Source organism: Ambystoma mexicanum, chromosome 10 (assembly GCF_040938575.1).
Source record: "Ambystoma mexicanum isolate Mex_15411 chromosome 10, UKY_AmexF1_1, whole genome shotgun sequence".
Taxonomy (NCBI): Eukaryota; Metazoa; Chordata; class Amphibia; order Caudata; family Ambystomatidae; genus Ambystoma; species Ambystoma mexicanum.
The window spans coordinates 107162-179250 of NC_090932.1; positions in this window are offsets into that span (position 1 = coordinate 107162).

The following is a 72089-nucleotide window of genomic DNA, read 5'->3' on the forward strand; positions in this document are numbered from 1 at the left end:
CCCCCCTGATCGAGTTTTGGCTGCTGGCAGTGGATACTACTTGAAATATTCGACCGCGAATATTTCCCTATGGGATTTTCCCATTGTTCGAGGCAAGTACTTTTTCTATGTAGCCTCGGTCATACCGCCGGTTTATTAAATTAATATAAATTCACTGGTTGGTATTTTCTGCCAGAACTCGGTTTTAAAATGGCGTATGTGTTCGCCTCTGTAAGTCCAAACCCAAGGTTGAGCCCTTTGTTCACTTTTGGCGGGCTTCTACTCAGAAGCCCTCCGGAGTGGTGACATTCTGTCTGGGTTACCACAGGTGGTGTGGGAGGGGGTTTAGTCACCCTGGACTGAGTTGCCTTGCCAACTCAGGTCCCACTCTGGTGTGATTGGCCCAAGTGGTGAGCCACCCCGCTCACCACTTAGCATGTTTGAGTGACAGCTAGGCTGAATGAATGGGGGTTTTCTGCATAAAAGCAGGGTCTTTGGGACTGGTTCTTCAGAAGTCGCCACAGGACCTAAGAATCCGAAGAGAGAGAAGCTGAGCCGCCCTGCCACGACGACACCTACGGTGGAGCCGTGCTGAACCGACTCACCACTTCCCAACGACAGAGGAGATCTCCCTGCTGGAGAGTCTTCTTCCCTTGACTGGTGGGAACAACCAGTCCCTTGCTTTTTCTTCGCTTCCAGGACGACTGGGTGGTCGAACTGCCCGTGTACAGCACCCCGGCAACCGGATAACCACTTACCTGCCTTGCGACCAAAAGGTGGTGCCTTGTGCTTGAGCCTCCGCGGCTGGTCTCATCCCTGGTGGTGCAACGATCTTCAACTTTCCTCGACGACGGGAGAATCTCATCTTTAGGCAAAGCCTCGACCTTGCATCCACCACCAGGAACGTCTGCCCTCCGCCGGAGCTGCTCCAGGACACTAAGGTACTGTTTCCCGCCAGGCGTCCCTAGTAACGGTTAGCGTAAGGTGTTTTAAATCCTTGCCGGACCCGTAGGGTGCCTCCAGACCCTTCTTAACATTGTTCTCTTTACTGGTCCAACCTTTCTGAGACATTGCTGCTACAAAGACTTGAAGTGCATTTTCACTGTATTGTCTTGGGACAATTCGCCTTGCCCCTCTCCAAGTGGGCCTGGCCTCTGAACTTTAGGATATACAGCTTACCCTGCCTTACTTGCCTTGCATCTATCTCATAGAACTGTTGGTATTGAGTTGGTTTCGTACCCTGTCTTTTTCTCTCCCTCTCACAAAAATATTAGAGTGTCAGTTAGGTTAAGCACTCACCTCTGTCTGCAAATAATTGGTGCCTCTTGAAACCTAACGTTGTCGAAATATTGTTGAAGGGTTGATTATACTCATAGTATTGTGTTTGAAATTGTTTGCCATATTAGTGCCAGTGTGTTTTCATAGATGTGTTCTTTTTAAATAAATAATTATATATCTTTACACCCAAGCTTTGATCAGTGTATACTTGTTCTATTGTGTGAATTGACCTATTTTGTATACTCTACATACTGCCTAACTCTTCTTGAGAGAAGTCTGACTGCTCAGCCACAGCTACCAGGTAAATCTGGGTGGTGCAGACTGCTACCAATTGGGTTTACTGCCAACACCTGTAGTCTTAAATCTTTTGCAGTGGTCCCAGAGGGAACTGCACAGGTTTCTGCCTAACACTGGTGTACAGCGGTGGGATTTATAGTATTGAGTATACAGTTTAGAGTGCTTTTCTACACTTAGGATAACTATCCCCAAAGTTTGGCACTAAAAAGCAATTTCTAATCAAATCTGCTATGGAAGTTTAAAGTCAAGAGTCCTTGTCAGGTGAAACCTATGAGGGTTTAAGAGCTCTCTGTAGACAAGAGAATCTCTCTGTAAAAGGCAAGAAAGTAGAATTAATAACAAGATTGCTGGACAACCAAAGTCTGGGTAATAGTTCAGAGGAACTAAATGCTCCAGCAAATGTAGATAACAGTAATGGTATTGATCTAAATCAAAGTGTTGATGATAGTGATGAAGAGGTTGAAGAAGAAGAGCAGGCTAGTGAAACTGTCTCCCCTGTTCCTCTAACTGCCTTACCAGCTGTACCTACTGGACCTATAACCGGTCCTACACTAAGTCCTCAAGTCCTTGAACTAGAAAAAATGAAAATTGACTTGGAGTTCAGAAGACTCACTGCTCAAACTGAACAGAAACACCAAGAAATGCAACAAATTCTTAGGCTCAGAGAAATGGAACTCAAGCATGAGTTAGAGATGAAAAAGTTGTCTGTTGAAACTGCTTCTCTCCCCTCTGGCTCTTCTAGAAGCTCCAGTCCCAAAAGTCCCCGGATGCCTAAGGAATTAATTGGTATGTATGAACCAAAGTTGGATATGTTGGATTGGCTGAGTTTGTTTGAGTACAATCATGGGCTCCAGAACATCACAGGTAATGATTTACTTACCGGGTTGTTCTCTAGGCTCCCCCCTGTTGCAACTAATGTGGTAATGGAGTTGGGGGAGGAGGATAGGAAAGAGTATGAAAGTGTGAAGCTAGCTTTAATAGCTAGATTTGGGAAGACCCCTTCCCAGTATTTTAAGAGGTTTAGAACCCTCAAAATGCATGATGGTACCCCTTGGGCTACCTGGGTGAGTGAAGGGTTGAAATTAAGGGTTACAAGGTGAACACTTATGAGGGTATGAAGAATCATTTTATGTTGGAGTCTATTTATGATGCCTGTTCTCCTGAGCTTAGACAGCACTTGGCGGATTCAAAGGAATTAGATTCCAGGAAGCTGGCTAAGGCTGCTGACTTGTGGGTTGCCAACAGGGCTACTCACAAGGACTCTGGGTCAACTCAGAAAAAGGATGAGGGAAAACAGCCTAAAAAAGACTCAAAAGAGAATTCGAACAATCCAATTTCCAAAGAGGGCTCCAAACAAAACTTTAAGGGTAAGCCACAAGGAAAACCACAGCAGAATAGTGTACCTCCTGGTGCCAAACCAGAGGTAGGTCAGAACAAGCCACCATTCCAGAAAGCATTTGGTAAATGCTTTTTTTGTGGCTCAACTGACCATGTGAAAGGAGATCCCAGATGTAAGGGTAAACCTTCAGGGGTCCAACTTGTCTCCTTAGCCTTCGCTCCAGAGGAGGAAGTCCAAATGGCAAGTGGAAACTTTCTACTACTGGCTGATGAACCCATGGGAGTCTCAGCCAGTGTTTCTTTAGTGTCTCTGCGTTTGTGGGAACAACAGAATTTAGATGTCTATAATTCTATCCCAGATAATACTAAAGAGTATTATAAGGACAGTGTCCAGGTGAATGGTCAGGGGACTCCTGCCATTAGGGACACTGGGGCCAGCATAACTGTGGTGGATAAATCTTTTTTTCAGGCTGAGGATGTTGCTAAGGCACCCAAACGCCTCACCAAGTTAGCTGGAGGGCCTGTGCAAATGCTTCCCCAATTACCAGTTCTCATCCAGTGTAATGACATGACTGTGAAGATACCTGTCAGCATACAAAGTGAGGTACCAGGAAGAGTTCTGCTGGGTAACGACTTAAAAACTCTTGGAGTTGTGTCTCATACCCCCAGACCTCCTAGTAAACGGTTACAGGAGCTAACCCGACCTGCAAGAGAGAGAACCATGAGAGGTACTCTCAAGGAGATGGTGAAGAAAGATACCACTCCTGTTCCACTGAATTTGTCAGCTGCTGTCACTACGAGGTCTTCTAGAACAAAACCAGCAGCCAGCACTTCAGTGCAGCCCAGAGTTACATCCGTAACTCCCCCTCCAGCTGAGGCTGAGAGGGTAGTACAACCCTGTGTGGTTGAGTTAGACTCTGAAGAAGAGCTAATGGAAGGCCAGGAACTCATTGGAGATCTGGATCCTGTTGACCATCCTGAGCTGCAGTCTTTACTGGCAGAAGGTGGACCCAACAGGGCAGACTTCATGAAGGGACAGAGGGAATGTCCAACTCTGGAAGGTCTTCGCCACCAGGCAGAAGCCCAGGCTGAAGGGCAAGAGCCTGGCAAATACAGGTTGCACTGGGAAGATGGCCTCTTCTACAGTGAACCAACTGAGTCTGAACCTGGAGACTACAAACGACTTGTAGTTCCCCAAGAGAACAGACAACAGTTCTTGCAGTTAGCCCACGAGATTCCTTTGGCTGGTCACTTGAGTTTCAAGAAGACTAAGGAAAGGCTCTCTCTCTACTTTTATTGGCCAAAGATGGGGGCTGAGGTAGATAAATACTGCAGGAGCTGCCATACCTGCCAGACTTCTGGTAAGGTAGGTGCCAAGAATGTGGCACCTTTAGTGCCTCTCCCAGTGGTGGGAGTCCCATTTGAGAGGGTAGGAATCGACATTGTTGGTCCCCTTGATCCTCCAACCTCCTCAGGCAACAGGTTTATACTTGTTGTAGTAGACCATGCTACAAGGTATCCTGAGGCAATTCCTATGAGGACTGTTACAGCTCCGGCTGTGGCTAAGGCCCTCCTTGGTATTTTTACCAGGGTTGGGTTTCCTAAGGAAGTAATCTCTGACAAGGGGTCAAATTTTATGTCCCACTACATGAAGGCCATGTGGAAAACCTGTGGAGTTACTTACAAGTTCTCAACCGCTTACCACCCACAAACCAATGGATTGGTTGAAAGGTTCAACAGAACCATGAAGAGCATGATAGGTGCTTTAGAGGACCCCCTTAAACGAAAGTGGGACCTTTTACTGCCATGCCTTCTGTTTGCTTATAGAGAAGTCCCTCAGAAGGGAGTAGGTTATTCTCCCTTTGAGCTTCTCTATGGTCATCCCGTCAGAGGTCCATTGGCCCTGATTAAGGAGGGGTTGGAGAGTGCTCCTTCCCCCAAGCCAGTCAGAGTGACTGACTACGTGATAGGTCTCCGGAGGAGAATGTCACAAATGATGACAGAAGCAAGTGATAACTTGAAAGCTGGACAAGTATTGGTCAAGCACTGGCATGATCAAAAGGCTAACATGGTTGAGTTTACTCAAGACCAGCTAGTTCTCATTATGATTCCAACAAGGCAGAGGGCCTTGCAAGACAAATGGATGGGACCCTTCAGAGTTGTGGGTAAACTTGGAGAGGTCAACTATCTAGTGGACTTGGGCAATCCCAAGCAGGCTCCCGTAGTCTTCTACACAAACAGACTCAAAGCGTATGTCTTGAGACCTGATGTAGGAGCTTTGCTGCTAGCATCATCAGAGGAAGAAGAAGAGAGTGAAGCTCTTCCTGATCTCCTCAGAGGCTTACCTTTGGACGAAAAGATTGAAGGAGTAAATCTCTCTTCAAATCTGACACCTGAGCAACAGGAGGAGTGCAAATCTATGTTGAATCAGTTTGCCTCCCTGTTCTCACTTTCACCAGGCTTGACCCCTTGGGGCCAGCATGACATACTCACTGCTGACTGTCTGCCAGTCAAAAGCAGAGGATACAGAATGTCAGAGAATGTAAGAACCCACATCAAAGGTGAGGTCAGCAAGATGCTTGATCTCGGGGTAATAGAGCCCTCTACTAGTCCATGGTCTAGCCCAGTTGTGTTAGTACCAAAGGCAGGATCTAAAGAGCTTATATTCTGTGTGGAATATAGAGCTCTAAATGCAGTCACCAAGACTGATGCCCACCCTTTGCCAAGAACAGATGAGCTGGTGGATAGACTTGGTTCAGCCAAGTTCCTCAGCACATTTGACTTGACATCAGGCTATTGGCAAATAGCCTTGACAGACCATGCCAAGGAGAAAACTGCATTTTCGACCCCAGTGGGCTTATACCAGTTTAAGGTAATGCCTTTTGGATTAAAAAATGCACCTGCAACTTTTCAAAGGATGGTAAACCAGGTTCTGAATGGGATGGAGGACTTCTGCATGGCATACTTGGATGACACAGCAGTGTTCAGCAATTCCTGGGAAGAACATGTGGACCACCTGAGATATGTTTTGCAGGCTCTTGGACAAGCCAATCTGACCATAAAGGCGAGTAAATGCCAAATTGGACAGAGTAAGGTAGTCTATCTTGGACATGAGGTAGGAGGTGGAGAAATAAGGCCTTTGCTCAGTAAGATTGAAGCTGTGCAAAATTGGACAACACCTACTACTCAGACCCAAGTGAGAGCCTTCTTAGGTCTCACTGGGTATTACAGGAATTTCATTGAGAACTATGGGACCATAGCTTCTCCACTGAATGTCATCTCCTCCCCAAAATTCCCTAAAAAGGTTAGATGGAACGAGGAATGCAATCAGGCCTTTGAAAACCTGAAAAAGGCTCTTTGCCAAGCCCCAGTACTCAGAGCTCCTGATTACCACCAAACTTTCATTGTGCAGACAGATGCTTCAAATGTAGGAATAGGTGCAGTACTCAGTCAACTGGATGGGAAAGGTAGGGAGCACCCCGTCTGCTTCATCAGTCGCAAGCTGAAGGATCCTGAAACAAGGTGGGCAACTATCGAAAGAGAATGCTTTGCTATTGTGTGGGCACTGAAGAAGTTTAGGCCATACTTGTATGGTTCTACTTTTGTTATTCAGACTGACCCCCAACCCTTGAGATGGTTAATGCAGATGAAAGGGGAAAACCCAAAACTACTGAGATGGTCAATCTGCCTGCAAGGGTTTGATTTCACCATTGAGCACAGGTCAGGGTGTCACCACCAAAATGCTGATGGTCTCTCTAGGATGTATGTCATCGACTAGAGGTATGAGATTCATCCAGGAGTGGATTAAATCCTCCTGTCCCTTAGTCTGGGGGGGCGAGTGTTAGGGAGAATTCTCTGTTTAGGCTGAATTTCCTAACCTAGTGAGTCCCCCAGCAGCTTTGCTGAAGTTCTGGAGTTCGTTTTTTCCTCCTGCCAAGAGTGAGCCTCTTTTTTCCCTCACTCTTGGACATGATGTGTGATATTTCTTTGAATGTTACAGTGTTCTCTGGGCTATCGGGTCTTTTACCACATAGGTCTCATATGTTTTTACTATGTGTGTTACACAGCACCCTCCGTGCCGTAACACAGGGGTGTCTTAGACGACCCCCACCATAGACTCCATACCCTGGGACTGACTACTGTCTCCCAGGGCATGTAAAGTCACCATTAGCTTTACTAGACCTAAATTCCCTACAGAACCAGTACAAACCATCTTAATGTGGACGTACTGGTTGGGGCAATTCGATTGCCTCAGGGTCTGTTGTTCGAGGGGGCACGTCTCCGTCCCCCCTGATCGAGTTTTGGCTGGTGGCAGTGGATACTACTTGAAATATTCGACCGCAAATATTTCCCTATAGGATTTTCCCATTGTTCGAGGCTAATACTTTTTCTATGTAACCTCGGTCATACCGCCGGTTTATTAAATTAATATAAATTCACCGGTTGGTATTTTCTGCAAGAACTCGGTTTTAAAATGGCGTATGTGTTCGCCTCTGTAAATCCAAACCCAAGGTTGAGCCCTTTGTTCACTTTTGGCGGGCTTCTACTCAGAAGCCCTCCGGAGTGGTGCCATTCTGTCTGGGTTACCACAGGAGGTGTGGGAGGGGGTTTAGGCACCCTGGACTGAGTTGCCTTGCCAACTCAGGTCACACTCTGGTGTGATTGGCCCAAGTGGTGAGCCACCCCGCTCACCACTTAGCATGTTTGAGTGACAGCTAGGCTGAATGAATGGGGGGTTTCTGCATAAAAGCAGGGTCTTTGGGACTGGTTCTTCAGAAGTCGCCAAAGGACCTAAGAATCCGAAGAGGGAGAAGCTGAGCCGACCTGCCACGACGACACCTACGGTGGAGCCCTGCTGAACCGACTCACCACTTCCCGACGACAGAGGAGATCTCCCTGCTGGAGAGTCTTCTTCCCTTGACTGGTGGGAACAGCCAGTCCCTTGCTTTTTCTTCACTTCCAGGACGACTGGGTGGTCGAATTGCCCGTGTACAGCACCGCAGCAACCGGATAACCACTTACCTGCCTTGCGACCAAAAGGTGGTGCCTTGTCCCTGAGCCTCAGCGGCTGGTCTCATCCCTGGTGGTGCAACAATCTTCAACTTTCCTCGACGACGGGAGAATCTCATCTTCAGGCAAAGCCTCGACCTTGCATCCACCACCAGGAACGTCTGCCCTCCGCCGGAGCTGCTCCAGGACACTAACGTACTGTTTCCCGCCAGGCATCCCTAGTAACGGTTAGCGTAAGGTGTTTTAAATCCTTGCCGGACCCGTAGGGTGCCTCCAGACCCTTCTTAACATTGTTCTCTTTACTGGTACAACCTTTCTGAGACATTGCTGCTACAAAGACTTGAAGTGCATTTTCACTGTATTGTCTTGGGACAATTCGCCTTGCCCCTCTCCAAGTGGGCCTGGCCTCTGAACTTTAGGATATACAGCTTACCCTGCCTTACTTGCCTTGCATCTATCTCATAGAACTGTTGGTATTGAGTTGGTTTCGTACCCTGTCTTTTTCTCTCCCTCTCACAAAAATATTAGAGTGTCAGTTAGGTTAAGCACTCACCTCTGTCTGCAAATAATTGGTGCCTCTTGAAACCTAACGTTGTCGAAATATTGTTGAAGGGTTGATTATACTCATAGTATTGTGTTTGAAATTGTTTGCCATATTAGTGCCAGTGTGTTTTCATAGATGTGTTCTTTTTAAATAAATAATTATATATCTTTACACCCAAGCTTTGATCAGTGTATACTTGTTCTATTGTGTGAATTGATCTATTTTGTATACTCTACATACTGCCTAACTCTTCTTGAGAGAAGTCTGACTGCTCAGCCACAGCTACCAGGTAAATCTGGGTGGTGCAGACTGCTACCAATTGGGTTTACTGCCAACACCTGTAGTCTTAAATCTTTTGCAGTGGTCGCAGAGGGAACTGCACAGGTTTCTGCCTAACAACATGATCTGGACACTGGGGAATCAGGTGGTGGGGACTAACCTGGCGGACCTTCGTATCCATTGATGGCATCGGGTGACTTTTCCCTTCCACCTTTCTGCAATCACAGAGTCCATGCATTGACATGGTCTGGACAGTGGGGAATCGAGTGGTGGGGGCTAACTTGGCGGACCTTCTTATCCATTGATGACATCGGGTGACTTTTCCCTTCCACATTTCTGCAATCACAGAGTCCATGCATTGACATGGTCTGGACAGTGGGGAATCGAGTGGTGGGGGCTAACTTGGCGGACCTTCGTATCCATTGATGACATCGGGTGACTTTTCCCTTCCACATTTCTGCGATCACAGAGTCCATGCATGAGATGGTCTGGCCAGTGGGGAATCAGGAGGTGAGGGCTAATCTTACAGACCTACCTATGAATTGATGACATCAGGTGACTTTTTCCTCCCACCTTTCGGCTTAGTTCCTGAGCAGTACAGTTTATGTGTTGTCCAGGGAAATGTATTTAGGGGTAAGTCCCGCTGGATGCTGCGATGACGTCATCTGTCAAGCACAGAAAGTGGGGGATGAGGGGGCTCAGTAAGCCACTTTCATACCGATGCAACCCCGGGTGGCAGTATATCGAAGGCCGCCCACCCCCAGAGTCACTTTCTTCTTTCTGCAGAAGTTATTTTGCAGCAGTAACAAACATGGGTGAAAACATGTGGGTTTTCACGGCTATCATGACCGGTTAGGAGGCTTGCAAGCTAGCTTGCACTGGGAGTAAACTGTAGAGTGTATGATTAGCACTTGAACCCACTCACGTTCCTTTTTTGATGCTCAGATGTAGGGACAGGTGTAGGGAAGCGGTTGACCCCCTCCCATGCCCCTAAGCGCTTCAGGGTAAGGTGAGACTACTTCGAGGGGCTATGATGATCCAGGGGCGGGGAGGGATGGTAGTAGAACCTTATGAGGTTATAGTTAGGGTGCACAATATAGCACAAAGGATTTGGGAAGGATAGGCATCCGTTTTAAAAACGGTTCTATGTGATTTCGCCGACCTTTTTTTCATCCCGTGTTTTTTCATCGAATATTTTTCATCGAAAAAAGTCATCAAATTATTATTATTTCTTTTGGGGGGGTTCCCCCCTGTTTTTTTTTTTCTTTTTTTTTTAATTCCCTTTTACCCACAACTATTTATTTCTTTTTTAAACCCCCTCAAAAAAAATAAGTCAATGAAATTCGATGAAAAATAGGCGATGAAAAAACACGGGATGAAAAATATGGCGATGAAACAACGGTATACCTTAAAAACACAATATTCGGAGATCATTAGAGCCGCCATTTTGCATAAGATGTATGTTGATAACGGTTGTGATGGTTTTGGCTTGGTGCAGCGAATGTGACATTGAGACAGCAGGCCCCAGATACGAAAGTAGACGAGAACCGCAATGGATTTAAAGCCTATTTAGTAAAATCTCTCTGTTGTCAATCAGCTCTGCACTCATACACAGACCTGCAGTGGAGTCCCGAGTTGGTCCAGGTAGAGCTTTATTATACATAATTACATATGTACAGTCAACCAGTTACTCTTGGAGTATTTACATCAGTTCATTTGACAGGACAGGAACAAGGATGGGTAATTAACACTACTAACAGAGGAGCAGACCCACCGGCCATCCTACCATACCCAGTTCAGGCCCCAACTGACACTCCTAGAACATTCACTCACAGATCCACACAACATTCTACTGAGCTGCTCATTCATACATCAACATTCTGACAGTAACCACTCCAGATCAGTGACAAGACAAGAGTACAATATAACAGGCCTTGGAACGGGTAGCGTAGACTTTCAGTTCATGTAAGACTCCATTCATTGTCCTGCCAGAGAGAATGTGCCCCGCAAGGTGGCAGCTGGAGTTTGAGTTAAGGAGGGTAAGTTATCTCGCGGAGGCCGGAGCACATTCTGACCTACCCCAGTCAATAAATCAATGACTTGTGTAACGGAATTAGCCTGGGGAGTTCTGCATTTTATGGGTCGGATGACCGCAGGTCGCTGGTCTTGAAGGCCTAACACAGTTCAAGGAGGAAATGGTCAGTCCATCTTTAAATTATAGTGGTATCAATTTAATGGCGCGATACAGGGAGGGATACATTATAGCTAAAAATGTGGGAGGAGAGCTTGGAGCCAAGATGACCTGGCCAGGATGAGTGAAATAGGGTTTGGAATGAATGGAATGTGTGTGTTTGTGGATCAAAGAATTAAGGAGTTCCTTTAGGCCGGACCCCAAGGTTGTCCGGTGTGCAGTGGGACAATGAACAAATTAGTAATTTAGTAATGTAGATAGCGTGTCCCTTTGACCCCAGCAGGTGACGAAGGAAGGAGAGCCGGAGGGAGCCACGCGATGGAAGAATGATGGACTGGGACCAATACTCTATCCCTTATGGATAGAGGTAGGATTATATAAGGTCTATCCAATCAGCCACGCAGGAATGTACTGTATATAATGACATCAGGATGGCGCTGTGTTTCTTTGAAGTTTTCTGCTTGTACCTCTCTCTCTGGCAGAACATTCTGGGCAGCTGAGTCCTTTGCTGTCATTGTCACCTGTGAGATTAAACTCTTGTTATCCTAACAAGATCGACCTGGGTTCTTTTTCACTATTTGGTGTACTTTCTGTGGTGTGAGCGTTGAGGGACTGACATTCACAGGGGAGATCAGGAGACCACACACAGAGGCCACTAAACCCAAAGGTATAGGAACTACACAACAGAGCCGCGGAAAGCAGCAACAGACTGTACGATGGCAGCGGCTATCTTTCAGCTCTCACCTTGTGCAATCTCTTGCACTTATGGAACTAACCAACATAAGAATCAGGAAAAGCAATAATACCTGAGAGTAATTTATGGTGGGAAGGAGCACATCAAGTGGAGGCAGAACTTGGAGACCCGGAGAGAACGAGTGACAAAACTAACAAATACCAACATTTACTGGGGCACTTAAGAAGTCTCCACCAGTATGAAAGGAGGCAGGAGGAGACAGTCAGTATGGGACTTGAGAAGGAGGGACTGGATTCATGATGGGAAATGGAAGTCTGGATGACTTTGCATGGATGCTCCTGCCACCCAACAAGCAAATCCTGCAGATGAGGAGAACGCAGTGGAACTGGCAAATCTACCTCCAACCAACCAAAACCAATGCACATCACCCTTTCAAACCACAAAGCCCCCAGGACGAAATAACTACAGCCACAGCCATGCTCTACACCCTACACAGCCTCGGGCAAGGAGAGCACAGAGGAACTGGCCAATCTACCTCCAACCAATCCAAACCAATGTACATCACCCTTTCAAGGCACAAAGCCCCCAGGACGAAAGAACTACAGCCGCAGCCATGCTCTACACCCTACACAGCCTCAGGAAAGGTACGGTAAGGAGTCTTGCCAAGTGCACCTTTGCCAATAATGTTGGCCTTGCAGTGCGTGGCTCTGAAAAAAAAAAGATGGATTGGAACTATTAGCAGAGCATAGGGGGAAGTGTATAGGATGAACGCTCCCGTTACCTGTGTGTCAGTAGGGATTCCATGTGCTCAGGGGGGGAAAAGTTGCCGGACTGGTGATGTATAAGGGAGGCCCCACAATGTGAAATACGAGAGGTAAAATCATCCTTAACTGAGGTTCTTGCTGAAATGAACACAATGGAGGGGTTCATCTTGGCTTGTGGGTAGATTATTCTCAATAAGAATGAAGGGGCGGTGAGGAGGGGAGAACATGGAGTATCGGTCGCATGTCAGACGCAGCTGAGACATGATGATAACCAGAAATCTCCTGTTCAAGTTTCTAAGGCAGTCCAAGCCTCTCCACTTCAAACAGCAAGGAGCGGTGTAAAGTTGAGTTCTACTCCTGTGGGGGAGCCTAATCTAGAATATGGCCCTCATTACAGGTCGGCGGTCCGGAAACAACAGTGGAGGTAAACCCGCCGCCACTGGTAATTCTGGACCGCCCGATCTCGAGTCCTGCAGGCGGGAGGTGGCGTTCCCGCCAGGTCTGACCTGGCGGGTTTACCACCGCCCGCCTTCAGGCGGGCGTGGAAACACCGGCACTATCCAGAGATGGTGCCGGTGTTTCCATGGTCCCCATTCCCATTGAGTCCTATGGGACTCAATGGGAATGGGGATTTACACCATTCCGCCTCCGGAATTCCCGGGTCACCGGGGTTGTAATGGCCCGGTAATTCCGGGAATCACGGAGACGGAATGTTAATACGAGTCCGGCGGTAACCAGGTGGTTTTATCGCCTCAGTTACCGCCAGACTCGTAATGAAGCCGTATGTCTGGAGAGCCCAAGCCTCTCCACTTCAAACAGCAAGGAGCGGTGTAAAGTTGAGGTCTATGTTAGGCAGAATCACCTGCAGTACCCTTTGGGAACACTACAGGTAATTAAGACTAAAGGTGTAAGCACAATTTCACCTTTGGTACAAGCCCATACTACACAGTAAAGTGGTAGCGATGGCTGAGCAGCCAGACTTATCTCAAGTTTAAGTGAGCAGTAGAACAAGTTACACAAAGGACCAACTAATACAGTGATTGAAGTAAACACTTACTCAAGGTTTCTTAATAAAAGAATATACATTTATTTACTCAATCATATATAAAACATTACACTAGCATAAGCAGCTCAATGTCACAAACTAATACACCACAAAAATCCAACCGGTAAGTAACTGAACAAGTTTACCTCAAAAATGAAGTAGGAGCAAAATGGCACTTCAGATACTTAATAAAGGAGGGAAAATACAAGGTTATAAGAATAGACAGCCCATATACATTCATAGGCAGGGCAAAGGGTTTCAGTTAAATACAACCAGCAATTCTTCTCAACAGGCCTGGGCCAAAGTCAATGGTTCAGAGTCTTTTGTATAGGACAGCACAGTTCTGGTATATAATGTTTAAGCCTTGGCCACAGATTTTAAAGGATTTGGCTAGGGGAAAAGTTTGAATGTTTAGGGAAGGACAAGCCTTCATAATTGAGGAAAGTTTCACGCACTTTCTCGATGGCCAAAAAGATTTCCAGTCCGCGTTCGCACAATACCTTTTTAAATGAAGAAAGCTGTAGCTGAGGCAGTTATTCCTGGCAGTTCGAGCAGATCTGGCTGTTCCTGTGCTTCAGTCGTGGGGACAAGAAGGAGGACGTCAGGAGGTTCCTGCACTGCCCAGGGAAGAGGCCAAAATGTGTAGCAAGACGTCGGTTTAAGGTGTGAGTGCCTTAAAGTCCACAAGCTGGTTTCCTTCCCTCTGGCTATCCGGTTTTCAACAGCACTCTGATGAGAATTCGACAAGAGTAGGACGGTGTCCAGGTGGCTTGCGAGTTGGTTGTTCCCACCAAACTCAAGGGAAGAAGTTAACCTTGAAGGGCTTCTCTGTCGTCGGAGTTTCAGGGAATTGGGACATGCAGCAGGGCTTCACCGGTCGTCCAGGAGTTGCAGCAGTCCTCTTCCTTCCTCTCCTCTTCGGTTCTTTCATTCCAGTGGTTGACTCTTTCCAAGTCCCAGAGACCTGCTTTTAAACAGTTTTCCCCCATTCATTCAGCCTGGCTGTCACTCACACAGCAGGGTGGCTTCCTTGCCGGACAGCCAGCCGGCCAATCACACCAGAGTGCATTCAGGTCTCCTAGGAGACTAAGCACAGGGTGTTTCAGGCACCTCCCTCACATCCTGTCCACCCCAGACACTCTGGCACCAGAGGAGGGCTTCAGCACAGAAGTGTCATGGTGCATGCTCCCAAACATCGGGAGCCGACTGGCCTACCCCAGTTGCTGGCACCCATAAGGACCTGTAAAGCCCCAAAGGGTTGGGACTTCCTGGACTCAGTCCTGGCGCCAGGCTCATAGTGTTCTATCTGGTGGTAGACTGCATGGGATTGCATACAGCCCAGCCTAATGGAGCGGAGGGACTACTTTACCTGGGATTACTTGTGCAGGGTGTGGCTGAGGGACTACTTTACCTGGAACTACTTGCAAGGCTATTTAAACAACACCCTACACACAGAACACGCTTTGCATTATTCTGCACTCCTGCAGCGTAACGCTCACCGTGTCTGCTTAGCTCCTGTACCCGATATTCAACAGCCACGCCTGTCCTGGGATCAGGATCCATCGGCACCTGTGAAGAAGGAAAGGAAAAGAACATGGATTAGAACAGCGATTGAGGCCTTACCTGAAGCTGTCCATCCGAAAAGGCCGCGCCTTTCAGCTGCTCTCCGGATCGCCGCACCTGCAGAAAAGAAGGCATTCGCATGGAGAGGCTATACTCATCCGGAGGCGGTTTTCTTCTTGGATTCCATTGAAGCGGTCATCCAACCGCTGCTCCGGAGCCGCTCCGCACCTGCACTGCAGAAAAAGAAAAGAACAGCAGGGTAATCGCGCAGGGGAAAGAAACCATTTAAAGACATTCAGTGCCACAAGCTCGCGCTATACTCACCCGCGGGAAATCTGCTCAGCGTTGTAAGAAGAGACAAACCTTCATCAGAAAAAACGCCCAAGGCCGCACCTGAAAGAAATTAAGAACAATAGTGAGAACTTGGGCAATAAGGACATTAAGCAAACTATACCAAGGATCTATTGGCATAGAGACTTACCTGCTGAGTCAAGCCATTCATGACTCCGCTACAGCCCCGCAGGATCAGTGAAGCAACTTGATCCAGGGAAGAGGCTGGACATACCACGCCCCTGCAAGAGACTGCAGGACGGAGAGCCCACCATTCAAACACCCAAGGTGAGGCATAAACAGAGAGGGGCACTAGGAGGTTACGGGAGGTGGGAGCCAAACCCGCTCCTCACGGCTGGCTAATATCTCATTTCGACATTTTAGGCAAATGCTTCCTGGGAAGTGATAGCGAGGGCGAAGACGCGTGCAAGCATCATCACTCAACCTCGTGCAACGCGCGTTCAGACGTCCTTCGTGCAGCTTCGTGCGACGCCCCGTGGAGACAAGGTGAGCGTGACAAGAAGCCCGCCAAAGGGCACGAACAAAGGTACCAAACCTGGTTTGGCGCACAGAGTTACACACAAGAAGGACTTTTCCTAAAAGAAATGGCAAGAAAAGATGACCGGAGTCTGTTTTTACAGATAGATCTGGGGCGCCATATTGAAAAACATGGCTACCCCTGATGTTGAGCTACCGTTGTTAGCGGTCGCGAAAAATCATGGCAGTTAATCTAAACCACTGCCACCAGCCATTTAAAATAACAAAAGGTAACATTTTACTGTTACATAAGTGTTTTGACTCAGGGGAAGCTAAGCAACCCCCCCCCCCCAGCACTCTATAGTAAGATAGGGTGTGCTGGGTCAGTAAATTTAAAGAAACTAGTAAAGTCAATTTAACTTTACAGCCTCTGGGAGACAGTAGTCAGTCTCAGGGAAGGTATTTAAACCTTTGGGGAGTCTGAAAAGACACCCCTGTGCCACTGCACTGAAGGTGCTGTGTGACACAGAGAAAAAGATGATGCCACTGGAGTTGTCTTAAAACTCCATAACCAAAGAACACACAAGTAAAACACACACAAAATACATGGAAGAGTGGGACAAAAAGGCTCACATTCTTCCCAGGTAAGAAATCCAGCAAAGTTGCTGGGGGTCTCAAAAGGTAAGGGAAATTAGCACATTTGGAGAATTCTCCCTAAAAGTTTACTCCTGTGGGGGAGTGTTGTAATGTAGCCTGTTAATTAATTAGTGCCACATTGCTAATGTAATAGTTGATGCTTTCATTAGAACTTTAGCGAGCTCTGTGTTCTTTGGCTTTAGAGCATTCTTGTTTACCTTTGCGAGTTCTGAAGTTGTCAGTTGAAGTTGTTGTGTTGGCAGTAGAGTCCTTGGCTTCCTGCTGGGGCTATTTCTTGCTGTGTATCTTAATAAATCAAATGTTTAAGTGTCACAGCGTGTCATCCATCTTTACTATACTGGTGACGAGGATGGGATGTATGTAAAGGAGACCCCCAGCAGTCTCGCGAATTGAAGCCGCTCCACTCTGTGCTAGTGTTGTAGCGGCCATCGTGGGATCCATCTATGCTCCAGTGCCCCCTAGATCCCAAATAAGTGCCCCAGTGCATCCGCGTCCTTCCACAAGCCCTAGAGAACCTCCACACGAGCCTTCGTGAACGATGCGGCCCTCTGCAGCTCCCTCTGATGCGTACAAGCCAGCCGGGCTTGGCTGTATTAACTTTAGTAGATGCGCATCTCCCCTGCCGCATCAAACTGTTCCGACTATATGAAAGGGGCCGCCGGAGAAGCACAAGATCAAGAGACGATTTGCTGTTTGGAACGATAGAGAGGTTTACACTCGCTTGTTAGCTGCGGAGCCTGGGCAGAACTGTTAAAAAAAAATAGGGAAAAGAAGAAGAGAGACGTTTTAAGTGGAGGGACAAGCGACGTGTGCTTTTTTGCCTCGCAGCACAGCTGGACACACGTTCTAACTCGAACGAAAAAGTACTTTAGCACTGTGCTGCATAGCATCATCACCCCAGATGTCAAGTGGCAGATAACGGAGTTGCCAGGGCAGAGGCAATTGCGAATTGAGACGTCATTGACAGAGAAGGCATTGTTGAGCCAGCACCAGCGTTCTTAAGTAAATCTGCTTTGCGAGATCTTTAAAGAAGACATGCATGCTGCTTCAGGAGAAGTCATATGAGAGACAAGCAGGATCCCACATTCTTTTTACAACTCACATCTGTGCATTCGAGTAAATAAAAAAAGAGGGGGAAAAGGGGAGAAAATAAAGCTAAGATTTTAAGAAAGATCACTGTTTTAGCAGTGACTATACTGCACATAAAGCACAAGGACAAGTAGCTCTTCATGGCTCTACCAGGCATAGCGGGTCCTCCTAAATTTATGCCGGCTCCTGGACCGGTGAAGATCTTATGGGCCCAATGGCGCAAATGTTTCATGCATTGTCTCAAGGCTGCAGGCGGTAATTCATATTCAAATGAAAGAAAACTTGCGCTATTATTGCACTTTCTAGCATACGAAGGGCAAAGAATCTATGAAACACTACCCCAGCCACCTGGTGATGGGAGTGGCGATGCAGTAAACGAATTTGAAAGTGCTTTGATTAAGTTGGACTTGCATTTCAACCCAAAAACTAGCACAATTTTGGAACGATTTAACTTTCGCACCCATGTCCAGGAGCAAGGGGAATCCGTCGAGGAGTATGTCACTGCTTTACGGCATCTGGCTCTGTGATGCAAGTTTCAAGAGTCTTTCAATTGAACACATTAGAGACCAGTTTATGAGTCATTGCAGGTCCAACAAAATTTGTGAAGAGTTGTGGTTGAGAGATGAGCCTAAACTTGATGAGGTGCTAGACATTGCAAGGCGAGTAGAACATTCTTTGGCTTGTGTGGCAAAATTATCTAAAGGAGAACCTAGTGACTCGAAAGAGAACAAAGCAGAGATTTTAAGTGTGGGTGAAGGTAAAAGTAAGAGAAGAGGGAAAGACAAGCAGGTGTCCCGTGCAGTTATGGATGACAAAAGAAGAAATGATGGATCGCCCAAAACATTGCCAGGGTTTCTCGTTCTATGACTGAATAATTGTACTCTGCCCCCCTTAGCGGGCGCGAGGCAAAAGCTATCACTCTCTCCACATTGTTCTTATCATACTGTATCAAAGCCGCACCCAGGCCTACAATGCTGGCATCCACCACTGAACCACATTTGTTACCTGACATCAACTTTCCACACAAACTCTACTCCCTTCCCTAGTAAACTTCTCAATGGTGTAGAAATACTGGCAAAATCTCTGACAAATTTGATAGTACTCCGCAAGTCCGAGGAATGACCTTACTTGGTCCTTATTTTCTGGTTGAGGAGCATCCTTAATCTCCTCGACCAAACTCACTTTCACTCCCTCCCTGTCTACCACATGCCCCAGATATTCCACTCTTTCCACTCTGATTTTACATTTGCTTCTTCGCACAGTTAACCCAGCACCATTCAACCTGTTCAATACTAGTCTGCGGATGGCATTGTGTTCCTCTTCAGAACTGGCGTAAACCAAAACGTCATCTTGGAAAATTACTACATTTTCTATCCCTTCCATAACAGTTTCCATTACTCTCTGGAAGACAACTGCCACCGAGGCCAGCCCAAAAGGCATCCTGCAGTACTTGAAAGTTCCTAGTGGGGTCACAAATGCGGTGAGATGCTGGCTTGCTTCTGCCAAAGGCACTTGATGATATGCCTGAGACAAATGTATCATTGAAAAGAGTTTTCCTCCATTTAAAGTTGTTAGTTTCTCTCCATTATTGGGTAGAGGGTGCCTGTTGATCAGTATGTTTCTGTTCAAGTCCCTCAAGTCCACGCATAATATTATCTCACCATTAGCCTTGGCTGCAACTACCACTGGCGACAGCCACTCCGAACTCTCTACTCTTTCAATGATTCCCCCTTGGGGAAGTTTCTGTATCTCTTGCTTTACCTTTTCATTCAAGTGGTGTGGTACCGGCCTAACCTTATGTACCTTGGGAACTTCTCCTTCTTTGAGCACGATCTCATGTTCCAAGTCCTTTAATACTCCCAACTGCTCTGTGTACACTCTGGGGAACCCTTGTTCCCACTTGTCTTTTACTTCTGCCACAGTGATAGGATACTCTGCACTTGCTTGTATTCTTATGCCAAGGTTGCGTTGCTCTGCCCAGCCCAAAAGGGAAGATCCTTCTTGGGTCACATACACATCCGCCTCGCAGCTGCAACCCTTGTACTTTATGGAAGTACGGAATTTGCCTAGGATCTTGATCTTTACATTTCCATAGGCGTAAGGTTCAATCATATGTTCCCTCAGATGTTCCACTTTCCCTTGCACACACCCTTCGAAAGTTTTCCTTGATGTGAGGGTCCACGGTGAACAAATGTTGACCTTCATTGTCACCACCCTCCCGTCAACGAGGAAGACATCTGTTGGTCCATTTCCCTTTGGACACAGTTCGGCCACCTTCAACACGTGCTTCCCTTGATAAGGCACTGTATGACTTTCTTCTTGCTCAGGGACACTAACTTCTACACTGTTCACTTGTCCCGCTTCTCTGTACACCCTCGCAAAGTGGCCTCTTTTCTTGTACTTTAAGCAATTGATGTTTCTTGCTGGGCAAAACATACTCGAGGATATATGGTGGTTGCTGCCAAATTTGAAACACTTAACCTCCTTGAAAGTGCTGGGTTTCCTTGCATTTCTGACCGCCGCGACTTCTCCTCCGGGCTTGTCTCCTCTCATGTTTGACATGTATTTGCTGGACTGCTCCATGCTCCTGGCCGCCAGCTCTAAAGGAAGGTCCTTAGATAGCAGTCTCTCTTGAACCTTGGGGCTATTTGTACAGCAAACTAGCTGATCTCTTATATGTGAATCAGTAAGAAAACAAAAATCACAGGTATGGCTGAGTGTCCTTAAGGCAGTGTTAGGATATCAACGTTACATGTAAAATGTATATCTCTTCAGTGTTTTGGTTACAATGTATATTTCTTCAGTGTTTTGGTTTGCATGTGGTTTGGAATGTGGATCTGCAAACCAGAGGTTCCAGGTTCCAAAAGACGGTGACAAGGGAAGGCAGAGCCGCGGACGGTGGTTGACTCCCTCCCGGGGGTCGTTGTCTCATAGACTTAACAATAAAGAGTCTATCGTTTATACAGGTTGGTGTCTCTGGTGTTTGTGGAACATAACAACTGGCGACGAGGATAAAGGATTTTCCAGAGACGACCCCCGGCACAGCACCAACTAAGAATACTACGATTACGGATCAAAAAAAAAAAAAAAAAAAGGAAGTAAGCGGCCACGCATTTATACATGCTCCGGAGCCATAAGACAAGAATCGGCTGAACAGAGGCACCGACAATATTCACTTTAATTACAGAAAGTGATCCTGTGCAATTAGTTTACATTTAAAAAATACCTGCATGCGCATTCCACATGCATCGATAGAGTTCGGAAACAAGAGCAAGCGACGTAACGAAGGCGTCTGAAAAGAGGACCCTACGGCGTAGCAGACGCCGTGATCGACGCGTTCACGCAACAAAGGAGGCGGACCAACTATTCAAGGTAAACAAACGAAGAACAGAGAGAATCAGCGGAAGCTCGTCGACATCGCGACATGAACGAGTAGCATCCAGTAGGAAGCCGGACGAGTGAGTGATTCAATCGGATGGTACAAGTCTTGCGGAACAAACGGCTTTGGGTGATACAAACGGACAGCACCACATTCTACAACTTGGCGGGTGAGTTACAAATAACCCAAGTATTTACAAAGTTAAATTGAGGGAAACTTGACAACATACTAATCGTGCCACAGCGTAGTACCCACAGGCACTGGTACCACAGTATACAATGGCAAATGTTCCAGCCCCAGTATTTTTCTTAGCCTCACCTGGAGAACCCAGAGTACGATGGATAGATTGGAAGGAAGGATTCCACAAATATGCGTTAGCTGTTTTTGGCCCCAATTATTTCAATGAAAGGAAAGAAGCTTTATTATTTCATTGTCTTGGGGCAGCAGGCCAGGAAGTCCTAAGAAAATTACCAGAGCCTACTGACACACCAGACACAGGTCCATATGAGAAGGCACTAGCCAAGTTGGACAAACATTACAAAGTAGAAGAGAACATCATTTTAGAGAGATACAAATTTGCCACCAGGGAACAAAAGAATGGTGAGAGCATAGAAGACTTTATTACAGCTTTGAGGGGATTAGCGGTGAAGTGTAGATTTACTCACTGTCAAGAAGAACATATACGGGATCAATTAATGATCAAATGCAACAATGACAACATTAGGAAAGAGCTTTGGAAGGAGAAAGACCCCACATTGGATAGAGCAATAGAGATTGCCAAGATGGTGGAACACACTGATAAGTGCATAAAATTACTTCAAGCAGACAATCATTTTAACAGTGAGAAACCCAAGTTGGAAGAAACAGAGGGTGCAGTTCAGAAAGTATCAAAAGTTAATCCGAGGTTGGGCTCAAGTTTTTCGAAGAGACAGTTGCAGTATGGAAAAAAAGGTGAAGATCGTCAGGAGAGTAGACCCCCAGTGGGAAAAAGTTGGAATCGCCAAGGGTTCGTCAAAGACAATAGGAATTTCTCCAGAGAGTCTAACTTTTCCAGAGGTTTTAAAGAGGCAGTGACAAATAGAGATGCCACCACAAGAAAGTGTTTCCGGTGTGGGAGTTTCTCACATCTCGCATCGGACAAGGAGTGTTTTGCAGTGCACGTCATATGCAACAATTGTGGCATACGTGGACATATTGCTAGATGTTGTAGAAATGGCAATGCCAATTCAGGTCAAGTGTTTGATGTCAGTGTAAATAATGAGGAGGATGATTATGTTGAGAATGGTAGAGAAGTGGTGTTCATGGTGAATGCCATTGATGGGCAAGTGAAGAAAAAAAAACCATATGCCATGGTGTTGGTTAATGGGATACAAATATTGATGCTTATGGATAGTGGGGCGGATTATACATTGATAGGAGTGCAAGTATGGAAAGAGAGACTTAATTGCTGCACATTACGAGAAAACAAAATCAAGGTGAATGCATATGGTGACAAACCAATAGAGATAATAGGATATTTTGAAGCCAAACTGCAGTTTAAAGATAGGGAAGCCACCACCACTATTTATGTTGCCAACAAAGGGGGAGAGCTACTATCGTGGAGTGATCAAGCTGAACTAAAAATCAGACTTGAAGCGGGTCAGCCCGAACAGGTCTTAACAGTGAGTGGTGAGAGATTGATTGAAAAGGAACATAAGCTTGGATGTATGAAAGGATTTGTTCACAAAATACGATTAAAAAAGGGGGCAGTTCCCAAGATTGCGAAATTGCGCACAATTCCCCTGGCACTTAAGGAGGGCGTAGAAAATGAATTAAAAAGAATGGAGAATGAAGGGGTTATTGAAAGAATTGACTCTTCAGAATGGGTGAGTCCCATAGTAGTAGTCCGGAAAGCCTCTGGGTCCTTGAGGATATGCATTGACTTAAGACATCTTAACAGTATGGTGGTGGCAGACAGGTTTCCACTACCTAGGATAGATGACCTACTTGTGGGTGTCTCTGGATCAAAAATATTTTCAATTTTAGATCTCAAGTCTGCTTATCATCAGATTGAGTTGCATCCAGATTCCAGAGATTTAACAGCGTTTATTACTCCCAATGGTTTATTTAGATGTGTACGCATGCCGTTTGGTTTGGTGTCGGCGGCGAGTGTATTTCAGAGTATTATGTACAAATTACTAGGCGGAGAGAAAGGGGTAATGTACTATCAAGATGATGTTTTAGTTTGTGGTAGTGATGATGTGGAACATGACAGACGGTTAAAAAGGGTATTGGACATATTAGGAGAAGCTGGTTTAACATAGCGTCAGAGAAGTGTACTTTCAAAGCAAATAAAGTGGTTTATTTAGGTCACGAAATCACTGCTGAGGGAGTCAAACCTAAAGAGGAGGCTATTGAAGCAATAAGGAAAATGGAAGATCCCAAATCAAAAGCAGAAGTATTATCGTTTTTGGGGTTAGTTGAATTCTATGGCAAATTTATCAAGAATCTGTCAGACATGTCAAGACACATGAGAAGGCTCACTCGTAAAGGTGTGATATTTAAATGGAGTGAGGACTGTAAGTTAGAGTTTGAAATGATAAAAAAAGCTATAGTTAATGCTCCCATTCTAAAGACATTTGAAGAAGGGAGACGCACACTACTTTTCGTAGATGCCAGTGACTATGGCATAGGTGCAGTTCTTATGCAAGAAGATTCAAAGGGGCTGCATACTATAGCATTTGCTTCAAGGTCACTGAAAGATCCTGAAGTCAGATACTCAGTGGTTGAGAAAGAAGCTCTTGCTTGCATTTGGGGCGTTGAGAAGTTCAAAAGGTTTCTTTGGGGAAGGAAATTTGAGATTTGTACTGATCATAAACCATTGGTCGGCATTTTTACCAAGGGTGGGCTGGAAGGTGTATCAAGACGCATAATGAAGTGGGTTACAGCTCTTCAAGGTTTGCAATTTACTATGATTCACATTAGCGGTGAAGTCAATGTAGTGGCAGATGCGTTGTCAAGATCCGTTCATAGAGATGCCGACATCAATTTAGAGCAATCAGATCAGGAAGAAACATTTGAGATTTTCCAAGTGCATGAATCTTTGAGAAAAGATGAGTGGGATAAAGAGTGTAGTGATGATTCAGTATACCAAAAAGTATTAACATTAGTGAAAGAAAATGGAGTAATGAATTACAAAGGTGATATGGGTGGATTTGCCAGAGTTAAAGGAGATTTATGGATCAATGACAAGTATCTATATAGAGGGCATCAGATGATAGTTCCTCGGGGCATGAGGAGACAAGTAATGGAACTAGCCCATGAAGGACATTTAGGTATAGCTAGGACTAAGGGTACAATAAGATCCGAGTTCTGGTGGCCTGGAATGGATAAAGAGATTGAAGAACAAGTTAAAGAGTGCACAGAGTGTCTGGAGGGTAACAAAGGTTTGAGCGTACGAAAAGTACCCATGGTCATTAGGGAAACACCGAGAGTACCATGGGATGAGATTGCAATAGATCTATTAGGACCATTTAATATAGGAGGGACCCGAGACAGCTATTTGCTGGTGGTCATAGATCTATTGTCCAAATGGCCTGAGATTTGTTTACTTAGAGACATTTCTAGCAGCAACATTACGAAATTCCTAGAACAATTATTTTGGAGAGAAGGTTTTCCTAGGAAATGTTTGTCGGATAATGGATCCCAATTAATATCCAGAGAATTTAGAGAATTTTTGGATAAGAATGGTATTGAACAGGCAAACACCTCCTTTTATCATCCCCAAAGTAATGGATGTGTTGAACGCTTCAATAGGACGCTTATGGAAGCCATAAGAATTGCAGTAGCAACTGGTGGGGATTGGTTCAGGACGGCAATGGAAAGGACATTCCAGTATAGAATAACGCCTCATAGTGTTACAGGATTAACGCCATTTGAGATGTTGAGAGGTAGGAAACCCAATTCTCATCTATGTCCAGGTTGGATGGGGAAATCCAGGATGGTTGATGTAGATTTGGGAAGAGTGAAGAGTAGAATGGTTGAAGCAGGAGTTAAATCTAAGGTAAGATATGATCAAAGAAACTGTTGTAAGGAATTTAAGATTAATGAAGGTGATTGGATCAAAGTTAAGTTGCCCACCAAAGTACGCAAGGGAGCTTCTTTGTATTCCGAGCCCAAACAAGTAGTAAAAGATCTAGGTTCATCGGTATTAGTCAGAGGTGGAGGTATCTGGAACAAGGAGAGAGTAGTAATTGTCAAATATGTCAAAGGAAGAGAGTGATGATCTGCATATAGGGTTACTGGCATTAACATCACTTTCGACATAATACTAATAGCACAAATGTTAAGACATTGATTCTTTAAAAAGTTTTTGTTTCACTTTAGTTTAAGTTACTGGCACCAGCCCAGCATAAGTTTAGATACATTAGGTTTCAAGATTTTATTTTATTTTAAATTAATAGCATGAGATTAGACATTTTTAAGTGTTAGAAAGGAGGGAGGTGTTAGGATATCAACGTTACAGGTAAAATGTATATCTCTTCAGTGTTTTGGTTACAATGTATATTTCTTCAGTGTTTTGGTTTGCATGTGGTTTGGAATGTGGATCTGCAAACCAGAGGTTCCAGGTTCCAAAAGACGGTGACAAGGGAAGGCAGAGCCGCGGACGGTGGTTGACTCCCTCCCGGGGGTCGTTGTCTCATAGACTTAACAATAAAGAGTCTATCGTTTATACAGGTTGGTGTCTCTGGTGTTTGTGGAACATAACAGGCAGCAATGAAGTTTTCAACTGGCTCATGTGGCTCCTGCACTCTCTCAAAAAATGTATGTCTCTCAAAGTTAACGTTCTTTTTAGGCTCAAAATGAATCTCAAGTTTCTTCTCTGCCGTGCTGTACGGATCAGATTCTCCTTGGCCCTCGTGAGGTGGTTCTGGTAACCCATCATATACCGTGCGGCCTTCAGCGCCAAAGTTGTGCAACAATATGGCTTCCTTTCTGGCTGAGGCAAATTTGTCACCGCATATAGTGACAAGATACGTGTCAAAAAGTATTTTCCACCTGTCCCACCGGATGGTAGGCGTGCCCGCTTCAGGCAAGAACGTGGGGGTGGTGCCATACTAGCCGCAGCCATTCTGACAAATCTCTCACTGTGGACTCACCAATTACTGTATGCTTTTCAATGATGTGCTTGTTTCCACAGTATAGTGCCAACAAAGGTTTACTGTGGCTCTTTCTCACTGGGCTTAGTTCACTTGTTTGGATTGTTAAATGGTCTCATCACTATTCAGCACTTGTTTGTGTAAGTTGTTTGCAGGCTGTGCTCTTGTTGTTACAATACTTCGGCCTCCCTGTTAACTTAAACGTCTTGTACACTCACTATAGTCAGTTGGATTGTAAGGACATGTGCTGGAGCCTCCCCTCCCCCGCCTCCCCACCTCTATTCGTTGCACCAGGGGGTGGCGTGTCTCCGCGATCCGTCGCAGGAGAGGGAGGGAGAGAGGTAGCAGGCTCACCCTCTTCGCGTACACGGCTGAAGCCAGGCGAAGTTAGTCTGCAGGAAGATGAACCGCAGCGCCAATGCCCCCTCCGCCCTGTGGGTCCCAGCAGGGACGCGTAATCAGCTGTTCCAGCGAGCCGTCTGCTCCGGCGGGCCTGTTTAACTCACTAATCCCATCCTCATCGCCAGTGTAGAGATCACACTGGAGGCATGGCTAAGTAAGTATGCTTGAGTTTATTCACAGGCCCGCACAGAGTATGGACCGCCTGCTCACTTGAAGAATCACAGGTCGCGCGGCAGGGGGCTGGCTGGCAAGTGGCAACCACATTCCATTACCTAACATCTCTACACAAACATTGTCATATTATGAAGATGGCCTTCTGGGAATGGATATGCAACTCGATGATATGAAATGGGCTTCGCCCTCCCTCAAGAACTGTAAATCAACCGGCCAAGCTGTGCTAATGCTTCAATTTGATAACCATTTTTTTTTAAATGTCAGGTGTAATGAAAACAGGCTGACAAGCCTACCTGATGCAGCACAATTGTTAATTTCACAATCAAGAAACGATGCAATTCGGTCGGGCTCCTATCCCCTGATTATGCTTCTTAACCTTGATGATGGGTTTAGCCTCTCCCAGCACAGAGCATTGATTATTTGCTTGGACATGAACTGGATATGTTTTGGTGGAATGGATGGAATGGAATGGATGGAATGGATGGAATGGATGGAATGGATGGAATGGATGGAATGGATGAAATGGATGGATGGAATGGATGCATGGAATGGATGGAATGGATGACATGGAATGGATGGAATGGATGGATGGAATGGATGCAAGGAATGGATAGAATGGATAGAATGGAATGGATAGATTTGAATGGATGGAATGGAATGGATAGAATGGATAGAATGAATAGAATGGAATGGATGGAATGGATGGAATGGATGGAATGGAATGGATGGATGGAATGGATGCATGGAATGGATACAATGGATAGAATGGATAGAAAGGATGGATGGAATGGGTAGAATGGATAGAATGGAATGGATAGATTGGAATGGATGGAATGGAATGGATAGAATGGATAGAATGAATAGAATGGAATGGATGGAATGGATGGATGGAATGGATGCATGGAATGGATAGAATGGATGGAATGGATGAAATGGAATGGATGAAATGGAATGGATGCATGGAATGGATGCAAGGAATGGATAGAATGGATAGAATGGAATGGATAGATTGGAATGGATGGAATGGAAAGGATAGAATGGATGGAATGGATGAAATGGAATGATGGAATGGATGAAATGGAATGGATGCATGGAATGGATAGAATGGAATGGATGGAATTGAATGGATGGAATGGATGGAATGGAAAGGATGGATGAAATGGAATGGATAGAACGGATAGAATGGATAGAATTAATAGAATGGAATGGATGGATGGAATGGATGCATGGAATGGATAGAATGGATAGAAAGGATGGATGGAATTGATAGAATGGATAGAATGGAATGGATAGATTGGAATGGATGGAATGGAATGGATGTGCTGTATATTTTTTTTTAATTAAACCAGATACCCAGATACCTTTGGGTTAGGAGCACTATATAAATAAATTAAATAAATAATTACATTATAAAATAAAAATATCCATGCAATCTCTTCTCTGGTACTCCACCCCTCTCTCTTGTGACACCTTATCCCTTCTTTCTGATGACACTCCACAATGCTCTGCCTTTCAGACACACCCCTCCTCCATGACACAGCATACCCTCTGTGATGTCACTGCCCCAGGGCCTATATATCCTGGGGCCGGCTGCCAGTACCCTAGTGGTGGGCAGCGAGGGATGCGTGCATGCTGTGGATGGGCCTTGCTGGAAGGACTGAGTGCCTTCCTGTCATCTCCTCCCCCTGTCGAGGGGCAGTCAGGATTGGCTCTTTTTGTCACCTGCTGTGATCTCTCCATCGGTTCCTCCATGCACTCTTTTGGTTGCATGTTGTGATTTCCTCCATGGGACCTCCTCAGAGATCGAGCTTGCGCCTCCTTCGCTGCCGTGACATGCTGCGGGAGCACCTGGAGGGGTCGTTCTCTGCAGCATGTGTGTGTGTGTGTGTGTGCCTGGGCCATGCATGGAGTGAGTCAGGGGTGAGTCAGGGGACTTTGGGAGCTGGAGCCACAGTGGGATGTCTCATTGTTTAACCGTTGTTTCGTGCAGCGGGAATCCTCTGCCTCGTGGAGTCCGCACATGTTCAGAGAGAGACGTGGACTTTGCAAACCATCTCTACTCTGGGACAGGTAGAGACCTGTCCCAGAGTAGCTTTGAAGCACCTCCCACGGGAAATGGCTTCGGTGTACAACCCTACGTGTGACGGGTGAATGGTGTGAATGGACAGTAGCGAGGGTCAGAACCGTGACGTGGTGCTACTGCTCACTAGTTCTAACACACTAGTGCTAATCTGACCTTTCTGTGTGCAAGGGGTGTGAGTACTGATGTGGAAGCCCTCGGCAGGTGTAGAAGTAAAGTTCTCAGGGGAGGTGGGCAGTGATAGGATAAGTATTTACTAACCCAACTGTAACCACCCTCCTGGGAAGGGGTTACTAAATGTCTCCATACCCTACCCAAGGTTCCATCCCTCACCAGGCCAGTGCATGTCCGGTCCTGTGATGAAAGTGGGCTCTAGGCAATCAGGTGTTCTCCTGTGCTCAGGCCCTGAGTGCATGCTGGCATAATTGCCCTAGCAATCACCTGCAGAGAATGCAGGAATCTGTAGGGTATTTTGTGGAGATTTGGGGCCTGACGGTATTTTCTTACCGCCAAAATATGACTTAGCAACAATCACTCCTTGTATTCAGATTGGGCCATGTACAACAATAATACAGTGAACATGCATTATTTCAGCACCCAGGCATGCATATTTGGTATGCGTGGGTGGTAGGCGCGGTTGGTGGTATTTTGGTGAGCATAATTCCCTTGTTTTATTTGTGGCCCCAATGTCCAGAATCCCTTATCTTTGCTTAGATTTTTCGTGTAATCACTAGAGAGACCTCAGACCTACATTTTAGGAATACCACATTTTTCAGTGTTAGTGTTAGTGTGCCACCATGGGCGATCTCACTGACTTATTTACGACAGAGAGCTATATATGGTAATCTTGTGGTAATTTCCACTACCTTATATACGGTAGGGAGCTATGTTCAGAGAGTCTCTCTTCCCGTTGGCTCATGTACCTCCAACAAGCTATGCTACAGTCACTCACAACTGTTCATACTGAATCTGACATGCACACATCTGTCTTAAAATGACCATTGCACTGTTTAAAATCTCCCCACATCATCAGCATTGTAATGGTAAATAGTAAATACACCACCCGTCTGTTTTCAAATATTTTTCTGTATTATAAAAGTTGCAATTAAACACGATCTCATTCTTTACAGAAATAAATAAAATGGTACAGTAAAAGCATTGTCTATGACACACTGCAAAGAGAGTGGCGGAGAACAGAACTCAAATTGCAACATTAGCATTTGATTAAGGCATGCACAGGAATCCTACACTGACTGCATATTATCGTACACGCTCAGCTCCCACACTTCTGTAATTACCTTATCTTTTTAGTTGTTCTCTTTGGCTGTTCTCTTTCTGAATGTGGCTCCCTTGAAGATTAACTCCAGTAAAAAGGAACGCTTGCCTTCTCAAACCGGGGTCATTGCCTGGAATTCTCAGCTTTTGCAGATAGGAATGCCTCAGCCAGTGGAAAGGTCCTTCTTTCAGCTCTCCCCAATCTCGACTGCCTTTCTCCTCCCTCAAACTTCCCCCAGCAAAAAGCCTGATCACTCCCTCTAGCATGATACTTGCTATGACGCTGCTCCAATCAGAATTAATCACGCCATCTCCTCCTTCTCTACACAATGGCTCATTTTTATAGTAATACTTTGTAACCAACTGATTTCCTGTTCTTTCGAGCCCATTTGCTTCCTGTAGTTATGTGGACAGGGCAGCAGAGAGAACAGAAAAAAAAATGGATGTGCGTTTAAAAGTTCACTTTCAGAATAGGCCTAATTCTGCAGTGGAGACACACTTTTATTAGTGGATTATGTTTCATTAGTCAGGTTAGTTGTCAGTAAGGTTAGTTATTATTTTCAAATGTGTCTCTCGCACCATAGGCATTTCAGGTGAAAAATAGTGTGCATTTTTGAATGTGCACGTGTACTTTTAACTGTAAAAATAGATTTGCATCTTATATGTTAAAATCATTTTTGACTGAATGGCCTGTCTTTCCTTGTTAATCTGGTAACACATATAGCAATGCACCGCACCCTTGTGGTGGTGCTGCAAAAAAAAAATTGCTACCTGTGCAGTAGTGCTGTACTCTGTGCTGTTTGCTACCTGTGTAGTAGTGCTGTACTCTGTGCTGTAACACGCCAAATATCCTTACATACCCTCCTTTTGTTTTTAGAACTTGGCTATAATCCAAGCCAATTCCTAAAAACAATTTGTTCTCTCTTTTTTTTTTTTTTTTTACAATATAGCAATCCAACAAAATGAATATTCATGTGCATCAATGAAAAATTTGCAATCAACACAGTATTCATCCGAGTTCATTAGTTTACAAAATGTTCTACATTTGCCTTCTCAGTTGAAGTGGCATTACTTTAAGTTTAGATTTTCCAAGTCAATTAAAAACAAAGAAATAAAACATTTAACTAAAACAAATAATTAATATAACAAATTAAAATAAATAATTAAAATAATAAATACGTGGAACTCCATATGTCAGCACTCTTGTCCGCTTCTGATATGTCCCGACCAGCGATGTTTTTCGGTTCATTCGAGTACACTTCCATCTTGGCAATCTTAGATCCATAGGAGTCATCCTTTTTAGCATTCTGGTTATCTTGTCTTCACCTCCACCTGGAGGCAGGCATCTTTTGGTCTTCATCCAGGGGACTCCAGGACTCCATCGTCTCTCCCGTGGGCTCTGATCTCGGAACCTCCGACCAAATAATGTTAATTGTCTAAATCAAAATAGAAAATAAACAAATTAAGTACATAGCATAATACTAACTTCATCCTTTTGCCAAAAATAAAACATACATGGTAAAAATATTTCATTTTTTTTTTTTTTCTGAAATTAAACACAAGTTAAAAGAAAACAAGCAGATATTCAATATTTAACACACTTTCTCTCTGCACACCAACCATGAGCTTCCATCATATGTGCATTTATTTATTTATTTATTTATTTATATTATATATTTTTACATATATTACAGTGTTTATGTGCCATCATAACAATCAACTTTTTTTTAACTTCTTTGTCACTGCCTCCTGATTACACCCATTTATTTTCTCTTTTTTTTTCAAGGGACTTTATCTGTCTCTACATGCTCAAGCTGCCTGATCTCATGTCTGGGATGGCATGGTTTGATTTGATTTACATGGACAAACTGCTCTATTGCTGTTTCACCTTCATTTTTCAAAATTTTATAAACCACAGGAGAGACCTTATCTATAATTCGAAATGGCCCCTGCCAGGCTGCTAGAAATTTAGAATTTTCCTGTTTACTTTTTCCAAAATGAAACTTGTACACCTGATCCCCTACACTGTATTCCTTTACTGATGTCTTTTTATCATAATACGATTTTGCACTGTCAGCAGCTCTTTCCAGATTTCTCTGCACAAAAGCAAATGCATGTTGCAAATGCCTCCTCAGTTCATCAATATATTCATGAACTGTGGATGCACTCACAAGGGTTTGCTCATGTGTTCTGTATAATAGGTGTTGTGGTAACACCATTTTCCTACCTGTTAAGACCTCATGGGGGCTAACACCTGTTGCTTTGGCAGGAGTCGACCTGATTGCCATCAAAACCAATGGTAAACGCAAATCCCAGCTGGAACCTGCTTCTGCCACAAATTTCTTTAAAATATCCACAACAGACCTATTGCTTCTTTCAACTGTACCTGAAGACGCCGCCCGATATGCGATATGTAGTTTCCTTTTCACACCTAGTATTTGCCATACCTTACTCATTAGAGTACTTGTGAAATGACTTCCTCTGTCTGACTCAATTCTTTGTGGCAACCCAAACCTTGAGAACACATGGTTCACCAGCAATGTGGCTGCTGTTTGCGCACTACAATCTGGTGCAGGAATGCACTCAATCCACTTCGACATCAAACATACCACACTCAAAATATAACGGTGTCCCCTGCTCGACCTTTTTAAAGGACCTACATAGTCTATTTGCAAATCTGACCATGGGAGAGTTAGGCCTCTTTTCATCAATGGTGCTCTATGCATTGGTGAAGCAGGTTTAAATTGGGCGCATACTAGACATCCTCTAGTATATAATTCCACATCTTGGGACATATGAGGCCAGTAAGCATAATCTTTTAGTATTTCCAATGTTTTTTGTGAACCTCTATGGCCTGCAGTTATGGCATCATGTGCATGGTGTAGCATTAGTCCTCTGAATGAAAGGGGTACTACCCACTGTATTTGCCCTGTTATGGACTCTCTAATCATGAGTCCATCCTGTAATCTAATTCGTGTTTTGTTCTTTAATAACACCCTCAACTCTTCTTTTCCCATACAATCATTTTCTGTTAAAGGATTTTGTTCAGGATCTATCAAATGATTATAATAGATTCCCAAAATTTGATCGTTCTTTTGTGCCTCAATCAAATCTTGGTCTGGCGTGTCATGACTCCACTGCACCACCGGTTGATCTACCTCCTTTGGTGCTTTAGAATGTGTGACTGCATCAATTTGTATTTCACCCATTAAATAATCAATAGGTAGCAATTCTCCCATCACAGCCCCAATATTAGCCAGGTGGTCTGCCTTATCATTTCCCTCCTTATCCTCTCCTGGTGTTTTTAAATGCCCACGAATTTTTCTCCAGTATATTGTTAAATTATTTTCTGACACCAATTTGTCTATGGCTTGTATCATTTTTCCATGTTTAAGTGGCTTTTTGTTGTATGTAACCATGCCTCTTGCTTTCCAACCAGGCAAATACTCCACAAAGCTATTCCGTGCATAGTCAGAATCAGTCACCAGGACAATTTCACTGAACTTTTTATCAACTGCAGTAGCAATTGCTTTATAAATGGCTGCCAATTCCGCCACCTGACTGCTCCTATCTCCAATCCTCATCCCTTTCCTGGGAACGCCTTCACATTTCAACCAGACATTTCCTATTCCTGCCACTAATTGTTTATTACTGTCATTTTCAATGTGAAAAGCACAACCATCCACATATACAGTTGGCAAATCCTTGCATGTTTTTTCATCAAAAGCTTTGTGTGGTGATTGTTCAAATTCCTGTAAACTAGTTTCCACTTCCATTTCATTTGGTATTTGTTCAGCTGCACAGTCATGTAAGTCAGCTAACCCTTGAGCAATTGGGCTCTTTTTATTTTGTCCATATCTCACTTCTACGGGAAAACCTTGTAATGCCAGCGTCCTTGAAGTGATTCTGGATTGTGCTAGATTGCCTGATCTAATTCTTTTACTCTCTAAAAATTGCAAAGGTTGATGATTTGTTTCAATAATCACCTTTTCTCCCTGAACAATGGGGCGGAAATGTTGTAGCGCCCACACAGTGGTTAATAGGGCCTTTTCACATTCATTAAATTTCATTTCAACTTGGGAAAATGTCTTACTTGCATATGCAATGGTTTTGTGATTCAAATCGTGTTTTTGTGATAACACTGCTGACATACAATGTTCAGAAAAACCTATTTCTATAAAGAAATCCCTGTCCTTTATGGGGTATGCTAAACATGGTGCCTTTACAAGACATTCCTTTAATTTAGCCACTGCATCAGACTGCCCTCTTTCCCATTTCCAGGGAGTATTCAGTTTAAGCAGTTTAGTCAATGGTTGAGTGATTTCTGCATAATTTTCAATGAACTTTCTGTTATAGCCTGTCATCCCTAATAAACTTTTTACTCCTTTCACATTTTTAGGATCTTTTAATCTTTGTATGGCCTCTATTTTCCTCTTTTGTGGATTTAGCCCATGTTCAGTCACTTCATGCCCTAGAAAGTTCACTTTTTTCTTGCACCATTGTGCTTTTTGCAAAGATACTTTGGCGCCTGCTTTCTGTAATTGGCCAAGTACATGCCTTATTTCATCAAAATGGCTTTTCAGGCTTTCATTTTTTATCAGGACATCATCCACATAAACTATTGTTCCTCTTTCCGCTGCATCCGGCATGGCCTTTCTCAAAAATATGCCAAATTCACTCCCACTATTGATGTACCCGAATGGAGCTCTACGCCAGGCATATTGAGTCCTGTCAAATGTAAAGGAAAATAAGTGTTGTATCTCCTCTGCCAATGGCACGCACCAATATCCAGAGGTGAGATCTAATGTGGTAAATACATTTGAACCATGTATCTGAGCTAGGCCCTGATCAATGAATGGCAGTGGCCATCTAGATATTGGTACTCTTTTATTTAACTCTCTTAAGTCTGCACACAGCCACCATTGACCATTTGGCTTTAACACACCTAAAATAGGCGTATTGGATGTGCTATGAATGGGCCTGATTATTCCCCGTGATTCCAAATTTTTAATAATCTCTGCCAATGATTCTAAACATGCCAGCGGTAGTCTATACTGGCGTAAAAACACTGGATTTCTGCTACAACCTTCTGGTAGTGTGGCCACATGTAAATCAGTTAAACCACAATCATAAGCATCTTTTGCAAATACATCCTTAAACTCCATAAATATTTCCCTCAGGTCGTCCCTATCCTTATCGCTGTCACATGCATCCGCTAAGGAGATCTGCTCTTCTACCATTCTGGAAAATTCTGGAAACTCTTCTGGTAAAGGAATCTCAGCGCTTTCCTCTAACTGTGTGGCTGTGTCTTTTTGTAGAGCTGCCACTTTTAAATATTTTGGCATATCAGCTTCCACTTCAATGGGCTGATTTCCTGTTTCATTTTCATTTAAATTAAATATTACGCAATCCTCTTGATGGCAGCACACTGTCTCATTTGAACCATAAGGATACACAGAATGAATTTTAAATATTCCTTTGGGCTGAGAGTCCAGGTGTTCTGGCAACTCGCCCTTGGCATCTACATATTTTTCAGGAATATTCCCAATCACCATGTTATTTAAATCTGCCGTATAATGTGACTTTTGTATGGCCGTTCCTAATGGTGAGTTTTCCTCTAAATGAATATCCTGACAACCTTTATTATTTACCATGATTTTTACAGATCCCTCACCAATGTCTACCAATGGAATGTATTCATAATACAGGCCTTGCTGTTTTATGGATTCATTCAGGCATACAAATGCATCAGAGCCTTTCATCTGCTGTCCATTTTTGCATTTCAGTGTTATTGCAAACTGTTTTGTAAATGCAGGAATAACAGTATTTTTCCTTATTTGTAATTCGATTGCATAAGGAACCAGTTGTGCACAATGATAAGCCCTTCTTTTGTCTTCAAATTCAGGTGCCGGACCACCTAGGCGTGACCATATTTTTTGATTAAGGAAATCTAACACCATACACATTCTGTGCATGATGTCATTGCCCATGTAAAATTCATTTTGTGCTCCACTCACTATCCATACATTATGGTAAATTGTTTTCTGCCCAATGCTAATTTTAAGCATGCATCTGCCTGCAATTCGGTTTTCAAAGTCTGGACTGTCCAACCCAGAAATATATTGGTTTTTAATCCTAAATTTCGGGATTTCTTCCCTCTCCATAATTTTTTGCAACAATTTCTCATTAATGAAACTCCTTTCATGTTCAAGCGCTAAAGTGGCTTTTATTGTTTTAAGATAATCATTTATACCAACATGAACCCATGGTTGCTCATCTTCCATGTGTATTTCTGCCAGAGTGGTAATGTGTTTTTCTGAATCTGTTTTAGGAGCAATATTCTGTTTGCACGTTTTCTCTTTTAGATAAAAACATAATGTGTGCTCATCTATGGCAGTCTGCCAATTTTCCCTTGGGTCCAAGTATATTTGTACAGGTAGTTTTTCATTGTCGCTCTGCATTTCATCTTGACACATTAATATGACAGTGACACTAGGTATGCAGCTATTCTGGAGATATACCTCCACAGCATCATTTGTTTTGGCAACGGTGTGACATTCATTTATATTGCTGTTTTGTGATTTTAGTTTCTTAGACCTCAATGGTTTTTTGGTTAAGGACCACAGCACTCCATTCACCCCATCTATGAGAGGAGACAATCTTTTCAGGCAATCTGTCCCCATCAGAAATGGAATTTCACAAATAGATGTGATCAATACCTCTTGTTTCATTCTGTGCTTTCCTATTTTTATGTCAACCTCAGTTACACCTATGATGGGCACCTCCTCCCCATTAAAGTTATGCACTGGGCCTTGATTTTCCTTCACTGTGATCTGACTCTGTGGAGGTCTCCCTTCATTGATACTCTTTACCAGCTCCTTGGACATAATTGTGGCCTGTGCGCCAGTGTCAATCATAGCAAAGGTGTGGCATTTTTCTTCTACAGTGATGGGTGCATAATATCTGTCCTCAACTTCCTCTAATACACATAAGAAATGTGAATTCTTACTGATTTCAGGGCTCACCTTTCTCAGGTCTTTTTCACTTTTGGCTAAGCACATTGGTAAATGGAAAGACATTTTTCCCTCCTTTTTACCCATTTCTGCACGAGAGATTTTATTCATTTCTCCATGTTCAGAGGTTTTTTGGAGTGTGGCCACTGTTCGCCCATCCATCTGGGTAACATCAGAGACCACATTACAATCCTCCAACTGAACATGTGTAACAACATCATTCAGCAATTTGTCATTTTTTAATTCTGTGCATTTGTGATCATTTAGTGTGATACCAGCCCTTTCAGCCTCTTTAAAAATATGTGGCTCAAAGAATTCTTCAGGTGATTGACTTGTACCCTCCTTGTGAGTATTTCCTTTTTCTGTCTGTGTTTGGTCATTGTTTTGCTTGCCCAGGGAAGGAGCTATGGCATCCCCACTTACTCCCTGTTCACTGGTATTCCCCATGCATGAGTCATTTTTCTTAAATCTGTTCCTTTGTTCTTTTGGAATTCCTAATGTTTCTTTTTCATTTGTGCAAATCTTTACTGTTTTATTTAGCTCTAAGTTAAACCGTACCTCTTTTTTAGAAGTATTTGTACTTTCTATCACAATTTCATTTACTGGTACTTTCATTTTTAATCCATTAGGCATCTCAGAGTCGTTATGCAAAATTATATCAGAGCAATCTGTCATTTTGGCACTGCAGTTATCATGAGTACTTAGTCACTTTTCGGAAGCCCCCCGGTCATTGCTATGGCCATCAGCCCCCTCTTTGGAAGGTTGTTTTTGCGCTGTATAGAGCTTTCCTATTTGCTCAGCTAACATTTTCACTTGGGCCTCAAGGCACTGGAACCTTTCCATCTCTCTAGGATCCTCTTTCTGTGGCCTAGGTCGATATTGGTTGTTTTCCCCCTGATTGGATCTATTCTGATACCTCTCAGGTGATTGATGTCGGTTGGGATGGTTTCTGAACTCTTGATTCATTTGTGGAGGGGAGAGGGTTGCACCCATCCTTTGATTATAGTCCCCTGGTGGGGAATCATTGTACTGGCGTGGACTGTAGTTCACGTTTTGCCTCATGTCCTGTCTCTCAGATTGTGGGTACTGGCCCCTATGTTGATTTCCATTATCAGTAAATCGATCCACATATCGGGGCCTATCCTGATTACCATATATCATGGTGCTGGGATCAAATCTGCTCTGTGTCCCCAATGACTGGTAGGGACCATCATTTCTTTGAACTTGATTTTGTCTCTGGTTATTGTTCATACCTGCCATATCAGGCCGGTATCCTACCCGGGGTCTATCCCCTAAATACCTAGGGCTGATGTAGCTCTCTCTATTACTAGGATCATGTGTTTGGAACATTGGTACAGGAAATGGCGATCTTTGTTGATTACCCCTTTGTTCAGGTGTCACATTATTTTTACCTTGGCTTTGAGCAGACTCAAGGGACATTTTGGCTGACCTGATTTCCATTACTGTGGCTGAGGGTTCTTTAGATTTAGGCCTAGTATCTTTCATTTTATCACTTTCTCTACCTTGACAATAGAGTACCTCATATAGCTTTGTGCTTTGATGTACAATCCATTCAAGGGACTTGTCACGGTCAAATTCACGGACCAATTGGGATATGATGTCTTTCTGTAGCCCATAGAAGTATGCAGTTTTAAACTCATTGGAATTTGAGTCAAAAGATACATCAAAGCGAGAGAATGCTCTTTTTAAGTCTTGTAAAAATTGGCGAGGGGATGTATTAGGTCCAGCAGTAATTGTGTACGCGACTTTCTTTGCCTCCTGCAATGACTGAAAAGGAGAAAAATGACGCCTAATTTCTTTTTCAAACTCCAGCCATGTCATATTCTGCTGTTCATTTAATCCCCTTATGATGCTGGCTGTTGGGGCATCTAAAGTTAAATGAAAATATTGTCTGTACTGTTCCTTAGGTATCTGGAGTGCTTTAAAAATGTCATGCACCGCTTCTAAGTGATCCTCAATGCAGCATTCACCTCCCTTTTTAAATGGTTTGATCAGGGCTTTAATGGATTTCATTATTTTTATGGGGCTACTTGTTGCAATACATGGAATTGCACTATTTTGTGATTCAACCCTGTTTTCAGGTGTATGATATTGGTGGCTGCCCCCAATGGGAGTATCAAATCCCCCAAGGGCGCTGCAACCAAGTTCAGTCACCGGCCCAGTCACTGGAGCACTAGCTCTTTGGGCAGAGCTAGAATTCACCTCCACTCCATTGAATGTGATACCCTGCCGCCTCTCCTGGGACCTGGGAATGCACATTTGCTGTTCTAAATCCTTACACTTTTTAAGGAGTCTGGTTGCTTCATTTTGCAAATAATTATTTTCATCACTCATTTTATTAATCACCTCCTGCATTTCGCACATTTGCATTTGGCATTCATTGAACTCTTTATTTCTCTTGTCTCTTTCTTGGATCATTTTAATCATTTCTTGTTCTGCACTCTGGAGATCACCTTCTTTTTCACAATGTTCTTTTTGTAAAATCTGCATTTCTGAAACAACCTCATCTTTATCCTGCCTAATGTGATCCACTAAGGCTTTTAAGTGTGCCAATTCTTGCTCACTATCTTCAAATTGTTTCTTGCTTTTGGATAACTGAGTATCAAAGTCTCTGCATTTTAATTGCATGTCTTTTTGGCATACATCCAATTCTGCTCTCAACATTTCCTGATTTTTACTTGCCCCCTCTAATTCAGTCTTTAACCTGTTAATTAGCTGAGTATCATTCTCTTGCATTCGCAGGGACTTGTTTAAAATAAACCATATTTTGCCGCATAGCCGTATTAAACAGTCTTTCTCTGCACTTTTATCGGCTGCATTCAATAATCTTGTAAGGCAGACCTGAATTATGCTGCCTTCTGCAAAAATATTGTCTAGTTTTTCTTTCTGCACCTCACCCTGAATGCGGTTACTCCATTCTAACGTGCTCTTCGAAGACCAATTCCCATGTGCAAATAACTTTGCCTCTAAATATTGCACTAGATCTGAGAATGTGGTTTCCCTTTGTGACATTCTGAAATTCGTTTTTAGTGGCACACTGCTATTATAAAATGGGTTCCCTTTAATGTGCAAATGGCAGTGTGAGACACACTTGCCACGCCCAGTAGGTACTCTATGATCACTTTCCCGGCCTGCAACGCACCATAAATATGTAGGGTATTTTGTGGAGATTTGGGGCCTGACGGTATTTTCTTACCGCCGAAATATGACTTAGCAACAATCACTCCTTGTATTCAGATTGGGCCATGTACAACAATAATACAGTGAACATGCATTATTTCAGCACCCAGGCATGCATATTTGGTATGCGTGGGTGGTAGGCGCGGTTGGTGGTATTTTGGTGAGCATAATTCCCTTGTTTTATTTGTGGCCCCAATGTCCAGAATCCCTTATCTTTGCTTAGATTTTTCGTGTAATCACTAGAGAGACCTCAGACCTACATTTTAGGAATACCACATTTTTCAGTGTTAGTGTTAGTGTGCCACCATGGGCGATCTCACTGACTTATTTACGACAGAGAGCTATATATGGTAATCTTGTGGTAATTTCCACTACCTTATATATGGTAGGGAGCTATGTTCAGAGAGTCTCTCTTCCCGTTGGCTCATGTACCTCCAACGAGCTATGCTACAGTCACTCACAACTGTTCATACTGAATCTGACATGCACACATCTGTCTTAAAATGACCATTGCACTGTTTAAAATCTCCCCACATCATCAGCATTGTAATGGTAAATAGTAAATACACCACCCGTCTGTTTTCAAATATTTTTCTGTATTATAAAAGTTGCAATTAAACACGATCTCATTCTTTACAGAAATAAATAAAATGGTACAGTAAAAGCATTGTCTATGACACACTGCAAAGAGAGTGGCGGAGAACAGAACTCAAATTGCAACATTAGCATTTGATTAAGGCATGCACAGGAATCCTACACTGACTGCATATTATCGTACACACTCAGCTCCCACACTTCTGTAATTACCTTATCTTTTTAGTTGTTCTCTTTGGCTGTTCTCTTTCTGAATGTGGCTCCCTTGAAGATTAACTCCAGTAAAAAGGAACGCTTGCCTTCTCAAACCGGGGTCATTGCCTGGAATTCTCAGCTTTTGCAGATAGGAATGCCTCAGCCAGTGGAAAGGTCCTTCTTTCAGCTCTCCCCAATCTCGACTGCCTTTCTCCTCCCTCAAACTTCCCCCAGCAAAAAGCCTGATCACTCCCTCTAGCATGATACTTGCTATGACGCTGCTCCAATCAGAATTAATCACGCCATCTCCTCCTTCTCTACACAATGGCTCATTTTTATAGTAATACTTTGTAACCAACTGATTTCCTGTTCTTTCGAGCCCATTTGCTTCCTGTAGTTATGTGGACAGGGCAGCAGAGAGAACAGAAAAAAAATGGATGTGCGTTTAAAAGTTCACTTTCAGAATAGGCCTAATTCTGCAGTGGAGACACATTTTTATTAGTGGATTATGTTTCATTAGTCAGGTTAGTTGTCAGTAAGGTTAGTTATTATTTTCAAATGTGTCTCTCGCACCATAGGCATTTCAGGTGAAAAATAGTGTGCATTTTTGAATGTGCACGTGTACTTTTAACTGTAAAAATAGATTGCATCTTATATGTTAAAATCGTTTTTGACTGAATGGCCTGTCTTTCCTTGTTAATCTGGTAACACATATAGCAATGCACCGCACCCTTGTGGTGGTGCTGCAAAAAAAAAAATTGCTACCTGTGCAGTAGTGCTGTACTCTGTGCTGTTTGCTACCTGTGTAGTAGTGCTGTACTCTGTGCTGTAACACGCCAAATATCCTTACAAATCCTGTCCTAAAAATAGGGGGCAGGCCACTCTGATCCAGGTGCATGCATGCTGACATAATTGCCCTAGCAATCAGCCACCAGAGAATGCAAGAAGACTGTCCTAGAGATAGGGGGCAGGCCGCTCTAATCCAGGTGCATGCATGCTGACATAATTGCCCTAGCAATCATCCACCAGAGAATGCAGGAATCCTGTCCTAGAGATAGGGGCAGGCCGCTCTGATCCAGGTGCATGCATGCTGGCATAATTGCCCTAGCAATCACCTCCAGAGACTGCACGAATCGTGTCCTAGAGATAGGGGGCAGGTCGCTCTGATCCAGGTGCATGCATGCTGACATAATTGCCCTAGCAATCCCCTCCAGAGAATGCAGGAATCCTGTCCTATATATAGGGGGCAGGTCGCTCTGATCCAGGTGCATGCATGCTGACATAATTGCCCTAGCAATCGCCACCAGAGAATGCAGGAATCCTGTCCTAGAGACAGGGGCAGGCCGCTCTGATCCAGGTGCATGCATGCTGACATAATTGCCCTAGCAATCAGCCACCAGAGAATGCAGGAATCCTGTCCTATATATAGGGGGCAGGCCACTCTGATCCAGGCGCATGCATGCTGACATAATTGCCCCAGCAATCACCTCCAGAGAATTCAGGAAACCTGTACTAGAGATAGGGGGCAGGCCGCTCTGATCCAGGTGCATGCATGCTGGCATAATTGCCCTAGCAATCACCTCCAGAGACTGCACGAATCCTGTCCTAGAGATAGGGGGCAGGTCGCTCTGATCCAGGTGCATGCATGCTGGCATAATTGCCCTAGCAATCCCCTCCAGAGAATGCAGGAATCCTGTCCTAGAGATAGGGGGCAGGTCGCTCTGATCCAGGTGCATGCATGCTGACATAATTGCCCTAGCAATCCCCTCCAGAGAATGCAGGAATCCTGTCCTATATATAGGGGGCAGGTCGCTCTGATCCAGGTGCATGCATGCTGACATAATTGCCCTAGCAATCGCCACCAGAGAATGCAGGAATCCTGTCCTAGAGACAGGGGCAGGCCGCTCTGATCCAGGTGCATGCATGCTGACATAATTGCCCTAGCAATCAGCCACCAGAGAATGCAGGAATCCTGTCCTAGATATAGGGGGCAGGCCACTCTGATCCAGGCGCATGCATGCTGACATAATTGCCCCAGCAATCACCTCCAGAGAATTCAGGAAACCTGTACTAGAGATAGGGGGCAGGCCGCTCTGATCCAGGTGCATGCATGCTGGCATAATTGCCCTAGCAATCACCTCCAGAGACTGCACGAATCCTGTCCTAGAGATAGGGGGCAGGTCGCTCTGATCCAGGTGCATGCATGCTGGCATAATTGCCCTAGCAATCCCCTCCAGAGAATGCAGGAATCCTGTCCTAGAGATAGGGGGCAGGTCGCTCTGATCCAGGTGCATGCATGCTGACATAATTGCCCTAGCAATCCCCTCCAGAGAATGCAGGAATCCTGTAATATATATAGGGGGCAGGTCGCTCTGATCCAGGTGCATGCATGCTGACATGATTGCCCTAGCAATCCCCTCCAGAGAATGCAGGAATCCTGTAATATATATAGGGGGCAGGTCGCTCTGATCCAGGTGCATGCATGCTGACATAATTGCCCTAGCAATTCCCTCCAGAGAATGCAGGAATCCTGTCCTATATATAGGGGGCAGGCCGCTCTGATCCAGGTGCTTGCATGCTGACATAATTGCCCTAGCAATCATCCACCAGAGAATGCAACACGCCTGTCCTAGAGATAGGGGGCAGGCCGCTCTGATCCAGGTGCATGCATGCTGACATAATTGCCCTAGGAATCATCCACCAGAAAATGCAACACGCCTGTCTTAGATATAGGGGGCAGGCCGCTCTGATCCAGGTGCATGCATGCTGACATAATTGCCCTAGCAATCACCTCCAGAGAATGCAGCAATCCTGTCCTGGATATAGGGGGCAGGCCGCTCTGATCCAGGTGCTTGCATGCTGACATAATTGCCATAGCAATCATCCACCAGAGAATGCAACACGCCTGTCCTAGAGATAGGGGGCAGGCCGCTCTGATCCAGGTGCATGCATGCTGACATAATTGCCCTAGGAATCATCCACCAGAAAATGCAACACGCCTGTCTTAGATATAGGGGGCAGGCCGCTCTGATCCAGGTGCATGCATGCTGACATAATTGCCCTAGCAATCACCTCCAGAGAATGCAGCAATCCTGTCCTGGATATAGGGGGCAGGCCGCTCTGATCCAGGTGCTTGCATGCTGACATAATTGCCATAGCAATCATCCACCAGAGAATGCAACACGCCTGTCCTAGAGATAGGGGGCAGGCCGCTCTGATCCAGGTGCATGCATGCTGACATAATTGCCCTAGGAATCATCCACCAGAAAATGCAACACGCCTGTCCTAGAGATAGGGGGCAGGCCGCTCTGATCCAGGTGCATGCATGCTGGCATAATTGCCCTAGCAATCACCTCCAGAGACTGCACGAATCCTGTCCTAGAGATAGGGGGCAGGTCGCTCTGATCCAGGTGCATGCATGCTGGCATAATTGCCCTAGCAATCCCCTCCAGAGAATGCAGGAATCCTGTCCTAGAGATAGGGGGCAGGTCGCTCTGATCCAGGTGCATGCATGCTGACATAATTGCCCTAGCAATCCCCTCCAGAGAATGCAGGAATCCTGTAATATATATAGGGGGCAGGTCGCTCTGATCCAGGTGCATGCATGCTGACATGATTGCCCTAGCAATCCCCTCCAGAGAATGCAGGAATCCTGTAATATATATAGGGGGCAGGTCGCTCTGATCCAGGTGCATGCATGCTGACATAATTGCCCTAGCAATTCCCTCCAGAGAATGCAGGAATCCTGTCCTATATATAGGGGGCAGGCCGCTCTGATCCAGGTGCTTGCATGCTGACATAATTGCCCTAGCAATCATCCACCAGAGAATGCAACACGCCTGTCCTAGAGATAGGGGGCAGGCCGCTCTGATCCAGGTGCATGCATGCTGACATAATTGCCCTAGGAATCATCCACCAGAAAATGCAACACGCCTGTCTTAGATATAGGGGGCAGGCCGCTCTGATCCAGGTGCATGCATGCTGACATAATTGCCCTAGCAATCACCTCCAGAGAATGCAGCAATCCTGTCCTGGATATAGGGGGCAGGCCGCTCTGATCCAGGTGCTTGCATGCTGACATAATTGCCCTAGCAATCATCCACCAGAGAATGCAACACGCCTGTCCTAGAGATAGGGGGCAGGCCGCTCTGATCCAGGTGCATGCATGCTGACATAATTGCCCTAGGAATCATCCACCAGAAAATGCAACACGCCTGTCTTAGATATAGGGGGCAGGCCGCTCTGATCCAGGTGCATGCATGCTGACATAATTGCCCTAGCAATCACCTCCAGAGAATGCAGCAATCCTGTCCTGGATATAGGGGGCAGGCCGCTCTGATCCAGGTGCTTGCATGCTGACATAATTGCCATAGCAATCATCCACCAGAGAATGCAACACGCCTGTCCTAGAGATAGGGGGCAGGCCGCTCTGATCCAGGTGCATGCATGCTGACATAATTGCCCTAGGAATCATCCACCAGAAAATGCAACACGCCTGTCCTAGAGATAGGGGGCAGGCCTCTCTGTTCCAGGTGCTGGTGGAAGTAAGGGCATAAGGGGTGTGTGGTGACTTGATCATATGAGCAGTGGCAGAGCCAGGTTTGGATGCCAGGGGGGGGCAAAGTGCTCCTCGGCGGGCAGCAGCACCAATGCGGTCGGGGCACTACCATTTCCTTACTTTTTGAACCCAGCAGGAGAGAAGAAAGGAGCCATGCCAAAACCAGTGATTAAACTGAGCATGGCAAGTAGAACGGGTGCCCCTAAGCCCTCTGCCCTCATATACTGGGTGCCTATGCATATAGTAATGAGTCCCCCATGCCACAGGACTTGAGCCCTGGCAGAACCAGTGAATAATGAGCATGGCAAGAAGAACGGGTGCACCTATGCCCTCTGCCCCCATATACTGGGTGCCTGCGCATGTAGTAATGAGTCCCCCATGCCACAGGACTTGAGCCCTGGCAGAACCAGTGATTTGGCTGAGCATGGGAAGGAGAACGGGTGCACCTACTCCCTCTGCCCCCCATATACTGTGTGCCTCCGCATATAGTAATGAGTCCCCCATGCCACAGGACTTGAGCCCTGTCAGAACCAGTGAACAATGAGCATGGCAAGGAGAATGGGTGCACCCACGCCCTCTGCCCCCATATACTGGGTGCCTACCATGTAGTAATGAGTCCCCCATGCCACAGGACTTGAGCCCTGGCAGAACCAGTGACTTAGCTGAGCATGGCAAGGAGAACGGGTGCACCCACGCCCTCTGCCCCCATATACTGGGTGCCTATGCATATAGTAATGAGTCATCCATGCCACAGGACTTGAGCCCTGGCAGAACCAGTGAATAATGAGCATGGCAAGGAGAACGGGTGCCCCTACGCCCTCTGCCCTCATATACTGGGTGCCTATGCATGTAGTAATGATTCCCCCATGCCACAGTGATTTAGTTGAGCATGGCAAGGAGAACGGGTGCACCTACGCCCTCTGCCCTCAAATACTGGGTGCCATATACTGAGTGCCTACGCATGTAGTAATGAGTCCCCCATGCCACAGGACTTGCGCACTCACAGAACCAGTGAATAATGAGCATGGCAAGGAGAACGGGTGCACCTATGCCCTCTGCCCCCATATACTGGGTGCCTACGCATGTAGTAATGAGTCCCCCATGCCACAGGACTTGAGCCCTGGCAGAACCAGTGAATAATGAGCATGGCAAGGAGAACGGGTGCACCTATGCCCTCTGCCCCCATATACTGGGTGCCTACGCATGTAGTAATGAGTCCCCCATGCCACAGGACTTGAGCCCTGGCAGAACCAGTGAATAATGAGCATGGCAAGGAGAACGGGTGCACCTATGCCCTCTGCCCCCATATACTGTGTGCCTGTGCATGTAGTAATGAGTCCCCCATGCCACAGGACTTGAGCCCTGGCAGAACCAGTGAATATTGAGCATGGCAAGTAGAACGGGTGCACCTGCGCCCTCTGGCCCCATATACTGGGTGCCTGCGCATGTAGTAATGAGTCCCCCATGCCACAGGACTTGAGCCCTGGTAGAACCAGTGAATAATGAGCATGGCAAGTAGAACGTGTGCCCCTAAGCCATCTGACCCCATATACTGGGTGCCTTTGCATGTAGTAATGAGTCCCCATGCCACAGGACTTGAGCCCTGGCAGAACCAGTGAATAATGAGCATGGCAAGGAGAACGGGTGCCCCTAAGCCATCTGACCCCATATACTGGGTGCCTATGAATGTAGTAATGAGTCCCCCATGCCACAGGACTTGAGCCCTGGCAGAACCAGTGAATAATGAGCATGGCAAGGAGAACGGGTGCACCTATACCCTCTGCCCCCATATACTGGGTGCCTACGCATGTAGTAATGAGTCCCCCATGCCACAGGACTTGCACACTGACAGAACCAGTGAATAATGAGCATGGCAAGGAGAACGGGTGCACCTATGCCCTCTGCCCCCATATACTGGGTGCCTATGCATATAGTAATGAGTCCCCCATGCCACAGGACTTGAGCCCTGGCAGAACCAGTGAATAATGAGCATGGCAAGAAGAACGGGTGCACCTATGCCCTCTGCCCCCATATACTGGGTGCCTGCGCATGTAGTAATGAGTCCCCCATGCCACAGGACTTGAGCCCTGGCAGAACCAGTGATTTGGCTGAGCATGGCAAGGAGAACGGGTGCACCTACTCCCTCTGCCCCCATATACTGTGTGCCTCCGCATATAGTAATGAGTCCCCCATGCCACAGGACTTGAGCCCTGTCAGAACCAGTGAACAATGAGCATGGCAAGGAGAATGGGTGCACCCACGCCCTCTCCCCCCATATACTGGGTGCCTACCATGTAGTAATGAGTCCCCCATGCCACAGGACTTGAGCCCTGGCAGAACCAGTGACTTAGCTGAGCATGGCAAGGAGAACGGGTGCACCCACGCCCTCTGCCCCCATATACTGGGTGCCTATGCATATAGTAATGAGTCATCCATGCCACAGGATTTGAGCCCTGGCAGAACGAGTGAATAATGAGCATGGCAAGGAGAACGGGTGCCCCTACGCCCTCTGCCCTCATAAACTGGGTGCCTATGCATGTAGTAATGATTCCCCCATGCCACAGTGATTTAGTTGAGCATGGCAAGGAGAACGGGTGCACCTACGCCCTCTGCCCTCAAATACTGGGTGCCATATACTGAGTGCCTACGCATGTAGTAATGAGTCCCCCATGCCACAGGACTTGCGCACTCACAGAACCAGTGAATAATGAGCATGGCAAGGAGAACGGGTGCACCTATGCCCTCTGCCCCCATATACTGGGTGCCTACGCATGTAGTAATGAGTCCCCCATGCCACAGGACTTGAGCCCTGGCAGAACCAGTGAATAATGAGCATGGCAAGGAGAACGGGTGCACCTATGCCCTCTGCCCCCATATACTGGGTGCCTACGCATGTAGTAATGAGTCCCCCATGCCACAGGACTTGAGCCCTGGCAGAACCAGTGAATAATGAGCATGGCAAGGAGAACGGGTGCACCTATGCCCTCTGCCCCCATATACTGTGTGCCTGTGCATGTAGTAATGAGTCCCCCATGCCACAGGACTTGAGCCCTGGCAGAACCAGTGAATATTGAGCATGGCAAGTAGAACGAGTGCACCTGCGCCCTCTGGCCCCATATACTGGGTGCCTGCGCATGTAGTAATGAGTCCCCCATGCCACAGGACTCGAGCCCTGGTAGAACCAGTGAATAATGAGCATGGCAAGTAGAACGTGTGCCCCTAAGCCATCTGACCCCATATACTGGGTGCCTTTGCATGTAGTAATGAGTCCCCATGCCACAGGACTTGAGCCCTGGCAGAACCAGTGAATAATGAGCATGGCAAGGAGAACGGGTGCCCCTAAGCCATCTGACCCCATATACTGGGTGCCTATGAATGTAGTAATGAGTCCCCCATGCCACAGGACTTGAGCCCTGGCAGAACCAGTGAATAATGAGCATGGCAAGGAGAACGGGTGCACCTATACCCTCTGCCCCCATATACTGGGTGCCTACGCATGTAGTAATGAGTCCCCCATGCCACAGGACTTGCACACTGACAGAACCAGTGAATAATGAGCATGGCAAGGAGAACGGGTGCACCTATGCCCTCTGCCCCCATATACTGGGTGCCTACGCATGTAGTAATGAGTCCCCCATGCCACAGGACTTGAGCCCTGGCAGAACCAGTGAATAATGAGCATGGCAAGGAGAACGGGTGCACCTATGCCCTCTGCCCCCATGTACTGTGTGCCTGTGCATGTAGTAATGAGTCCCCCATGCCACAGGACTTGAGCCCTGGCAGAACCAGTGAATATTGAGCATGGCAAGTAGAACGGGTGCACCTGCGCCCTCTGGCCCCATATACTGGGTGCCTACGCATGTAGTAATGAGTCCCCCATGCCACAGGACTTGCGCACGGACAGAACCAGTGAATAATGAGCATGGCAAGTAGAACGGGTGCACCTGCGCCCTCTGGCCCCATATACTGGGTGCCTGCGCATGTAGCAATGAGTCCCCCATGTCACAGGACTTGAGCCCTGGCAGAACCAGTGAATATTGAGCATGGCAAGTAGAACGGGTGCACCTGCGCCCTCTGGCCCCATATACTGGGAGCCTGCGCATGTAGTAATGAGTCCCCCATGCCACAGGACTTGAGCCCTGGCAGAACCAGTGAATTTTGAGCATGGCAAGTAGAACGGGTGCACCTGCGCCCTCTGGCCCCATATACTGGGTGCCTACGCATGTAGTAATGAGTCCCCCATGCCACAGGACTTGCGCACTGACAGAACCAGTGAATAATGAGCATGGCAAGTAGAACGGGTGCACCTGCGCCCTCTGGCCCCATATACTGGGTGCCTGCGCATGTAGTAATGAGTCCCCCATGTCACAGGACTTGAGCCCTGGCAGAACCAGTGACTTAGCTGAGCATGGCAAGGAGAACGGGTGCCCCTAAGCCCTCTGGCCCCATATACTGGGTGCCTGCGCATGTAGTAATGAGTCCCACATGCCACAGGACTTGAGCCCTGGCAGAACCAGTGAATAATGAGCATGGCAAGGAGAACGGGTGCACCTACGCCCTCTGCCCTCATATACTGGGTGTCTGCGCATGTAGTAATGAGTCCCCCATGCCACAGGATTTGAGCCCTGTCAGAACCATCGACTTAGCTGAGCATGGCAAGGAGAACGGGTGCACCTACGCCCTCTGACCCCATATACTGGGTGCCTACGCATGTAGTAATGAGTCCCCATGCCACAGGACTTGCGCACTGACAGAACCAGTGAATAATGAGCATGGCAAGGAGAACGGGTGCACTTATGCTGTCTGCCCCCATATACTGGGTGGCTATGCATGCAGTAATGAGGCCCCCATGCCACAGGAGTTGAGCCCTGGCAGAACCAGTGAATAATGAGCATGGCAAGGAGAACGGGTGCACCTACGCCCTCTGACCCCATATACTGGGTGCCTATGCATATAGTAATGAGTCCCCATGCCACAGGACTTGAGCCCTGGCAGAACCAGTGAATAATGAGCATTGCAAGAAGAACGGGTGCCCCTAAGCCCTCTGCCCTCATATACTGGGTGCCTGCGCATGTAGTAATCAGTCCCCCATGCCACAGGACTTGCGCACTGACAGAACCAGTGATTTAGCTGAGCATGGCAAGCAGAACGGGTGCACCTATGCCCTCTGCCCCCATATACTGGGTGCCTATGCATATAGTAATGAGTCCCCCATGCCACAGGAGTTGAGCCCTGGCAGAACCAGTGATTTAGCTGAGCATGGCAAGGAGAACGGGTGCACCTACGCCCTCTGCCCTCATATACTGGGTGCCTGCACATGTAGTAATGAGTCCCCCATGCCAGAGGACTTGAGTCCTGGCAGAACCAGTGAATATTGAGCATGGCAAGGAGAACGGGTGCACCTATGCCCTCTGCCCTCATATACTGGGTGCCTATGCATATAGTAATGAGTCCCCCATGCCACAGGACTTGAGCCCTGGCAGAACCAGTGACTTAGCTGAGCATGGCAAGGAGAACGGGTGCACCTACTCCCTCTGCCCTCATATACTGTGTGCCTGCGCATGTAGTAATGAGTCCCCCATGCCACAGGACTTGCGCACTGGCAGAACCAGTGATTTAGCTGAGCATGACAAGGAGAACGGGTGACCCTACGCCACCCTCTGTCCCCATATACTGGGTGCCTATGCATATAGTAATGAGTCCCCCATGCCACAGGACTTGAGCCCTGGCAGAACCAGTGACTTAGCTGAGCATGGCAAGGAGAACGGGTGCACCTACGCCCTCTGACCCCATATACTGGGTGCCTATGCATATAGTAATGAGTCCCCATGCCACAGGACTTGAGCCCTGGCAGAACCAGTGAATAATGAGCATGGCAAGAAGAACGGGTGCCCCTAAGCCCTCTGCCCTCATATACTGGGTGCCTGCGCATGTAGTAATCAGTCCCCCATGCCACAGGACTTGCGCACTGACAGAACCAGTGATTTAGCTGAGCATGGCAAGTAGAGCGGGTGCACCTATGCCCTCTGCCCCCATATACTGGGTGCCTACGCATGTAGTAATGAGTCCCCCATGCCACAGGACTTGAGCCCTGGCAGAACCAGTGACTTAGCTGAGCATGGCAAGGAGAACGGGTGCACCTACTCCCTCTGCCCTCATATACTGTGTGCCTGCGCATGTAGTAATGAGTCCCCCATGCCACAGGACTTGCGCACTGGCAGAACCAGTGATTTAGCTGAGCATGACAAGGAGAACCGGTGACCCTACGCCACCCTCTGTCCCCATATACTGGGTGCCTATGCATATAGTAATGAGTCCCCCATGCCACAGGACTTGAGCCCTGGCAGAACCAGTGATTTAGGTGAGCATGGCAAGTAAAGCGGGTGCACCTACGCCCTCTGCCCCCCATATACTGAGTGCCTATGCATTTAGTAATGAGTCCCCCGTGCCACAGGACTTGAGCCCTGGCAGAACCAGTGAATAATGAGCATGGCAAGGAGAACGGGTGCACCTGCGCCCTCTGGCCCCATATACTGGGTGCCTACGCATGTAGTAATGAGTCCCCATGCCACAGGACTTGCGCACTGACAGAACCAGTGAATAATGAGCATGGCAAGTAGAACGGGTGCCCCTACGCCCTCTGACCCCATATACTGGGTGCCTATGCATGTAGTAATGAGTCCCCCATGCCACAGGACTTGCGCACTGGCAGAACCAGTGAATAATGAGCATGGCAAGTAGAACGGGTGCACCTACGCCCTCTGCCCTCATATACTGGGTGTCTGCGCATGTAGTAATGAGTCCCCCTTGCCATGCTCATTATTCACTGGTTCTGCCAGGGCTCAAGTCCTGTGGCATGGGGGACTCATTACTACATGCATAGGCACCCAGTATATGGGGTCAGATGGCTTAGGGGCACCCGTTCTCCTTGCCGTTCTCCTTGCCATGCTCATTATTCACTGGTTCTGCCAGGGCTCAAGTCCTGTGGCATGGGGACTCATTACTACATGCATAGGCACCCAGTATATGGGGTCAGATGGCTTAGGGGAACACGTTCTACTTGCCATGCTCATTATTCACTGGTTCTACCAGGGCTCAAGTCCTGTGGCATGGGGGACTCATTACTACATGCGCAGGCACCCAGTATATGGGGCCAGAGGGCGCAGGTGCACCCGTTCTACTTGCCATGCTCAATATTCACTGGTTCTGCCAGGGCTCAAGTCCTGTGGCATGGGGGACTCACTACTACATGCACAGGCACACAGTATATGGGGGCAGAGGGCATAGGTGCACCCGTTCTCCTTGCCATGCTCATTATTCACTGGTTCTGCCAGGGCTCAAGTCCTGTGGCATGGGGGACTCATTACTACATGCGTAGGTACCCAGTATATGGGGGCAGAGGGCATAGGTGCACCCGTTCTCCTTGCCATGCTCATTATTCACTGGTTCTGCCAGGGCTCAAGTCCTGTGGCATGGGGGACTCATTACTACATGCGTAGGCACCCAGTATATGGGGGCAGAGGGCATAGGTGCACCCGTTCTCCTTGCCATGCTCATTATTCACTGGTTCTGTGAGTGCGCAAGTCCTGTGGCATGGGGGACTCATTACTACATGCGTAGGCACTCAGAATATGGCACCCAGTATATGAGGGCAGAGGGCGTAGGTGCACCCGTTCTCCTTGCCATGCTCAACTAAATCACTGTGGCATGGGGGAATCATTACTACATGCATAGGCACCCAGTATATGGGGTCAGAGGGCGTAGGGGCACCCGTTCTCCTTGCCATGCTCATTATTCACTGGTTCTGCCAGGGCTCAAGTCCTGTGGCATGGATGACTCATTACTATATGCATAGGCACCCAGTGTATGGGGGCAGAGGGCGTGGGTGCACCCGTTCTCCTTGCCATGCTCAGCTAAGTCACTGGTTCTGCCAGCGCTCAAGTCCTTTGGCATGGGGGACTCATTATTACATGGTAGGCACCCAGTATATGGGGGGAGAGGGCGTGGGTGCACCCGTTCTCCTTGCCATGCTCATTGTTCACTGGTTCTGACAGGGCTCAAGTCCTGTGGCATGGGGGACTCATTACTATATGCGCAGGCACACAGTATATGGGGGGCAGAGGGAGTAGGTGCACCCGTTCTCCTTGCCATGCTCAGCTAAATCACTGGTTCTGCCAGGGCGCAAGTCCTGTGGCATGGGGGACTCATTACTACATGCGCAGGCACCCAGTATATGGGGGCAGAGGGCATAGGTGCACCCGTTCTTCTTGCCATGCTCATTAATCACTGGTTCTGCCAGGGCTCAAGTCCTGTGGCATGGGGGACTCATTACTATATGCATAGGCACCCAGTATATGAGGGCAGAGGGCTTAGGGGCACCCGTTCTACTTGCCATGCTCAGTTTAATCACTGGTTTTGGCATGGCTCCTTTCTTCTCTCCTGCTGGGTTCAAAAAGTAAGGAAATGGTAGTGCCCCGACCGCATTGGTGCTGCTGCCCGCCGAGGAGCACTTTGCCCCCCCCTGGCATCCAAACCTGGCTCTGCCACTGCTCATATGATCAAGTCACCACACACCCCTTATGCCCTTACTTCCACCAGCACCTGGAACAGAGAGGCCTGCCCCCTATCTCTAGGACAGATGTGTTGCATTTTCTGGTGGATGATTCCTAGGGCAATTATGTCAGCATGCATGCACCTGGATCAGAGCGGCCTGCCCCCTATCTCTAGGACAGGCGTGTTGCATTCTCTGGTGGATGATTGCTAGGGCAATTATGTCAGCATGCAAGCACCTGGATCAGAGCGGCCTGCCCCCTATATATAGGACAGGATTCCTGCATTCTCTGGAGGGAATTGCTAGGGCAATTATGTCAGCATGCATGCACCTGGATCAGAGCGGCCTGCCCCCTATCTCTAGGACAGGCGTGTTGCATTCTCTGGTGGATGATTGCTAGGGCAATTATGTCAGCATGCATGCACCTGGATCAGAGCGGCCTGCCCCCTATATCTAAGACAGGCGTGTTGCATTTTCTGGTGGATGATTGCTAGGGCAATTATGTCAGCATGCAAGCACCTGGATCAGAGCGGCCTGCCCCCTATATCCAGGACAGGATTGCTGCATTCTCTGGAGGTGATTGCTAGGGCAATTATGTCAGCATGCATGCACCTGGATCAGAGCGGCCTGCCCCCTATCTCTAGGACAGGCGTGTTGCATTCTCTGGTGGATGATTGCTAGGGCAATTATGTCAGCATGCATGCACCTGGATCAGAGCGGCCTGCCCCCTATATATAGGACAGGATTCCTGCATTCTCTGGAGGGAATTGCTAGGGCAATTATGTCAGCATGCATGCACCTGGATCAGAGCGGCCTGCCCCCTATCTCTAGGACAGGCGTGTTGCATTTTCTGGTGGATGATTGCTAGGGCAATTATGTCAGCATGCAAGCACCTGGATCAGAGCGGCCTGCCCCCTATATCCAGGACAGGATTGCTGCATTCTCTGGAGGTGATTGCTAGGGCAATTATGTCAGCATGCATGCACCTGGATCAGAGCGGCCTGCCCCCTATATCTAAGACAGGCGTGTTGCATTTTCTGGTGGATGATTCCTAGGGCAATTATGTCAGCATGCATGCACCTGGATCAGAGCGGCCTGCCCCCTATCTCTCGGTAACTGCTCCCATGATGCAATAGATTGGGTGTCTTCATTTTTAGAAGACAGGAACTCAAAAATCAATTGGGCAGGTCATTCCACCTCACCCAAACCTGTAGATTGCGGCGTCCCCCAGGGAGCCAGTTTCTCACCCTTGCTCTTCAACTTATATATCCGCTGCCTTTGTACTCTTATCTCAGCTCGGAATTTTTTTCACCAACTTCGCTGACGATACACAGCTCATTCTAGAGCTGAGCGGAGACCATCACGCAGATAACGAGAAGCTATCGGCTATTTACGACATCATCGAAAACTGGATGATTGCACACTGGATGTGTCTTAATAGCTCCAAAACGGAACTCATGACCTTCGGAAGCGCTAAAGCCTTAAACAATCTTGGTTCGGATTACTCCACATTCACCATAAAAGATTCTACCATTAAGGTATCTAATAAGGTTAAAACACTAGGTATTTACTTACAATCCTCCTTAGGTGCAGAAGCCCAAACCGCTTATTTAAAGCGAAACTGTCAATACTACCAAAGGCTTCTATGTCAGATAAGACCTTTTCTTAATACCAAGAACAGCACCACGATAGGGAGAGCCACCATACTATCCCGCTTAGATTATGGGAACGCGTTAATGCTCGGCGCCAGCAACAACTGCCTGAAACAATGTCAGATTATCCAGAATAATGCTGTTAGGTCCATCACTAATAAATCCAAACGTGAACACATCACCAAGGACAGAAAAGATCTTCATTGGTTGGCTGTAAAGGAACGGATCAAGTTTAAATCACTGATCCTAACCCACCGATGCCTATATGGCACGGCACCTGCATACCTTAAGAATAAATTCAGCTGGTATGAGCCGAGCCGTAGCTTGAGATCTGCAAAACAAGGATTGATCAATCCCAGCCCTCCAGGTAAAGCCACTGGTCTCGGCCGAGCTTTTCCGAACCTGGCGACTTTCCACTGGAACAAACTGCCTTGCAGCCTCAGATTGGAAAACAACCTCCAACGCTTTAGGAAACAATTGAAGACCTTTCTCTTCATATAATTAGACAACCTCCACACCGCTTCTAGTTGCCATCGTTCTGCTTCCTCCCTCTCTATGCTCTCTATGTGTTGTCCCGTTCTTCTTCGTCCTTGTGTCCTTGTCGCGCCCTGATGCTTGCGAGCTTCGGCGCGTTACAAATAAATAAATAATAATAATAAATAAATAATCTCTAGGACAGGCGTGTTGCATTCTCTGGTGGATGATTGCTAGGGCAATTATGTCAGCATGCAAGCACCTGGATCAGAGCGGCCTGCCCCCTATATATAGGACAGGATTCCTAAATTCTCTGGAGGGGATTGCTAGGGCAATTATGTCAGCATGCATGCACCTGGATCAGAGCGACCTGCCCCCTATCTCTAGGACAGGATTCGTGCAGTCTCTGGAGGTGATTGCTAGGGCAATTATGCCAGCATGCATGCACCTGGATCAGAGCGGCCTGCCCCCTATCTCTAGTACAGGTTTCCTGAATTCTCTGGAGGTGATTGCTGGGGCAATTATGTCAGCATGCATGCGCCTGGATAAGAGTGGCCTGCCCCCTATATCTAGGACAGGATTCCTGCATTCTCTGGTGGCTGATTGCTAGGGCAATTATGTCAGCATGCATGCACCTGGATCAGAGCGGCCTGCCCCTATCTCTAGGACAGGATTCCTGCATTCTCTGGTGGCGATTGCTAGTGCAATTATGCCAGCATGCATGCACCTGGATCAGAGTGGCCTGCCCCCTATAACTAGGACAGTCTTCTTGCATTCTCTGGTGGCTGATTGCTAGGGCAATTATGCCAGCATGCATGCACCTGGATCAGAGCGGCCTGCCCCTGTCTCTAGGACAGGATTCCTGCATTCTCTGGTGGCTGATTGCTAGTGCAATTATGCCAGCATGCATGCCCGTGGATCAGAGCGGCCTGCCCCCTATATCTAGGACAGTCTTCTTGCATTCTCTGGTGGCTGATTGCTAGGGCAATTATGCCAGCATGCACTCAGGGCCTGAGCACAGGAGAACACCTGATTGCCTAGAGCCCACTTTCATCACAGGACCGGACATGCACTGGCCTGGTGAGAGATGGAACCTTGGGTAGGGTATGGAGACACTTAGTAACCCCTTCCCAGGAGGGTGGTTACAGTTGGGTTAGTAAATACTTATCCTATCACTGCCCACCTCCCCTGAGAACTTTACTTCTACACCTGCCGAGGGCTTCCACATCAGTACTCACACCCCTTGCACACAGAAAGGTCAGATTAGCACTAGTGTGTTAGAACTAGTGAGCAGTAGCACCACGTCACGGTTCTGACCCTCGCTACTGTCCATTCACACCATTCACTCGTCACACGTAGGGTTGTACACCGAAGCCATTTCCCGTGAGTCCCAGAGTAGAGATGGTTTGCAAAGTCCACGTCTCTCTCTCAACATGTGCGGACTCCACGAGGCAGAGGATTCCCGCTGCACGGCTCCAGCTCCCAAAGTCCCCTGACTCACCCCTGACTCACTCCATGCATGGCCCAGGCACACACACACACACACACACACATGCTGCAGAGAACGACCCCTCCAGGTGCTCCCGCAGCATGTCACGGCAGCGAAGGAGGCGCAAGCTCGATCCCTGAGGAGGTCCCATGGAGGAAATCACAACATGCAACCAAAAGAGTGCATGGAGGAACCGATGGAGAGATCACAGCAGGTGACGACAAAAAGAGCCAATCCTGACTGCCCCTCGACAGGGGGAGGAGATGACAGGAAGGCACTCAGTCCTTCCAGCAAGGCCCGTCCACAGCATGCACGCATCCCTCGCTGCCCACCACTAGGGTACTGGCAGCCGGCCCCAGGATATATAGGCCCTGGGGCAGGGACATCACAGAGGGTATGCTGTGTCATGGAGGAGGGGTGTGTCTGAAAGGCAGAGCATTGTGGAGTGTCATCGGAAAGAAGGGATAAGGTGTCACAAGAGAGAGGGGTGGAGTACCAGAGAAGAGATTGCATGGATATTTTTATTTTATAATGTAATTATTTATTTAATTTATTTATATAGTGCTCCTAACCCAAAGGTATCTGGGTATCTGGTTTAATTAAAAAAAAATATACAGCACATCCATTCCATTCCATCCATTCTAATCTATCCATTCCATTCTATCCATTCTATCAATTCCATCCATCCTTTCTATCCATTCTATCCATTCCATGCATCCATTCCATCCATCCATCCATTCCATTCTATTCATTCTATCCATTCTATCCGTTCTATCCATTCCATTTCATCCATCCTTTCCATTCCATCCATTCCATTCCATCCATTCCATCCATTCAATTCCATCCATTCCATTCTATCCATTCCATGCATCCATTCCATTTCATCCATTCCATCATTCCATTTCATCCATTCCATCCATTCTATCCATTCCATTCCATCCATTCCAATCTATCCATTCCATTCTATCCATTCTATCCATTCCTTGCATCCATTCCATCCATCCATTCCATTTCATCCATTCCATTTCATCCATTCCATCCATTCTATCCATTCCATGCATCCATTCCATCCATCCATTCCATCCATTCCATTCTATTCATTCTATCCATTCTATCCATTCCATTCCATCCATTCCAATCTATCCATTCCATTCTATCCATTCTACCCATTCCATCCATCCTTTCTATCCATTCTATCCATTGTATCCATTCCATGCATCCATTCCATCCATCCATTCCATTCCATCCATTCTATCCATTCTACCCATTCCATCCATCCTTTCTATCCATTCTATCCATTGTATCCATTCCATGCATCCATTCCATGCATCCATCCATTCCATCCATTCCATCCATTCCATTCTATTCATTTTATCCATTCTATCCATTCCATTCCATCCATTCAAATCTATCCATTCCATTCTATCCATTCTATCCATTCCTTGCACCCATTCCATCCATCCATTCCATCCATTCCATGTCATCCATTCCATCCATTCTATCCATTCCATGCATCCATTCCATCCATCAATTTCATCCATTCCATCCATTCCATTCCATTCCATCCATTCCACCAAAACATATCCAGTTCATGTCCAAGCAAATAATCAATGCTCTGTGCTGGGAGAGGCTAAACCCATCATCAAGGTTAAGAAGCATAATCAGGGGATAGGAGCCCGACCGAATTGCATCGTTTCTTGATTGTGAAATTAACAATTGTGCTGCATCAGGTAGGCTTGTCAGCCTGTTTTCATTACACCTGACATTTAAAAAAAAATGGTTATCAAATTGAAGCATTAGCACAGCTTGGCCGGTTGATTTACAGTTCTTGAGGGAGGGCGAAGCCCATTTCATATCATCGAGTTGCATATCCATTCCCAGAAGGCCATCTTCATAATATGACAATGTTTGTGTAGAGATGTTAGGTAATGGAATGTGGTTGCCACTTGCCAGCCAGCCCCCTGCCGCGCGACCTGTGATTCTTCAAGTGAGCAGGCGGTCGTCCATACTCTGTGCGGGTCTGTGAATAAACTCAAGCATACTTACTTACCCATGCCTCCAGTGTGATCTCTACACTGGCGATGAGGATGGGATTAGTGAGTTAAACAGGCCCGCCGGAGCAGACGGCTCGCTGGAACAGCTGATTACGCGTCCCTGCTGGGACCCACAGGGCGGAGGGGGCATTGGCGCTGCGGTTCATCTCCCTGCAGACTAACTTCGCCTGGCTTCAGCCGTGTACGCGAAGAGGGTGAGCCTGCTACCTCTCTCCCTCCCTCTCCTGCGAAGGGTCGCGGAGACACGCCACCCCCTGGTGCAACGAATAGAGGTGGGGAGGCTCCAGCACATGTCCTTACAATCCAACTGACTATAGTGTACAAGACGTTTAAGTTAACAGGGAGGCCGAAGTATTGTAACAACAAGAGCACAGCCTGCAAACAACTTACACAAACAAGTGCTGAATAGTGATGAGACCATTTAACAATCCAAACAAGTGAACTAAGCCCAGTGAGAAAGAGCCACAGTAAACCTTTGTTGGCACTATACTGTGGAAACAAGCACATCATTGAAAAGCATACAGTAATTGGTGAGTCCACAGTGAGAGATTTGTCAGAATGGCTGCGGCTAGTATGGCACCACCCCCCCGTTCTTGCCTGAAGCGGGCACGCCTACCATCCGGTGGGACAGGTGGAAAATACTTTTTGACACGTATCTTGTCACTATATGCGGTGACAAATTTGCCTCAGCCACAAAGGAAGCCATATTGTTGCACAACTTTGGCGCTGCAGGCCGCACGGTATACGATGGGTTACCAGAACCACCTCACGAGGGCCAAGGAGAATCTGATCCGCACAGCACGGCAGAGAAGAAACTTGAGATTCATTTTGAGCCTAAAAATAACGTTAACTTTGAGAGACATGCATTTTTTGAGAGAGTGCAGGAGCCACATGAGCCAGTTGAAAACTTCATTGCTGCCTTAAGGACACTCAGCCATACCTGTGATTTTTGTTTTCTTACTGATTCACATATAAGAGATCAGCTAGTTTGCTGTACAAATAGCCCCGAAGGTTCAAGAGAGACTGCTATCTAAGGACCTTCCTTTAGAGCTGGCGGCCAGGAGCATGGAGCAGTCCAGCAAATACATGTCAAACATGAGAGGAGACAAGCCCGGAGGAGAAGTCGCGGCGGTCAGAAATGCAAGGAAACCCAGCACTTTCAAGGAGGTTAAGTGTTTCAAATTTGGCAGCAACCACCATATATCCTCGAGTATGTTTTGCCCAGCAAGAAACATCAATTGCTTAAAGTACAAGAAAAGAGGCCACTTTGCGAGGGTGTACAGAGAAGCGGGACAAGTGAACAGTGTAGAAGTTAGTGTCCCTGAGCAAGAAGAAAGTCATACAGTGCCTTATCAAGGGAAGCACGTGTTGAAGGTGGCCGAACTGTGTCCAAAGGGAAATGGACCAACAGATGTCTTCCTCGTTGACGGGAGGGTGGTGACAATGAAGGTCAACATTTGTTCACCGTGGACCCTCACATCAAGGAAAACTTTCGAAGGGTGTGTGCAAGGGAAAGTGGAACATCTGAGGGAACATATGATTGAACCTTACGCCTATGGAAATGTAAAGATCAAGATCCTAGGCAAATTCCGTACTTCCATAAAGTACAAGGGTTGCAGCTGCGAGGCGGATGTGTATGTGACCCAAGAAGGATCTTCCCTTTTGGGCTGGGCAGAGCAACGCAACCTTGGCATAAGAATACAAGCAAGTGCGGAGTATCCTATCACTGTGGCAGAAGTAAAAGACAAGTGGGAACAAGGGTTCCCCAGAGTGTACACAGAGCAGTTGGGAGTATTAAAGGACTTGGAACATGAGATCATGCTCAAAGAAGGAGAAGTTCCCAGGGTACATAAGGTTAGGCCGGTACCACACCACTTGAATGAAAAGGTAAAGCAAGAGATACAGAAACTTCCCCAAGGGGGAATCATTGAAAGAGTAGAGAGTTCGGAGTGGCTGTCGCCAGTGGTAGTTGCAGCCAAGGCTAATGGTGAGATAATATTATGCGTGGACTTGAGGGACTTGAACAGAAACATACTGATCAACAGGCACCCTCTACCCAATAATGGAGAGAAACTAACAACTTTAAATGGAGGAAAACTCTTTTCAATGATACATTTGTCTCAGGCATATCATCAAGTGCCTTTGGCAGAAGCAAGCCAGCATCTCACTGCATTTGTGACCCCACTAGGAACTTTCAAGTACTGCAGGATGCCTTTTGGGCTGGCCTCGGTGGCAGTTGTCTTCCAGAGAGTAATGGAAACTGTTATGGAAGGGATAGAAAATGTAGTAATTTTCCAAGATGACGTTTTGGTTTACGCCAGTTCTGAAGAGGAACACAATGCCATCCGCAGACTAGTATTGAACAGGTTGAATGGTGCTGGGTTAACTGTGCGAAGAAGCAAATGTAAAATCAGAGTGGAAAGAGTGGAATATCTGGGGCATGTGGTAGACAGGGAGGGAGTGAAAGTGAGTTTGGTCGAGGCGATTAAGGATGCTCCTCAACCAGAAAATAAGGACCAAGTAAGGTCATTCCTCGGACTTGCGGAGTACTATCAAATTTGTCAGAGATTTTGCCAGTATTTCTACACCATTGAGAAGTTTACTAGGGAAGGGAGTAGAGTTTGTGTGGAAAGTTGATGTCAGGTAACAAATGTGGTTCAGTGGTGGATGCCAGCATTGTAGGCCTGGGTGCGGCTTTGATACAGTATGATAAGAACAATGTGGAGAGAGTGATAGCTTTTGCCTTGCGCCCGCTAAGGGGGGCAGAGTACAATTATTCAGTCATAGAACGAGAAACCCTGGCAATGTTTTGGGCGATCCATCATTTCTTCTTTTGTCATCCATAACTGCACGGGACACCTGCTTGTCTTTCCCTCTTCTCTTACTTTTACCTTCACCCACACTTAAAATCTCTGCTTTGTTCTCTTTCGAGTCACTAGGTTCTCCTTTAGATAATTTTGCCACACAAGCCAAAGAATGTTCTACTCGCCTTGCAATGTCTAGCACCTCATCAAGTTTAGGCTCATCTCTCAACCACAACTCTTCACAAATTTTGTTGGACCTGCAATGACTCATAAACTGGTCTCTAATGTGTTCAATTGAAAGACTCTTGAAACTTGCATGACAGAGCCAGATGCCGTAAAGCAGTGACATACTCCTCGACGGATTCCCCTTGCTCCTGGACATGGGTGCGAAAGTTAAATCGTTCCAAAATTGTGCTAGTTTTTGGGTTGAAATGCAAGTCCAACTTAATCAAAGCACTTTCAAATTCGTTTACTGCATCGCCACTCCCATCACCAGGTGGCTGGGGTAGTGTTTCATAGATTCTTTGCCCTTCGTATGCTAGAAAGTGCAATAATAGCGCAAGTTTTCTTTCATTTGAATATGAATTACCGCCTGCAGCCTTGAGACAATGCATGAAACCTTTGCGCCATTGGGCCCATAAGATCTTCACCGGTCCAGGAGCCGGCATAAATATAGGAGGACCCGCTATGCCTGGTAGAGCCATGAAGAGCTACTTGTCCTTGTGCTTTATGTGCAGTATAGTCACTGCTAAAACAGTGATCTTTCTTAAAATCTTAGCTTTATTTTCTCCCCTTTTCCCCCCCTTTTTTTTATTTACTCGAATGCACAGATGTGAGTTGTAAAAAGAACGTGGGATCCTGCTTGTCTCTCATATGACTTCTCCTGAAGCAGCATGCATGTCTTCTTTAAAGATCTCGCAAAGCAGATTTACTTAAGAACGCTGGTGCTGGCTCAACAATGCCTTCTCTGTCAATGACGTCTCAATTCGCAATTGCCGCTGCCCTGGCAACTCCGTTATCTGCCACTTGACATCTGGGGTGATGATGCTATGCAGCACGGTGCTAAAGTACTTTTTCGTTCGAGTTAGAACGTGTGTCCAGCTGTGCTGCGAGTCAAAAACGCACACGTCGCTTGTCCCTCCACTTAAAACGTCTCTCTTCTTCTTTTCCCTATTTTTTTTTAACAGTTCTGCCCCAGGCTCCACAGCTAACAAGCGAGTGTAAACCTCTCTATCGTTCCAAACAGTAAATCGTCTCTTGATCTTGTGCGTCTCCGGCGGCCCCTTTCATATAGTCGGAACGGTTTGATGCGGCAGGGGAGATGCGCATCTACTAAAGTTAATACGGCCAAGCCCGGCTGGCTTGTACGCATCAGAAGGAGCTGCAGAGGGCCGCGTCGTTTACGAAGGCTCGTGTGGAGGTTCTCTAGGGCTTGTGGAGGGACGCGGATGCACTGGGGCACTTAATTGGGATCTAGAGGGCACTGGAGCATAGATGGATCCCACGATGGCCGCTACAACACTAGCACAGAGTGGAGCGGCTTCAATTCGCGACACTGCTGGGGGTCTCCTTTACATACATCCCATCCTCGTCACCAGTATAGTAAAGATGGATGACACGCTGTGACACTTAAACATTTGATTTATTAAGATACACAGCAAGACATAGCCCCAGCAGGAAGCCAAGGACTCTACTGCCAACACAACAACTTCAACTGACAACTTCAGAACTCGCAAAGGTAAACAAGAATGCTCTAAAGCTAAAGAACACAGAGCTCGCTAAAGTTCTAATGAAAGCATCAACTATTACATTAGCAATGTGGCACTAATTAATTAACAGGCTACATTACAACACTCCCCCACAGGAGTAAACTTTTAGGGAGAATTCTCCAAATGTGCTAATTTCCCTTACCTTTTGAGACCCCCAGCAACTTTGCTGGATTTCATACCTGGGAAGAATGTGAGCCTTTTTGTCCCACTCTTCCATGTATTTTGTGTGTGTTTTACTTGTGTGTTCTTTGGTTATGGAGTTTTAAGACAACTCCAGTGGCATCATCTTTTTCTCTGTGTCACACAGCACCTTCAGTGCAGTGGCACAGGGGTGTCTTTTCAGACTCCCCAAAGGTTTAAATACCTTCCCTGAGACTGACTACTGTCTCCCAGAGGCTGTAAAGTTAAATTGACTTTACTAGTTTCTTTAAATTTACTGACCCAGCACACCCTATCTTACTATAGAGTGCTGGGGGGGGGGGGGGTTGACTCATGTAACAGTAAAATGTTACCTTTTGTTATTTTAAATGGCTGGTGGCAGTGGTTTAGATTAACTGCCGTGATTTTTAGCGACCACTAACAACGGTAGCCATGTTTTTCAATATGGCACCCCAGACTTATCTGTAAAAACAGACTCCGGTCATCTTTTCTTGCCATTTCTTTTAGGAAAACTCCTTCTTGTGTGTAACTCTGTGCGCCAAACCAGGTTTAGTCCCTTTGTTCGTGCCCTTTGGCGGGCTTCTTGTCACGCTCACCTTGTCTCCACGGGGCGTCGCACGAAGCTGCACGAAGGACGTCTGAACGCGCATTGCACGAGTTTGAGTGATGATGCTTGCACGCGTCTTCTCCCTCGCTATCACTTCCCAGGAAGCATTTGCCTAAAATGTCGAAATGAGATATTAGCCAGCCGTGAGGAGCGGGTTTGGCTCCCACCTCCCGTAACCTCCTAGTGCCCCTCTCTGTTTATGCCTCACCTTGGGTGTTTGAATGGTGGGCTCTCCGTCCTGCAGTCTCTTGCAGGGACGCGGTATGGTTATCCTCTTCCCTGGATCAAGTTGCTTCACTGATCCTCTGGGGCTGTAGCGGAGTCATGAATGGCTTGACTCAGCAGGTAAGTCTCTATGCCAATAGATGCTTGGTATAGTTTGCATAATGTCCTTATTGCCCAAGTTCTCACTATTGTTCTTAATTTCTTTCAGGTGCGGCCTTGGGTGTTTTTTCTGATGAAGGTTTGTCTCTTCCTACAACGCTGAGCAGATTTCCCGCGGGTGAGTAGCGCGAGCGTGTGGCGCTGAATGTCTTTAAATGGTTTCTTTCCCCTGCGCGACTACCCTGCTGTTCTTTTTTTTTCTGCAGTGCAGGTGCGGCGCGGTTCCGGAGCGGCGGTTGGATGACCGCGTCAATGGAATTCAAGAAGAAAACAGCCTCCGGGTGAGTATAGCCTCTCCATGCGAATGCCTTCTTTTCTGCAGGTTGTAAGAGGATTCAATCCCGCACTACAGCTAAGTCAATGCCTAGTCTGGGATACTGAATGGAAACCCTTATTGATATATCTTTATGTCCAGTTCATGCGTTCTGGATGACTACCCCTATATAACACCCCTCTGTTGGAATCCCCCTGACCCCACTGAGCCAAGAAGTAGTTCTGTTTTGCAAGTTTAAAAGGTTTATTTGAGAATTTAAACAATATGTATATATATCACACTTTATAATAAATTAATAATTGAATATCACACTTAATCTGATCAGTAATCAATAATGGATAGTCTGGCACTAGCACACTTCTTTATAATCACTAAGGAGTTGACATGAAATGGATAAGATAGCAACAATACTTTTATGGTTTCAAATGGATGCAATGTGGAATGAAATGCAGTACAGAAAATAACTTGATAGGATTTCAGCAAAAGACAATGTAATCACTTTCTTGGACAATTTACTCCCCCCCCTTTTATGCAATGCAAGGAAATGGAAGGGAGGCACACAGTTCTCAGAAATGCAATCAAATGTGATTCAGTTCACCCCAGCAAGCTTAGACTACAAAAGTTTGACACACAGGCCCAAAATGCTTTTATGTGTGCTGGCAATGAAGTGAAAAATATGCTAAAATGCTTTTAATTCCCTCTAGAGGTTCAGGGTGAGTGGTATCTAGTTAATATTAGTCCAGGCTCACTCTTGCAATGATTCCGGAATGACTAGCAGGTTAAACGAATTTCTGGCAAATGGAAGCACGGAAGCGCTGTTTTTACACGTGGAGAAATTTGCAAATCGCGGTAAAATTCACGAATGTGCCGGGCGCGATTACAGAGGAACTACAGCAATATCGTTTTGGGGTCCTAGGACAGCCTAGGATCTCAGCTTCCAGATGAAAGTTACTGCAAGTCTCTAAGACAAACGGTCGCGGAGATATGAGCGATTTTGTGAAGGTTGTTTTTCGGATTTGCAATTTTAAAGTTCAAAGTGGCAAGTGACAGTTTGGCAAAATGACAAGGTACAACTTCTAGGAGACAGTTCTGGTTAGATTAAAATAGATTGAATTATATTATTTTAACTAAGAGATTGGTTCTGCACAGTTCTACTAGGTACTCACAATATATTTTAAAATATGCCTCGCCACAGATCTGGTCAGGTTTTGGACTGGACTCCGGTTCAGCTCTCTGGTTCTGCTAACAGCGGTCTGGCCAGCTCTACTCTGCTGGTCTGGCCTGGGTCTCTGAAGGTGGATAGATTGAAGTCTCTATGTTGGCTTTCTGGAGGTTGATGGAGGTAAAGTATGGATTTTTCCGGCAGAGCGTCCTGCAGCAGATGGAAATGAATGTCCCTATCTGTCCTGTCTGTCTGCTTTTATCTGTTTTTAAAATGGGTGTGTGTGCAGCATCACTAGACCCTACCCCTCTCCACTTGTCATTGGCCCAATTCTCCCCTCTCCCATGATTGGGGAAGGAACTGTGAGTCAGAGCGATGTCATTTTATGGCTTGCAGAGAGGACACTCCCCTGTCAAATTGCACACAATCTATATTTGATAAAAAAACATATTTGCACAGGTACACATTTGTTTAAAATTACATGCACCCCTCACATATCACAGGAGGTATACTCTGTCCAAATCTGCTCTTCCTGGGGGCTTGCATTCAGAAATGGCAACATATTTAACTTTTTAACTGATTTTGCAATTTCGGACATTGACCCAAATTTACACACATGCGCGCAAGGAGTATGGACATTAATTGATGAAGTGTCAGATTTTTAACATGCATACATTTAGAGTAATATCCTCTTTTCCGCTAAAACCCCCCTGAACATACCACCGGGTCCTAACACATCTTAAAATGTGGGCAGAAAAATCACAAGAATTATGGTATCATTTATAAAATTTTCACAAGTCCGCTCTATGAATGATCCATCTTTTTAGAGTTATGTTCTGGCCCCAAAGGGGTGTGGTTTCCCCCAGCACAAGGTTGAATTTCTGTTTTTTCCAGTTCTGCCAAGCCAGCTTGCTCTCACAGGCAGTGCCCCTCCCCTTTCCTTCCAGGAGGAATCTCCATTTACGACTCCCGCCATAAACCATCTGCCTGGGTGAAGGGGGTTGCATTGTTCAGAGCTCCTGTATTCTGTGGGGGCTCCCCTTAATTCAATTATCAGAGAGATGGCATATCCTTAGTGTGGCCAGCAAAAGGCAGATAGGCCTGGGAACACAGCTGTGACTCAAGTTTCACTCCTGATGGGGGTAGCTGGTGGGCAGAATTCAGTTCCTTAAGCCAGGTTTCAGATAAAATGTCACTTTTTGTTCCCCAGTTTAAGTCAAGACAATTTTTTACATATGCAGCTAGAATGCTGATTCTAAGTTCAAAACTATGACATTTAAACAATTGCAACCTATGTGACACTCAGAAATAGGTCACTCATTTCTTTTAAACATTTAGATTTTTAGTGTCTTTCAGTCCAAATTTACTTAAACTGCTGAAATCCACAGCTCAGCCAGTCTTGTTATAAACCTTCAAGTCACTTTAGAATATAACTTTACATTGTATCCACCTCTCAGTAAGTCTTTCTTTGGCCTGTTTTGGGTTCATTTATTCAGTTTTATACAAAAAGTAAAATCTGGTGTGGTTTTAAACTGCCGGCTTTCTGATAGTGGTGAGTACTGGTAATGCACCCATTTTTGGGATTTAAGAAATGAATTCCCCACAATTCTAGGTTGCTTTTGGCAATCAGCATTGCCATTCCCAATTTCAGGCTACTGTGTGGGTAGTCCAATGGGGTTTTTAGGCAGTGCCCTTCTGTGCCCATAACATCGGCAAAAATGGGTGGCAGCCTATTCTTCATGCACTTCCCTGGGCATTTTCTGGGAAGCTCTGGCCATCATGATGTTTTCAATGCCAGTACTGCACAGTTTTTGAGGTAGGGCTCGGATGCATGGGTAAAAACATCCCACAAGCCCCCCTCTTGCGATGGCCATTCTGTTTCACTGATGGGACTCACAAGACCTGGGATGTTTCCTCATCTTCTTCCAATAGATGGCACAGTTCAGCATCTTTTCCTCCATCCGGTACTGATCGATCGGTTCTCCTCGCCGGTCCTGATGGGAATATTGGGCGGTACGCTGGGCCCCTTGCATCTCTGCTCCCGGTCTCCGGATCGTCCTCCTTGGCCCATCTCCAGGTTTTCTTTCTCCTAGGACGACAAAGGAAGAGCGGCAATACCTACTCATAGACGTTTTTCCACCACTGTTGAGATAGTGGGGCAGCATATGCATTTCATCATAACGAAACATTACATTCTTATTTTGAAAAGAAAACAGTATAACTAAGAGACAGTTTCATGCAAATCACAATATTTTAGAGACTAGATGTGGTATGTTTTATGATTGGAACTGAATTAGTCTGAGACAGTACCCGCTAGGATTCCAGAGGATTCCTCCAGTTGTTGCAGAGCGTGCCTGGGATGGCAACATTTCAACTGGTTTATGTGGACCCACTTGTCTTCCCCCGCTGCCAAAGGACCTTTGGGGATGTGGATTTTGTAGGCCACAGGGGAGATCTTGTCGATGATCTCAAAGGGTCCCTTCCATGTAGGCAAAAATTTGCGCTGCTTGGCCTGGTTCCTTTGGAAGTTGTATAGATAGACCCGGTCTCCCACCTGATATTCCTTCCTGGAAGTTTTCAGGTCATAATGGGTCTTCATGCTATCAGCCGATCTTTCTAGATTCCGCTGAGCGTAAGCAAAAGCATGTTGGAGGTGTTTCCTTAAATTCTCCACATACTCATGAGTAGTGGAGGCATTTATCAGTGTCTGCTCTTGGATCCTATAGAGCAAATGATGGGGAAGCACCATCTTGCGTCCAGTCATCAACTCAAATGGTGACATTTTGGTTGCAGATGAAGGGGTAGATCTGATAGCCATTAGGACCAGAGGTAATCGGATATCCCAACTTGGCCCAGAATCTGCCACAAACTTCTTTAATATGCTCACAATGGTTCGGTTATATCTCTCTACTGCCCCAGAAGAAGCTGGCCGGTAAGCAATATGCAACTTCCTTTTTACCCCCAGTATCTCCCACATCTTTGTCATTACTTCACTGGTGAAGTGGCTACCCCTGTCTGACTCAATCCTTTGAGGTAGACCGAAACGGGAAAAGATGTGGTTAATCATCAGGGCAGCTGCAGTTTCTGCCTTGCAATTTGGGGCTGGGAGACATTCCACCCACTTGGTAAACAAGCATGTCACAGTCAACATGTACTTATTCCCCCTAACAGAGCGAATCACAGGGCCTACAAAGTCGATTTGTAAATCTGACCATGGCAGTGTCATCCCCCTCTTTTGGAGAGGCGCACGGTGCGTGAGGGATGATGGCTGAAATTGCGCACACACAAGACACCCCTTCAAGTATTGGTCAAGGTCCTGCCCCATGTGTGGCCAGTATGCAACCTCTCTTAAGATTTCCAGTGTTGTGTGAAACCCCCTATGACCGGCAGTAGCCGCATCATGGGCGTGACTTAACATCAGGCTTCGGAATGAGGTAGGAACCACCCACTGGTCATGGCCAGCTTTGGATTTCCTTACCAACAAACCGTCTTGGATTCGGAACATTTTTGGACATTTCATCAACACTCTTAGGTCCTCTTTCCCAATGTAATCGGTATCCGTCAGGGGAAAGTTCTCAGGGTCCTCAAGGTACTGGCAAAATTGACCAATTATTGGATCCCCCTTCTGAGCGGTAATCAAATCAGCATCAGGGGTCTCCTTACTCCATTGTGCAATTGAGAGGTCGTTGTGAGCATTTGTCTGGGACCTAGTGATAGCAGTGACCTGGATTTCCCCCAACAGGGACTCAATCTCAATTAGATCGCCTTGGATGGCCCCGGTTTTGGCCAGCTGATCAGCTAAGTCATTTCCAGTTTTGTCTGGTCCCTCTACTTTGGAATGACCCTTGAACTTCTTCCAATAGATGGTCATTCCTTTCGAGGTGACCAGATCATCAACGTTTTGGATCAACGTCCCATGTTTCAAGGGTTTGTTGTTAGCACATAACATGCCTCTGGTTTTCCAATTAACCAGGTGCTCCACGAACCCGTTCCGTACATAATCCGAATCTGTGATTAAGGCCAGTTCGTGGAGTTGATGCTGGACAGCAGTGAGGATGGCCTGATGCACAGCCATCAATTCTGCCACCTGACTACTTCGGGGACCAATTTTGTATCCAGCGGAGGGTTCTGGGCACTCATTCACCCATGCATTCCCTACGCCGGCCACCAGTTCTTTCTCCCCGTCGTTGTCAACATGGTAAGAGCATCCATCCACATACACAGTGGGCATTCCCTCACACTTGTCTTCTTCAAAGACTTTGTGGGGGGAATTAAGGTATGCCTCCATGTTGTCCTTTATTTTTAGACTTTCGTCCTCGAGACAGTTTTCTTTGGCACAATCATGCAAGTCAGCCAGACCTTGCGCGAGGGGACTCTTCTTGTTTTGGCCATATCTGACCTCCACAGGAAAGCCTTGCATTGACAGAATCCAGGAAGTAATTCGGGAATTACTCACATTTCCGGCCCGGATTCTGTCACTTTGGAGATATTGCAGAGGCTGGTGTGGAGTCTCCACTATGATGTGTTCCCCCTGGATAAACGGGCGGTAATTCTTCAATGCCCACACCGTTGCCAGGAGTGCCTTCTCACAATCGTTGAATTTTTCCTCCACAGAGGATAAAGTTTTGCTCGCATAGGAGATTACTTTATTGACCTTGTCATGCTTTTGGTATAATACTGCCATCAAGCACGTATTAGAGAACCCCGTCTCCAGGAAGAACTCCTTGTTTCTGACAGGGTAAGCTAGGCAAGGCGCTTGTGAGAGGCTTCTTTTGAGTTGTTTTACCGCCTCGGCTTGTTCTGGACCCCATTCCCACTTTACCCCCCCCCTTCAGGAGATGAATCAGGGGTCTGGTGATCTCTGCGTAGCCCTCAATGAACTTTCTGCTGTAATTAGTCAGTCCAAGGAGGCTCCTTAGTTCCCGCAGATTTGTGGGGTCTTTCAGTTTCTGAAGTGCTTCCACTTTCTTTTCCTGGGGACAGAGACCCTGAGGAGTAATCTCATGCCCCAAGAAATTAACACGGGTTCTACACCACTGTGCTTTCTGAAAGGAAAGTTTTGCTCCGGCGTCCTTCAACTGTGTCAGAACATAACGGATCCCCGCTATGTGTTCCTCCACAGATGAACTTTTGATGAGGACATCATCTACATAAGCCAGGTTACCC